Below are 62,365 nucleotides of genomic sequence, written 5' to 3'. Positions count from 1 at the left end.
TAATGAATGCAAACTCAATTTTAATCTCTGCTGATGGCTTACCACTAGACTGGAATGAACGTAATTCTTACTTGTGTATTATCTCTAACTTTTCAAAGTTTCTGTGAAGTTCAACTTGTGTATTTGATTTCATTATAAATGTGAAAGTCAGAAGTATCTTGTTACTAGCAATTTTAAATTCCCGTGTAAAAAGTTATTATTGCGGTATAGCGTGGCAGAATATTCCGCTGCAGATCCTTATTAGATGTAGATATGCTTCTTCTTTTGAAATCGATCACGGATGTTCAAGATGTTCTTCCTTTTATTATATCTTATATTAATTTGCTCAGTGTAATTATTAATTTTTTGATCTAGTTTACATTGTTCACTCTGGTCTAGCGACAAGCTATCATAGAGATTGCAATTGAGATTGCATTCTGTTATTCACTACGAGATAATAAAAAAAATTACGTTACAAATAGGTTTACAAAACCTTAAAAATTTCAATTATAGAGAAAAGTTTGATTTTTTGTTTTGCTGTCAACCAGATTGAAAAAAAAATTTTGAGAAAAACGCATTTGAAATTTTATTTTCAAATTATTATATATTAACTGCATATTAAATTAAAAATTTAAGTTACTTACTCTTATTCGGCAATCCCTGAATCATATAACAGTTTTTCTACATCTAAAAACGCTTCTTCGTCGACCACAAGCAATTCTAGCGCTCAAGTTACTTTCGTGCGTGTTAGAGTGAAATCAGACGGTGCGAAATACGATTGCGGAATAAAAAATGCGTCATAGAAGCAACCAATCAGCGCTATTCGGAATAACGCAGAATAACATAGAAGAACGCTAATTGATTGCTTCTATGATGCATTTTCTTTTCCGCACCGTGTGATTTTACCCTTAGAGAATAGATCTGCTGGACTCCTATTCTTACGAGAGCAAGTCAATAAGTTTTTAGAAAAATACATTTTTTTTGATCGAATCATTTTTATTTTTCAACATAGTCTCCTTTCAGCTCGATATACTTGTTCCAACGATTCTTCAACTTTTTCAAGCCGTCCGAATAATATGATGTCCTTCAAAATAAGCTTCTGTTTCGGCGATGAGCTACTCTCTGGTGGTGAATCTCTTTCCTCTGAACCATTTCTTTAGAAACAGAAAATAGTCGCAGGGGACTAAATCTGGCGAATATGCTGGATGGGGAAGCAATTCGTAGTGGAATTCGTTGAATTTGACTATCGGTGCCGGGCACGTGTGAACGTGCATTGTCTTGATGGAAGAGTACTTTCTTCTTTGCCAAATGGGGATGTTTTTTCTTTAAAATGTTGTTGAAACGGTTCAATAAGGCATAGTAATCGCCATCATTTGCTTCGACGGAAGGTGATCGATGTGAATTATTCTGCGTGCATCCCAAAAAACTGTGGCCATCACCTTTCCGGCCGACTTCACGGTCTTCGCCTTTTTCGGAGCTGGTTCACTCGGTGAAGTCTATTGTTTTGACTGTTCCTTCGTCCCGGGTGTGAAGTAATAGATCCATGTTTCGTCCACAGTAATGAATCGATGCAGAAATTCATCTGGATTACGTTAAAACATCCCCAAACATTGTTTTGAAATCGTCACACGGTCGCGCTTATGGTCCACAGTGAGCAAATGCAGCACCCATCTTGCCGATAGCTTTTTCATATCAATTGTTCGTGCAAAGTTGAAATCACTGTGCCATGTGATATGCCTGTGGCCTCAACAAGCTCGCGCTTTCATTCATCGATCAGTCAAAATATTAAATATCACAATATCGAGGACTTTATCAATGATTTCTGGCGTAGCAGCCTTAATTGGATGTCTCGAACGAAGTGCATCACATGTGGATATATGACCACGTTTAAATTCATTCACCCAATTGTATACAGTCGCAAACGTTGCAGATGTGCTATGAATATTATCCAACTCGGCTTTGATTTCTTTCGGCGTTTTATCTTTCATATGTAAATGTTTGATTACTGCACGAAACTGGTTTTTTTCCATTTTGCAAAAAATACAAAGATTGTTCGCTTTAATCATTTACAAAAATGAAACAACGCGATGAATTCCGCTCAAAATTTGACAGTAATTATCTGAAAGATGCTACTTGTCAAAAAATAATATGACACGACACTCCGAGTGCCCTCTGACAGATTTTCTAAGAACTTATTGACTTGCCCTCGTATATATAAATTTATACCTTTTTTCTATTAGGAGTACAAATTAGTTCGGTTCATTTTTTGTATTCAAAAATGCATTTATTTCAAAATAAAATGAATGAACAGATTAATTAAAGTATTGTCCATCGCTGGCTACTACTTTTCCCCATCTCTCAGGCAATTTTCGAATTCCATCTCGAAAAAATGATTCGTCTTTGGAGGCGATCCAATTTTGTAGCCAATTTTCGATTTCTGCGAAAGAAGTGAACCGATGACTTGCCAAATCGTGCTGCATCCTTCGGAACAACCAGTAATCAGAAGGAGCAATGTCCGGAGAATACGGCGGATGCAGTAAAACATCCCATTTGAGCGTTTCCAAATATTTTTTTACGACTTTAGCGACATGAGGCCGAGCGTTGTCACGAAGAAAAATAACTTTATCATGTCTTTGCTCATATTCCGGCCGTTTTTCTCGCAATGCACGGCTCAAACGAATCAATTGTAGCCGATACCGATCGCCCGTAATGGAATCGCCAGGTTTCAGCAGCTCATAGTAAACAACACCCTTTTGGTCCCACCAGATACAGAGCATGATCTTCGAATCATGAATGTTCAGCTTTGGTGTTGATGTGAGGTCGATGATCGGGCTTAGCGTAGTATTTTTTCTTCTTGGGGTTGTCGTAGAATATCCACTTCTCATCTCCAGTCAATCCGATGCAAAAAACCTTTTCTTTGAATCAGCTGTTCGCAAGTGAAAAATCATCTTTCAACGTCTCTCGGTTTCAGTTCATAAGGCACCCAATTTCCTTGTTTTTGAATTATTCCCATGACTCTCAATCGTGCAGAAACGGCTTGTTGAGTTACTCCCAATGATTCTGCAAGCTCCTCTTGCGTTTGACTCTGATCTTCTTCGAGTAATGCCTCTAATTCTTTGTCTTCGAATTTTTTTGGCTGTCTAGAGCGAGGCTTGTCTTCAACACTGAAATCTCCATCCTTGAAACGTCGAAACCATTCCCTACATGATTTATCAGTTGGAGCAGTGTCACCATAAACTTCGACAAGCATTCGATGGGCTTCAGCTACACTTTTCTTCCAATTAAAGCAAAAAATTAGAACCTCCTGCAAATGTTGCTTGGTTAACACAAAATTCGACATTTCAAACAAGTAATAATCAAGGTTTTTGTATGAAACTCAAAGCGATATAAACTAAATATTATTAGTAGATGTCTAACCTCTCTGAAAATGTCAAAATCAGTTGTCACTATGATTCACAACAGCCGGAACCAGCTTTTGGAAAATTAACTGAACTAATTTGTACTCCCAATATATATAATACATTTCTATAATCTTTAGAGATCTAAGTTAATAAATAATTACTAAGTAGTAATAAAGTAATCAAATATATTCATTGAATCTTTTTTTCTTGGCGAGCCAACGTAGACGACATAAAGGAGTGTCGCGCGCTCTTATCTCTAAGGAGAGGTAATTACCTCGAAGGAATTCGTAACATAAACTACGCACTGGCTTATAGAAGCCCCTTTCGAAAACCGAAATTTTAAATTTCTCAAACTTTATGGAAATGAATTTCATTTTTATTATTGCGACAACAATTGGACATTTACTACAATTATAATTATTCTTAGTATATACGTATATAATATATATCACTCGTTTAACAAATACTTTATATACATAGTTTAACTCTAATGTTCTAGCTTACCACTACTACAACTTGTGTAACATCTAAGTATATTATTACTATAATAAACAACGAAGCTATTGCCTAGCGATGAATTGAGCGTTCATAGAGAAGCATACGTATTCGAATTTAAATATAACGGAATTAATCTACTGCTTTATAAGATAAAAGAAGGAAATTAGAAAGACAAAAAAATCAAAATCTAAAGAAATAGAATAACTATTTTATTGTTCAAATAAAAGAATAGACGTTCGATTGACGCAGTACTTTCTTTGTTTTATCCGAGATTCGAAGACGATAACTTTCGCGGAGTACAGTTGTCTCCAAGCACTCGTTACGTTGAGACGTCCTATTGCACTGTCTCAGACGCAAATCCAACTCTGAATCTAATTTTATCTCGTACGCTGTTTCATGCGCTGATCAACTTCTACTCCAATTCTACTTTATCATAGATCTGAAAGGTAATTAATTATTGTTATGTTATTATAAGACTTTTATATATACATATATATGTATATATATATATATATATATATATATATATATATATATTCTTCTGTATAAACCTTAAGTTTTATCTACATTTTATCATACATATTATATTATAATACATCAAGTAATAATTATTATTTGACATACCTTTCTAATATCTTAATATTTATTACTTATTGTATTTATTACTTCTCCACATTCATTATCTTCGTTCATAATAGATCTCACATTTCAATTCCCTTTTGACATTATTCGCATATTTTCCAATATATATATATATCCAATATATCCAATATATATACATTTTATTATTTTTAGTAATCTACAACTCCTTCTTTTATCCGATATTTGAATATTAAACGACAATAGATTTAATTTTTGAAACATTCAGATATTTCAGAATTTTCTTGAATTATATTACTACGTCTACATATTATTGCGTTATTATTCCAATTATATCAGATTGTAGATGGAGATGAATTATTTTATTATATTCATTTAATGTATCAGTTGAATCTTTCTATAATGTTCAATTATCATAACCCATGTTAACTATTAAATAAATATATGCAATTTAAACATACTTTCATACATTTCATTTCCGTCATTATTATTGAACTTATTTATATAATAATTATTTCACCTTACAGCTATTTTAATTTACTTTAATAAATTGTATGAAGAGAGCGATATCTCCTTTCCCATTAATCGTTTCTTGAACAATTTCATCTATCATGTCAACAAATTGAAAGTATGTTGCTACTTTGTCAATCAACCTAACGTTACTTTAATTTTCATGTTTCATGACTATTAACATCGAGCCAACATTAACTAAATTACCTAAACTTCAATTATTATCAAGAAAAGGCTCCATAAGTTTCCGCTCGGCCTACGGATTTATTTTCGTCATCTCTAATTAAATATGACAAATATATAAAATGAAATTCGAAAGAATCTATCAGTAAAAAATGTAAAAAAGCTTATCAAAATTACTACATCAGCTTCGGAAGAAAATTATTTGTTTTCGTGTGTATGTAACAAAACGAATAAAATATATGTTTCGATCCTTTAATTCGGGTCCTTATCAATAAAATATAAATTACATAAATAACGTAAATTTGGTGATTCCCGACAATTTAGTTCATTCTTCTTTCCAAATGTCAAATAGTTATGTAATGATTATCAAAAATACTAACTTATACAATAATAATATAAAAACTTACATAAAGTAAAACCGAAGTTGTATACTTTGCATCACTAACAAGGGAACCTCTCGAGGTGTCAAATTCTGATTTAATGAAACTTTGTGAACTTGTAGCTTACATAAAGAGATGAATTTAAAAAATACCAATTGCGACTAAAAAAACGGTTTGAAAGGGTGAAATCACCCTTTACGTGTACAGCGGTTATCAGCTTTTTCGGTTATATCTCGAAAACTATTTGAGATATAAAAACATATTTTATACAAAAGTTTTACAACAAAATTAGCTATATTCATTTTTAGAACATATATTTATCAATTTTTTGTCAAAATTTTCGAAAAAACATGTTAAATAATTATTCTAAAAAAATATCATTGATGTGAATAAATAGAGGTGAATAAAACATTTTTTTATATCTCGAATAGTTTTCGAAATAAAATTTTCGAGATATAGCGAAAAAAACTGAAAAATTGCTTCACACATGAGGCCTGATTTCACCCTTTAAATTCTATGTTGACAGCAATTTTCAGAACTTTTTAAAAAAATTATTATTTTTAAAAATATTTATGATAGAGGTAATTTTATTATGAAGCTTGTAAATAAATGTCTATCCCAAGAAAATAATAAAATGCTATCATTTCCATACCACTTGTAATGAGGTAGATAGCATGATGATCTTTTTATAATGGCTTTCCCCAGTAGGCCTATTTCACTCTAATTGTTTTATGCACGAATTATTCCAAATGCCGTCATTCTTCCCTTGACTATTTTCGAACATTTAAAAAATTATATTTAAAAAGATTTATTATTATTAAAAAGATATATTATTATTATTACATAAAAATATATTTGCGTGAATAATATTTAAAAAATGCTTATCAAAATATTGTAAAATTACAACATACTTCTCCTCATTTTTCTCAATATGTCATTAATTTAATAATACAGTTAAATCATTTAACTCAAGAAGATGTTTTAATTTGACTCCAGTTTATTTACTTACATACGTTAATATGAACTTCTTATGTTGAAATTAAGTTAGATTAGAAATTATTAGTTAATTAGAAATGGATTGATTAACATTTTGATATATATGGAAGTAAAAAAGATGTAAATAAAATGTTATTTAACTCAAGAAACAGGATTGCTTCTTTGATATCTAACAGTGATGAGTTACGATACCATATATTTCCAGTAATGTACAATATAAGCATATTTTTTGTTAAAAAACAATGACTGTATTTAAATACATAAATTTTAAAAATATTTGTTACTCTCGTTATTAATACTAACATAATTATGACAAAATGTTGGCAATTATGATATTCTTCAAAAAAATACTGCTGCATACAAAAATATTGCTTGCACAGGAACATTACAGCAGGTGCACCACATAGCAGCGAGATTTCTTGAATACTCTTTCCGTTGAAACAAAAATCTTTTAGAGTTTCGAATTGTAGCGGTCGTTCTTCGATGTTTCACTCTTATATCAGGTATATTTAAAAAGATTATGAAATCGCGGAAAAGATAATTGTATATGCGTTAAAGATTGTAATTTGATGTTATTTCTCAAATATAAATTAATATCATAATTTAATAACATAATGCGATCACTGAATGTCTCACAAAGTTTTTTCATAGTTTAAATCCACAAACATAAAGAGGTTCCCTTCATTCCCGTAGTTTTCTTTGATATAATTAAAATTCGCATATCTTTAACTTTTTTTAGTATAAATTCTTGCAGACTTGCAGGACAATATCCGCTCCAAGAATCAACGACTGAAAGTATTGTGTAGTTAATTTGCTCGATTTTGATGCTGCACAACACTTTCAGTCTTAGTTTACAAAAGTATTTGTACCCGCAACTGGAAGTTTTAGTGTGCTGTTATTAGACTCTTGGAGCGGACATTGTCCTGCAAGAATTTATGTAAGTAATACATGTACAGTAATACGATATTCCTAGTGCAAGCAATATTTTTGTATGCAGCATTTTTTTGAAGAATATCATAATGCGAATATTTTATCATATAATAATCATGTTAGTATTAACAACGAGATTAACAAATAGTTTTAAAATTTATGATAAATACATTCATTGCTCTTTATAACAAAAAATGTGCTTATACATTACAGAAAATATATACCATAACTCATCACTGTTAGATGTCAAAAGAGCAATGGCAACCCTGTTTCTTGAGTAAAATAACATTTTATTATCTTTTTACTTCTATGTATATCAAAATGTTAATCAATCCATTTCTGTACTTAATTTCAACATAAACAACGTTCACATTAATGTATGTAAGTAAATAAATTAGAGTCAAATTAAAACATCTTCTTGAGTTAAGGGGATGCTGGAGCGAAGGCCGAAGTTGATCAAGGTCGATATTACAGGTTTTCATTTCCAATGTATAAGCTGCTTACGCTCTCTGAAGTTAATATGATCTTGCAGGAAATTCGATCGATTAATTATCGATATTTTTATTCCGTTTCCTACATTACCATCTTAACAGGGACGTGTATTAGGATCGGTTCCACAATGTAAGATTTATTTTGGAAAATTTTCAATTTTAGAATTGAAAAAAAAATAAACATAATTGAAGTTAATCTTATATTTGTAGAATCGGACCTTAGAAATTTAGTTGCATTATATACATATTTAGTTGTATTATATACACATGCAATGTAGGCCGTGTTCTAATATATATCACCAGTACTAAAAGTCTGTAATATACATAAAATACAGATTTTTAATTAATAGATATATCGATACGAACCCGTAATAGCACTTTTTTCTTACATCCAATGCCATTTTAGGTTACGATAATATATTATCATAAATGAATATCATTATATATATATGGATATTCATGCAGATATTCTCTATGTCCATTTTTATGCAATATTAAAATTTTATATTATAATGTGTATAATGATATATAAAATGTAATTATAACGTTGTATATAAAAAGACATTCATAAATACGAATTACAATTACATTTTATGTGTATTATAATATATGTGTATATACACAATAACACAAAAAATATTATACTATTATTGACATATTAGTGAAGACATGTTAATGAATTAATGATATATGCAATATTAAAATTATATTTTGGGTACAGTATTGTGTATATGTACATTATAATACATATAAAATATAATTATAATTTATATTCACTAATAATGTTTTGTTATATATTACAATAATGTTAGAATTATCATAATATAATGTACATACAATTTTCTATATTAGATATATAGTCGACATATTAGTAATGTATAAGTATTATAAGTATCTATCTCTTTTTAATAGACAGAGTAAAAAGAGTTACATTATGTATGTGCAATGTCGTATTCATTTATATATATATATATATATTAGGTGTTGGAATTAATTCGTAGCGTTTTACAAGTGATGGGAAGTACTTTCATTAATGTATTTTTTAATGCTCATGTGAAATAAATAACATTCTTTCATTAAACACCTAATATATATATATATATATATATATATATATATATGAAACACGTTTCATATATTGATAATAATATATGTTACATCTTGACTAAACCCTAAATGATATTGATCATAGGAAAAAGTGATACTACAACTGTATTTCGATATTCACTGCGAGTACTGAAAATACGTAACTATAGATTTTCAGTATTGACAGTGTACATTGACACATAGGCCTATATAATAGCATTTTTCCTGTCGTGCAATGTCATTTTAGGTCAGGATGTGATATGTATTAGCTATATATAAGTATGTTACAAATATAATATACATAGCTATACCATTTTTTGCTATGTTTAATAAAAATATGTAGAAGTTAATCATGTTAAAATATTATTGATGTACTTAAATATAATACACACATAGGCAATATTGTACAATATTGCATATATGTACTATAATGTGTGAATGTACATACATTGCAGATAGGAGTTATCAATGCTAAGCTGTTTATGCATTCTCTGTGTTTAAATGTGCAATATTAAAATTGTATACATATATAAAAAATATATATATATAATCCGTGTATATATATATATATATATATATATATATATATATATATATACACATAAAATGAAGATTTATCAGAGGATTCGTAATTTGATTATATTTTTTAAGATGTTACGTCTGGTCATCTGCGTTTGACTATCGTTAGCTTTGATTTATGTTCGTTGTATATTCTGATATTGAAAATATAAAAGTATATATCATTAATATTTGATCATAAAAAAACATATCTCTTTTTATTAAACGTAGAAAAAAGAGGACACCTTTTTGTTACACGCAATAAAAAGAGATGAAGTAGTACTACACACTTATGTGAATATGAATTAGAAATATATTTTATAATGTACACATCATAATGCACATAAAATAATTCTAATATTCACTAATGTGTCTATATTATATCTGCATGAAAAGCTAAGTATGAGTAACTTCTATCTCTTTTTATTATGGGCCTTCTACAATAACATATTAGTTACAAATCAGAAGTCAGAAGCTAAAAATTGATCAATTACAGCCAATTTTTAGCGTTTGATTTCTTATTTATGGCTGATTTATGGCTTATAATTGTAAAAGCCCCATTAAACATAATAAAAAGAAATGGAATAGTTACATATGTATGTGCAATGTATTTACGTACTGACAATACATGTTACATCCTAAGTTAAAATGACATTGGGAATAAAGGAAAAAGTCCTATTACATTACAAGTGCATACATGTTTTTCAAATACATGGTTGCATCCGAAAATATATCTAAGTCACAGTCAGAGTGTTCATTTAGTAAAAATATACTTATTATAACTTGCTGTTAGTCAACGTACATTGACCTGTAAGTGTATATATTTGCTAAAACACTTTGAATATGATATACTTACATACATTTCATAAACGTACAGTATCGTACAAAAATTATGCATGTGACTATTGACTGTGTAATGTATGTTGTATATATATTTATACATATATATATATATATATATATATATATATATATATATATACATATATGTATACATATATATTATATAGGATGTCCAAAAAGACTCCGGATTTAGGAGCTGAATATAAAGGTGACTATAACTAATCGTAAGGAATGTCAACTTGTATCGGCATGCATAGTGCGCCAAAATATAATGCGTTGCCCTATGATTCACGTTCTACGATTCAATTACGACCATCCTTGTGCTAAGGCTATTACATAATGTTTTTAGAAAAAACGCTTCAGACAAAAGTTGTAAGGTTTCAAAGAAACAATTTACCGATATTTAGTTTTTTTTCTTCATTAGTTTCTTTGTTTCGGTTATGTCAAGCAATTAGCTTTTGATTCCATCATGACAATGCATCTATTTGCATTTCTTTAATTGCAGACGCAAAATTCTATGAATTGGTTCCGTAATTGTATTTCACCAAATTTAATAGTCGAAATTCTTCTGCCAATAAATTAAAAATAGTCAGCTCACGATGAACGCCTCTGACATTTGTCTATAACTAGCCAAAATATGATTTATGGCTGTGACATTTTGTTATAGCTAGCCAGCTCACGATTCCTCTGGCACTAAATTAAAAATAGTCAGCCCACGATGAACGCCTCTGACATTGGATTATAATTAGGCAAAGCGCAATTTATTGTTATAACAATAAATTTAATCATATCACTTGTATGATAAATAGAAGTGATATTTTCACGAATAACATAAAGATGCTAACCTTTCTCATTCTGGCTTTATAAGGTGCCAACAAGAAACACACATCACAATAACCAATTTTGGCCTTCTAGAGTGCCTTCCAACAAGAGACACATTGCGACACGGTGCATCATTACAATTCTGTTCGATAATACAAGGATGAGATATTGTATTGTATTGTACTGAGTCGCTTGTTATAAAGTACCCATAACCTTCTCTTATCAAAGGCAGATAATATTCTGCTACTACATTTTTTCTATTTTGTGGACAAAAAACACTATATAAATATATATATATATAAATATATATATTAGGTGTTGGAATTAATTCGTAGCGTTTTACAAGTGATGGGAAGTACTTTCATTAATGTATTTTTTAATGCTCATGTGAAATAAATAACATTCTTTCATTAAAAAACGCTACGAATTAATTCCAACACCTAATATATATATATACATATACATATATATACATACACATACGCACACACACACATATATATATATATATGGTTGTGTGTAGAACACTATTACACTACACTACATTGACAGTACTGTTGTCCGACAATGATACTGTGAACGCGGGTCATATTGGTTACAGCTGATTGACTCGTATAACGTCGTTGTTTTCTACACATACAGCGTCACGCAAAATGATATATGTATGCATATATATATATATATACATATATATATATATACACATATATACAAAAAATTTTTATTTATCACTCTAAGAAAAAAGATACATAATCGATATCATGATCACATTATCTTTTCCAAGCGACTAATTAAGAAAAGGCGTTCACCGTATCTAAATCCACGTTATTGTAAAAAAACTATAACTACTCTATTATCTTTGAAGTTCTATTATTGATACGTCATTTAAGTGTATTCTCCAGGTTTATTCCACTAAAAAAAAATACAAATAGATGACCAGATGTATGATGCGATAAAGTAAAATTTTATATTACATTCTGTGGCACAAAAACGTGATCAGTAACTCTTTGAAACTGAATGTACCATAAAAATAATAAAGTAATATTTTAAAGGTACATTACATTTAGTAAAATGCATTAAGTTATTAATATGATGTTCAATCACCATTATTAAGACAATACAATATTATGTAGGAAGGAAAATATTTTCATGATAATTTGCTGGAAGGTATGGTCGCAGCATGTTTCTTATACTATGACATTCTTGAGATACACGTCCATGCGTGAGCGGTTCGGCCAAGCGTTGAGCGGTTGTGAAGGAAAAGTAGGCAGCATTTTAGAAATCGGCTCGAAATGCGCAACTAATTTCGAGCACATTGAAGTACACGTATATAATTTCTGAAATTTTATAAAAAATATATTTGGAGTAATATGTTTATTAATAACGTTATTTATTAAATAAAAATTAAAAAAGGAAAAAGCAGAATCGAACATAAGATCTCCAATATTCTGATCTTGTACCCAACGCCCGAGACCACGCTGAGTTCTTGCAGATCACCTCGACGAACGCGATACATATAGTGCACGGAAAGTGGTAAACTATTGTATATCTCATCAATATTTACGTTTTGAAATTATTTTTGCATTTGCATTTTTGCTACGTTAATGAGAAAGATATATGATTAATATAATTTAATAAAAAGAAAATGAAAGAATTTTAATTCACAAACACGGTTGCCAGCTCTCCGTTTTTTTTTTGCCAGACTTCGGTTGCTTGGACTAATATTTAATACTCCAGCAGACGACAAAAATTGGAGATTTTCACATCTGCTGGAATATTGAATATTAGTCCAAGAAATCGAAGTCTGTCAAAAAAAAAACGGAGAACTGGCAACCGTGTTCGTGATTTAAAATTCTTTCAATTTCTGTTATTTCGATAGAGCGAGACAGAGAAAAAACAAACGGATAGAAGCTCCGATTGTAATCGATGAGTCTCCGCGCGGACACGTCGAACTGGGCCCGCTAACAAAACAATGACTCTGTCTCTGTCCTTCTCTCTGTCTTCTCTCGCTTGTTTCTAGCGACCGAAAATATTTTCTCGACGATCTCGGCTTGGCGTGTATCATAAGGAGGAAAGAGACATTCTAGACAATACATAATTTTTATTAAATTATATTAATCTTTTGCCTACGATTTAAATTACGATGCCATAATTAACAGCCTGGAACATATTGTTTATATTTGGCCCGATTTCTTTACCATGAGTCTCATACGATATTAGTGAAAGAGATAATCATATACTTTTCTCATTAATATATAATAGCAAAAATGATTTCAAAACGTGATAGTTAACGAGATATAGTTTACGATTTTCCGTGTATTTTATGTACACGTTCATAGAGGCGGTTTGCAAAAACTCAGCGTGGTCTCGGGTTAGGTGTGAGATCAGAATGTTAAGGATCCTATGTTCAATCCTGCTTTTTCCTTTTTTTCTTAATTTTTTTTTAAACAAATAACGTTATTAATGACAACATATTACTCCAAATATATTTTTATAAAATTATAGAAATTATATATGTACTTTAGTGTGCTCAGAACTAGTTACACATTTCGAGCCAATTTCTGAGGTGCTGCCTATTTTTCCTTTACAATCGCTCAACAGTCGACGGCTGAACCGCTGGATCGCGCGCGGACATGCATCTCAGGAGCGTCACAGTATAAGAAATGCTGCTATCCTTCCAACATGAAAATTATCATGACAACATTTTAGCATGAAAATTATCATAAAAATATTTTCCTTCTTACATAATTGTTATTTTCTTAATAATAGTGATTGAACATCATATTAATAAGTATATACATTTTACTAATTATTATGTACTTTTAAAATATTTACTTTATCATTTTTATACATTACATTGATACATTCGGTTTTCTTTCAAAGAGTTACTGACCACGCTTATGTGCCACAAAATGTAATATCTTTTAATATAGAATACTGATATCAATTTGAATATCAATTTAAGACTAATAAGAGTCGATACAAAACGAGATGCGTAATTTTAAACTGGAATGATTCAACTTCAATAACTCCGTGATGTCTTCTTTATTCAACATGTGAATAAAGAAGGCATGTTGAGTAAAGAAGACATCACAGAAGACTAAGAAAAGTAAAGGATTGATAATTTGCTAGAAGATACGGAGCATATTTCTTAGTGCAACGCTCCTGAGATACACATCCGCGCGCGATCCGGTGCAGCTCAGCCGTCGAGCATTGAGCGGCGGCGGCGGGGGGAAAGAAGGCGATGCTTCAAAAGTCGACCCAAAATTTAACATGTATTCCAATAACTATAGGAAGAATACCGAATCACTTTAATAGATAAATAAAAAATTATTTGTATGTTGCATATAAAGGCACATATAAAGGCTTTTTGATTTGTTAATTATAAAATTATATATATTGACATCATCCTTATAATTATATTAATCATCCTTATAATTATATTAATCGCACTTTTGCGATTTGATTGATTATCAGAATTTTCTTTCGGATGGTAATTATAAAAAAAACATTTCACAGAAAGTACTGATCGACATAACATTATTACAGAAACATGATTTTTTTTGGATTTTTTCTAAAGGTAAATTAAAACGTTTAGAAATACACATATAATTTCAATAATTAAATAAAAATATATTTACCCTGTAATATATGTTTGTTAACAATGTCACTTATTTAAAAAAAAAATTATGAAAATGAAAAAAGGAATTGATAATGAGATCTCTAACATTCAGATCTCGCATCTTACGCGTGAGACCACGCCGAGGTCTTGCAAATCTTTTCTATGAATGTGGTATATAAGGCTCATGGAAAATCATAGAAATATCCCGTAAATTATCGTGTTTTGAAATTATTTTTGCTATTATACATAAATTGGAGAGATATAGGATTAGCATAATTTATTAAAACTTATATGTTATCTATAATGTTCCTTCTCCTCTTAATTGTACACATTGAGCGGCCGAAATTTTCCAGGAAGCATTTTCGGTCGCTAGAAACAAGCGACCGTAGAGAGATGAGGGAGAGGGGAGGAGAGGAGAGGAGAGGAGAGGAGAGGAGAGGAGAGGAGAGGAGAGGAGAGGAGAGGAGAGGAGAGGAGAGGAGAGGAGAGGAGAGGAGAGGAGAGGAGAGGAGAGGAGAGGAGAGGAGAGGAGAGGAGAGGAGAGAGAGAGAGAGAGAGAGAGAGAGAGAGAGAGAGAGAGAGAGAGAGAGACTCTGAAGGATAGACTCGCTGTTTCGTTCGACGAGCCCAGCTCGGCATGCGGAATCTCACCGATTACAATCGGAGTTTCTATCCTTTTTTGTTTTTTCTCTGTCTGACTCTGTCGTACTTCTGTTTCGATAATTCATTCTGCAATTCAAGAATGTGATTTCTATCAATTCTGGCATCATCGTCGATGCATCAAGAACGCACGATTCCTTCTCTAAACAACGATCCTGATATATATTTCTATATTACAAAAATATATTATTATGACGTTTCCGGCTGATAATATATTGCTGGTTTATTTACAATAGTTCAATCTATTTCTATAGTTGAATAGCAATACTACTTCGTTTGCGCGCGACCGATAGGAGGAATGGCGCTTCTTACTAAGACTCGACATCCGAGTCGAGTCAAAAATGTACTGTATACAATAATTTCAGACCTTGCATAAGTAGCTGGCGATTTACAGAAAACCTCAAAGAACAATACAAAGAACAATATGCTTGCAGAAACGAGTTACGAGCTTTAGTATAAGAGCAAAGTGTATTCGAAAATTTCATTTATATGCTACGTCTGTTACGAGATTGCCACTTGTCGTTCCGACATCCGAGTAGAAAGAAAGCTCAACCGAAACCCATCACCGAACCTTGATATATGCATGTGTAAATAATTTAGTAAATAAAGTTTAAACATGTGTTGTATATATGTACACGCACACATACGCGCGCGCGCGCGCGCACGCATACATACGCACACGTATGTATGTATGCTATTATATATGCATATATATATATATATACGTTATTTTATATGCATCAATAATTTACTAAATAAAATGTATGTAAAAGACAGAACAGTGTAATTAAAATAATTATCTTCATTTGTATTCATATGTAAATAATATGGTATGTTTCTTGTTTAGAAAGAAATTATTTCAACAAAATTGAAATAACTAATATCATATTTATTTTATTATTTTTCCTCTCAAAAGAAAAAACTTTAACCAGGGCACGTTTATTGATATGGGCCTGAGTAGGTCGATAATTCAGATCATTTCTATGGTTCAGCGACGCACTTTTCATGACAGCGCCACTGTTGGAATATCGCGGAACTAAAATACTGCTCAGTTTCATGGCTACACGTCAATTTCACTCGTATAATATACAAACGAAATTTTCGGATACCTTTCTTTTATACTAAAACTCCTACCGCATTTCTAAAAGCATAGGATTGTTCGTTTAGGTTTTCCGCAATTCGCCAACTACTTTTTATGAACGTGCAAGATCTGAAACTCTTATATGCAACACATATTGTGATGTGTTGACTACAGAAGCCGATAACAAAACTGTAAGTCTTTAATTTTCTTTCGTTTTTCGTATTCAAATGTAACTGGCGACTTGCGTTGTTGTCAATATTTTAATTGTGGAGAAGGATTTTTCAATCCATAAACACAGTTACGAGAAAGGCGTTTTTAAAATTTAATGATAAAACAGGACACTCCAGCATCCCCTTAATACTTTTACAAACAGAATAATAAGATGAATCAATTGATGGAAAAAAATACATAGTTACTTAAAGAAAAATATGTATGTAAAATGTATAATTTTTTAAATAAGCGATTCTATGTTTTCTTTTCACCAAGTTTGATTCATCTCATTATTCTGTTCATATAAAAGTATCAAGAAAAATTGTAAAAACCGTTAATTGTAATAAGAAGAAATCAAAATTGAATAATTAGATTATCTACATTAAAAAACAAAAATATAATGTACGAACAATGAGAGCTTTACACAACGTGGCGAAGGCAATATTTTTCGCAATAAGTTTGTTACAGTTTTTTGAGATTAAATTTGGGAAATTTGGAAGGGATTATTAATATTTCAGATTGAAAGTCCGACAACCATATCGGCACGCAATTATCATTTCTGAAATTAATTTTGTTTTTGACGCTGGTATCACCTTGTATGAAAGGCTCGCTCGCCAAGCCGGTGTGTAATAACGATGACTTTCTTTGTTGAAACAATTCCGTGTTCGATAATTAATGCGTTGGTTAGATGCATGCATAGGTAATTCACACTTGGTACGACGTCGAGTAATTTCTCACAACCGTTCAAAAGAAAATGTATTACGAGACGAGCAAATCTCGCCAAAGATAATTCTCGCGCACTGAATGCTCTCGCGGTATGCGTATACTCAGAACGTTACGTAATAAAAGGTAGCGTTAATACGCGACGGAGCTTCGATGTGGTTCGCATTTAATAATTCGAGAAGAAATGTTACGAATGAATAGCAATAAATGATCCGTATTGTTCGGGATCGGGGAGCGAACTGAACGTTCACACGCGGAACGTGTGCGCGATCGTCAATTTTTCGAGTGTTGCGAAAGGGGGGTCGCGTGCCATCTGAGACAGATAGCGTGATTAAAGCAGGAGCGAGATATCCGTATGTTTTGAACGGTGACTCGATATCTATGAGCTGTTTGCTTACCATTTCCAAGAAGATATTCAAAATAATGATCATTCCGGAACACATTTATATGAATATGCATAATAGTTCAACATCTTAACTTTCAGTAGTGGTAATTCGTATTTGAAATAATGTATTTAAAATAAACGGTCTTGTTTCCAATCTTATTAATAACTAAATTAAGGCGTTTAGGAATCCGCGCTGTAATCAGTGATTATGATTTATTCAAGAAATAATAAGAAAATTTATCTAGAAAAATTACTTACTTTTTACTTTTTGTCAAATAAAATATGTAAATTAACACTCTTCTTAAAAATTCACGTGCAATTAATGAAATAATTATTAAAGTTAAATAAGTATTCACGATGATTAAAAAATAGCAAATACAGAAGATTACGATTTCATGTCGACTACAATAAGAAAGCTTGAAACACTGAAAAGCAGTGATTTCAGATTTTCCAACGCGTGTGCAATACATAATACACTGAAAAAAAAGATACATAAATGTAAATATATTTATCATCAATTTGTATGATGTGTGCTATTGGATCTCTCTCGATTAAACAACACTCGCGGACATATTTAATCTCATTAACATTACGTTGATTTTTTTACATGAAATCTAATGCTATTTGGTATTATAAAAGTCATAAGGCTATTTTTATGATACACTTTAAATGAATTTTTAAAGATACATACGTTAGTTAACCTTGCACATTTAATTAGTTAACGACATCAATAAAATGTGTTGCTAATAATTTAAATTCAATTGGTACTTAAAAGAGATAAAACAAATACTAAAGTCTTGTGATATGTACTATTTAATGGAAACTATTATAATTATTTAAATATAAAAAGTGATGCAGATCTAGTGCCTAATCTAATGTTTTTGATCCACATCTAATGTTTTTACCCTAATTCAAACTCGAATATCGATGAATAATATCTGTGTACATGGAACGTAAACAATTTGTACACTGATCTTTCAGCTATTTATTCACAAATATTTGGTAATAAGAAAGATCTTAACTTTACTATGAACTTATCACTTTATTATGAACTTAACTTTTACTTTATTACCTTAATATTTAAAAAGGCAAATATGTATTTACCTTTCTAAATATTTTAAGAATAAAGTTAAAATGTATATATACAGTCATGGGCAGAAATGTAGCAACACTTTTTTTTCGACGATTTTTAAAATATCCAAAAATTTTCAGAGTGCAATTCACTATCTATCGATGCGTGTGACGAACGGTTATGACAGTTGTCAACGTCATCCCGAATAGAAGTGTAGATAATGTAGGTGAAATCAAAAAACATATCTTGTGCGCCGCAAAAAAATACTAATTCGACATCACAAGATTAAGATTTAGGGTAAGCTTAAAAGAGTAAACCAGTAAGATAAAATTATTTTAAGGATGTAAATTTATTTAAAAGCGAGTTTAAAATAATTAATATAAAATAACAAATAATGAAATTATAATACGTAATAAGATTATAAATTATATTAATATTTATTATTAATTTTTTATATATTAATTTTTTATGCAAAATATAACTGTCGGGATTCTGAACACAGAATAGCATTTTCATTTTTAGGACATTTTTGTTGATAATATGTAGAGACGACTAATTCGGCTGAGCTTCATTTTGATTTGCCTTGTTATAAGTCTTCTTATTTCAAAATGCTCATGTATAAATTCTTCTCAAGCATATTTATACTTAAATTGTATATTAATATAATAGTTACAATTTTTAGTTTTATATATATATATATATATATATATATATTATATATATATATATATATTCTATATTAATTAATAATATTTTAGTAATATATTTTAATATTGTTACGTCCGGGCGTCCGACTCGCGGAGATGTCTTGGAAACGCGTTCACGCATTCCCGGCCCATAGAAATGAACAACACGGATAAAAAGAACAATTTATTAAATAAAAAGAAGAATTTATTATGAAATGAATACAGGACACACGCACGCACACACACACACACACACACGCACACGCACACGCACACGCACACGCACACGCACACGCACACACACGCACGCACACACGCCACACACACGCACATGCACGCACACACGCCACACACACGCACACACACGCACACACACGCACACACACGCACACGTAAAGCTCAGAGCACACGATCGATAAAAGAATAAGCGGATCAAGAGACACGTCCGAGCAAGCGACGATTCACGTCCAAATCTGCCGATCTTGTTAAATAACAGATCCACGTGTCGCTGGTTTCAGGACTTCAGGAGTGGCGATCTACGGTGTCGACATGACACGGGCATAACACTGCCCCCCCTTCTCTTAAATTGTCGTCCCAACAATTATAGTTCTTCTAAGAACGTTGGCCTCTCAAAGGAATTCGGAGTTCCCCCCTAACCAATTTCCTGCTCCCTGTACTGCTGCAACAGTTTTCCTGAGCTTTGGGCTCTCCTTAAGGTGAAGACTGGATTTAATATAACGAATGTGAAGAAAAGTGCTAAGAGGGTTTTAATAGAAAAGATAAAAAAGAAACATTTACTTGAAATTTGTGTAGTATTCTTAGTCCGAAAAAAACAAAATTCTTGGAAATTTTGGAAAAGAACCCGTTTTTCCGATTTTTTTCCTTACCATATTTGTGGGAGTGAACGCAACGGGAACAATCGTATGAGTCACGTCCAAACTCCGGACCATAAGGGAACTAGGGGAAGGAGCGACACAAAGGGGAGTCGTGGTCCTCTTAGCAGGACGAAGCAAAGTGCCTCTTGAGGAGCCGGGGTCGAAAGGAGGATGAAGTGGAAGCTTCTCTCAAGGTCGACGCTCCGCTGAGCAGACCACGAGTCGAACGCACTCGTTAAAGGGCCAAATATGGGTCATGTGCCGTGAGGCGTACTTTTACGCCAAATGTGTCAGTGCGTTTCTTTTCATTCATGTGTCCTTCTTTTCGGTCTTGGAAGTGAATCCAAGTGACTGGAGAGGAGCAAATGCAATCGCGGATTAACGCTTATAGATACAAGGAGATGTTACTTGAATTAATATAGTCGGTCTTTTGATTACATAATATAATTAAAGATCAGATTGTTGTTACATAATATAAAATTATCATTACATAACTAAATTATCATTACATAATTACGTTTGGTTATCCGTTTTCCTTTGTTAAAATAATATGTGTATGTGTGGAGGATTGAAAATTGAATTTATATATTTATAATTAATAATTAGAGAGCGGATGAATAATGGGGGGGGAAGGAAATTAAGGTTTTTACAGGTATGATGAATGGAAATGGCAGTCTTGGAGAAAGACGATAACAAAATGATAACGAGAATAAAATGATAAAAACGAGAAAAAATGATTTGGAGAGGGAGATGTCCAGTGAGAGAATGTTCTAATTTTTCTATCCAAAATTTATCTTGTTAAAGAAAATTATCATGCTCAAGAAGAATCTTTTACAATTAGCCATAATATGAATAAATACGTATATTTACAGAAATAGAAGATCTGCGCGAGTTGAGTACATGATTTTAAAAATTTAATCGGTTCTTTCAAAAATTATGTGTGTTTAGAACAGTGCATAAAAATTTCTCTTGTTGAGTAAATTGTATTTAAAACTGACATTTAAACAATTGTGCATATTCAGCATATGTGTATCACTTCTAATTCATACGTAACTTATAAAATTGTTATTTAGTAATTTTAAATTACTCCACTAATTACTATTTGAATCCTCAATCTTTAATACACAGTGTAACACGGGTTGAGAGCTCGTGACAGCGGTATGTCTGTACGATTGCGAAATTTCGATCAGCGTAGGCTTTCGTACAACAAGTTAATAGTACATCAGTAGTATTCTATCAAATCGTAGAATCTTTCAAAGAAATTTTCTCATTATAGATTCGAGATAAGTAATACGTCGCGATCTTCTTAGTCAAAACTAATAATTAAGATATATCAACAAGTAAATCGCAAATATATCAAATCAAGTATGTGATTTTGCTATTAAATAACTCTGATACGTCTCACATTTTTATTTTTATAGAGACATATGTTTCTTTGTTAAGTATCTCTCTTATCTACTTCGAAATGTTATTGTGATTATTATGTACGGGTCGCGAATATATTTTAAATATACTGTAGACGATGTCCAGCATATTTTCTTCTATTGAAACGTTTTTCTCCTTTTGCGCGCTTTTGCGAGGGTATTACAATGTGTCATTGACTAAGACTGAAATATTATTGTATTAGTTTGAAAAATTTAAAGTAAATGAAAGGCACGAAGCCATATAATCTTGATTTATATATTAACGTTTTTTGTTAAAATTGACATTTCCTTGGAAAAGAGCCGGGCACAGAAAGCTGCAAGAGAAGATCATTAGGATTGTGGCGTGTCCATCAAAGACGTTACGAGTCGATGGAATATGGAGAGGAGGAGATACATTCTTGCGTAGCGCATATGGTGGTGGGGCAATCTGAATTCCTATTGACTGTCTCGACGGAGGGGAGCAGTTTCTAGAATGGTTGCGCAAGAGTTTGAATGACACGGCAGTGCAACGCTAGTAAGCATCCAGTAAGCTTCGTGAATTTACAGTAGTGATCAACTCGTAAGAGAACGAAAAACTGGACGCTACGCTAAACGAACGCCGCATTTCACAATAATAGAATTATTCGCGAACTCTCAGAGAAGGGAATAATGCTGATAGCGATACTACTAACGAAGAACGTCCATCATGGTTCGTTCTACCTTATGTTTCATCGATGTCCGAAAAATTTTTTACTTTTATGAAGAATTAACGTGAATTATTCTTCTTCAATTTGAATAAGCTTAATCAAAGGACACTCTCCCAAAATTGTTCAATAAAAATGTTGTGTACAAAATCCCTTGCAAAGATTGTGTCGTATGTTGGTTAAACAAGTCGAAAATTATCCATGAGAATATCTCAATCATATCAACAGCAGTGATCACAGACTATTGACTTGGTTTTAATCATGAATTTGATCGGAAGAATGTTCAAATTCTTGATAAGGAAAGATTTCTCAATAAATGTTTAAATTTAGAAATGCTTCATATGCAGAAGAATGGACTTAATTTACGAGGGGTATCCAGAAAATAAGTTCCGTTTGTATTATACGTTTAGTAAGGTCGATGTATGAGCGAGCTGGCAACACAGCATTGAAGAGGGGAAGCTACCGAATAGAATGAGCGGTGTTCGGCGTCAGTAGCTCGTGAAACACGGTCAGGAGAGGTTATCAAAATGGAGTCCTCCACTTCGCGTCCCGCCACCTCCATTCCGATTCCTTCTCGAGTTGTTTTGCGCGGCATCATTCAGTTTCTTTTTGCTCAAGATTTTAAATCGGTTGATATTCACAAACAGCTTGTTTCTGTATATGGAGAGAGTGTGATGAGTGAATCTATGGTGCGGAGATGGGTCCGAGAATTTAAGGCAGGAAGACATTCGCTTGAAGACGAAAGTGGGAGAGGCAGACCCTCCCTTATCACGGATGAGTTGACGACAAAAATTGAAAATGCGATTCGCAATGATTGTCGTTTAACTTTAGATGAACTCCACAACCTTTTTCCAGAGATATCCCGAAGTCTTATCCATGAGATCGTATTCAGAAAAACTCGAATTTCGCAAGGTTTGCGCCCGTTGGGTTCCCAGAGAACTAACTCCTCTACACAAGGCCACACGAGTGACTGCAGGTAAAGAATTTTTGGACCGTTACAGGGATGAGGGAAATGACTTCCTTAAATCTATAGTCACTGGAGACGAGACCTGGGTCGCCCATTACACACCAGAAAACAAAAGACAGTCAATGCAATGGAAGCACACCTATTCTCCAACTGCAAAGAAGTTCAAAGTGGTCAAGTCCGTCAAAAAAATCATGGTTTCTTTCTTCTGGGACCAAAAAGGAATTCTGCTGATTGATTTTTTGCCTCAAGGAGCAACAATAAATGCGGAGCGCTATTGTGAAACTTTGAAAAAGCTGCGTCGGGCCATTCAGGACAAAAGAAGGGGGATGTTGACGGCAGGTGTGTCCCTTCTTCACGACAATGCTCGGCCGCACGTCGCTGCTTCAACAACTGCACTTTTGAATCAGTTTAGTTGGGATGTTTTGACCCACCCACCGTATAGCCCGGATCTAGCACCATCGGACTACCATCTTTTTACGAAACTGAAGGAGTCCTTGGCCGGAAAACGCTTCCAAAGCGACGAGGAAGTTCAGACAGCTGTAACTAACTGGACTAAAGAACTGGCGGGAAGTTTCTATGCAGAAGGGATTTCGAAGCTTGTTTCCAGATATACAAAATGTATTGAGATTGACGGGAATTATGTAGAAAAAGACTAGAAGTTGTCAAGTATTATCCATGTAAATTTTAGATTTTTTCAATAAAAACTTTATTTGTAAAAAAAAAACGGAACTTATTTTCTGGATACCCCTCGTAAAAACAGTCATAAAATGCTTGCATTATTCTTATGCTTCTTTATTAGATATACGTTAAAACAATATTGAGATTTAAAATATTTATAGGTTGTAGTAGATTTTTATTAGCCTTGATCTAAAGTTCTAATTATTGTTTTTAAGACCCTTATTTATATTTTTATATATTTATGTAATTCGAAAATCTTACGTTCAACAAAATTATTTTCTCTTCTTTTTTCAAAACCACTATGGAAATCTAATAAATCGTGTAATATTGGTTATAGAAAAAAGGTGTATTAAATATATTTGTTAAAGGTTAATCTTATAAAAGTAGCGTATTTTATATTTATGTTCGTAAAATTTTATAAAAGAATTTAATTTTTTACACTTGCAATTTGCGAATGTAAAAGATTATTACAAACATACGTAGTGAAACGTAAAATCAGCTGATTAGTCTATTGCAGTTAAAATATGTGAAATCATGTAACGTTAAAAAAAAATTGTTCAAAATGTCATTAAGGTTCCTTCAGATTAATTCAGTAATTCATATCGACATTTATAGTAAAACTTTATATTTATTTTTCTTATAATCTGTGAGAACAAGAAGCGATTAAGAAATTTATATATATACTTGTATCAAATACATAATATACAGGGTGGGCCATCTATTGGTACGTTTTTGAATTTCGTCGTATGGCAACACCGAACGAGCTACAGACCCGAAATTTTGACAGTTTATTAGTCATACCGTCCGCGGCACGAAACAACATGTTTTCTCTTGAAGAGCGTTTTGAAATTTTAAAAACTTATTTTCAAAGTCAGTGCTGTGTCGCCGAAACTGTACGAATTTTGAAAAGAAATATGGGTCGTGATAGAGCACCCACCGAAGGAGCTATACGCAAATTGGTGAGGAAAGTTCGTGAGAAAGGGATGTTAGTGGATGACAGAAGTGGTCCCAGAGCTCGGACAGTGCGCACACCCGAGAATATTGAGGCTGTGGCCCAAAGTGTGAGACAGAATCCGACGACTTCAACTCGACGCCGATCGCAGCAACTGAGCATTAGTCGCACCAGCCTGAGGAGAATACTGCACAAAGACCTCGGATTATTCGCCTACAAGATCCAGATGACTCAGGAGTTGAAAGCAAATGACCATCCGCTTCGATATCAGTTTGCTGTGTGGGCTATAGACCAGCTCAATAATGACGTCGATTTTGGTCGAAAAATCATCTTTTCGGACGAAGCTCATTTCCATCTCGGCGGATATGTGAACAAGCAAAATTGCCGGATTTGGGGCTCGGAACAGCCACACACAATCGTAGAGAGACCAATGCATCCTCCAAGAGTCACAGTTTGGTATGGATTTTGGAGTGGTGGCATAATTGGCCCATTTTTCTTCGAAAATGATGCTGGAAACGCCGTTACCGTCAATGGCGAACGCTACAGAGCCATGTTGACCAACTTTTTATGGCCTCAAATCGACACTATGAATGTGGACGACCTTTGGTTTCAACAAGATGACGCCACATGCCATACAAGCCGACTTACCATCGACCTTCTGCGCACCAAGTTCAACAACCGCATAATCAGCCGTTCAGGAGATGTCAATTGGCCTGCGCGTAGCTGCGATTTGACACCGCTGGACTTTTTCCTGTGGGGTGCCGTTAAAGACCGATGTTATGCGGATAATCCAGAGACAATTCCAGCTTTGAAAAACAATATTACGACTGTTTTGAGTGAAATTGGCGCCGAGGTAGTCCAAAATGTCATTAATAATTGGGGTGACCGAATGGCATACTGTAAGGCCAGTAGAGGGAGCCACATGAACGAAATCGTTTTTCATTCTTGACGCGGATACTTTTAGCTTCACAACAAAAAAAAAATTAATAAAAAATATCAATGTATGCTCATTTGATCGCATTTTTAAAAACGTACCAATAGATGGCCCACCCTGTACATTAAGGATCAGGATATATACATAAATTATTACAGACAATATTATAGAGATTGAGAGCAATGGAATTCTTTATCATCATAATATTTAACTTAAGATTTCGCACGATAATTTGATTAAAAATATTCTTAAAAATATAATAAGAATTCAAGATATTTTCAAGATATATAATAAGAATTATTTTTCTAAGGATTTAAAAATACAGACAAACTTTATGGATTTTTAAATTTATTTTTATTTTTTTTACTTTTTCTTACATTTGGGTTTTATACAAAGATAAAATTTGTAAATATTTATATATATATATATATATATATATATATATATATATATATATATATTAGATACATAATTGCTACAGCTAGCTCGTTCCGTTAGTTTTTTGAAAAGAGTTTCTGTTTTAACTTCTAGTTCATCAAATCTTGCAGATGTGCCGAAATACATCGTATGTGACTTCTGTCATTGTACATATAGGCGTATCGTAATGGAATCACTCTAACAACAACTTTGTTGCTATACTCCACCATTTCGTTGCATCCCAGTGGCAAAATATATAAGGATAATTTTTTGTTGTAGTCTCGTTATCTATATCGTCGTTATTATTATTCAGCATCAAATGTCAATTCTTTTATTATTTGGAGGTAGTATATGTGAATGGTGAAGGCTATTATCTTTTACTATACTAGTAAGTATACCATTTCATTTTTACCATTTCTGGATGTTTTTGATTGAGGAACGGTTGATGTGAGTCCTGGTGTTCGAACCGATATTGAGATATTATTGGCTGTCGTGCTGCCGGCAGAACTATTCTCGAGTTTTATTCTTTTATGGGACGGACCGGCTTCAAACTCCTCAGGTCTCCTGGTAACTCCAGAAGTGGATGGTAATCTCAACATTGTTGCTTCGATCGTTGGTGTCGATCTTGATGAAGACTCATCTGCTCCATTATTGTTACTATTATCAGACCTCGATCAGAATATGCTGTTTGTATTTTGCTAAATTTATTCCTTACAATAGTATTGTCGAAGCTTTTATGTTGTTGACTTGCGACATTATTTTGTCTTCCGTCTTACACCTCTGAGGATGAATTCTGGTACACCGATGTCGTGTGCTACAGAAGTTACTTTGGATTCACCATTATGAACCCTATTGATCGCGTCTATTTTTTCTTGGGGCGTGAGAGCCCTCAACGGTCGCTTGCCCGCCTGTCGGATTCATTCCGCGGCATCGTACCTCTCGCTGAACTCGGCCCAGGATCGCTGAAGTTGAAATTATTATCGTATCTGCTGGGTACCATGTAACGTTAATGACTGGTACTACGTTGAAGACGTGTTGGTCTACGATCTCTTCGCTCTGCAGATTCTCACGAATCTGGGGAGAGATCCACGGCGGATTCCTGTTGTTAATCCAGCTTGTTCTTCGTAGTATCAACACTTAACACTATGTTCTGATTTCAAAAAAGTTCGCTGAGTTTAAAAAGTCAAATTATATACACGGTCGTTCGGTATGGACACACGCACAAAGTTTCTTTTCGAACAACGAACGCGATGATGACTAGTACGAATGCGGAGATTGGAACGGAACGATCCGTATGCCGTGCTGCCGGTACGGCGTGGTGCCGATTCGTATCTCGCACAGTAGTAAATAATATTATGTGTAAACGACGGTTACGCCGTCGCAGTTAGGGGAGTAATAATACTCGTTCCTCCTCCATGGTGGAAAGCGCAAATGCACTTACAGAGAGTAATAAAGAATTTTTTTAATGAATGAAACAATTCGAGGAATAGCGTAGCTGAGATGGTAGTCAGAACATGAGCGAGGTAGACGAATCGGGAGACGGCGATAAGCACACATGTTCCAGCACGGAAGATTGCGCATCGACTCCGCAAGAATCCAAGATCAGTTTTCGCAGCGTGTTTCTCATCCTTGTCCAAAGATATGGCTTTTATGTCGAAATTCGCGAACGCAGACCGCGCGATTGCAGTTCTACCTTGACCAATGATTTTTTGTCTCGTCTTATGTGGATCGCTACGGGTAATATGTAAATCGACATTTCTGATTTCGCCAATAAAAGATTCCGAAAATCAGAATAAGTATTTTTCATTTCACTTCGTTTGTGTTTAATTACTTGGCCGTACAAATCATCATTTTTATCAGTGGATTAGGCCTATTAGGGATACCACTTAAAAAAAAACGCGTCAAAAATAGTACCTCAAGGGTGAAAAACTATTGAAAATTCATTGCATGTATTTGTTTTGAGCGCTTAACCGTTGCTTCATTCTGTGGTAATTAAATAATGAGCGAAAAAAAGATAGAATGAAGTTTACAGCGTGAGTGCCCAAAGCGAACGTACTGGGCACCTCATGTCTTTGAACGTTAGCTCCCAAACATCGAACGGCATTTGGACTGCATATGGAGCGGGCAGTGAGAGGATAGTGGGAGGCGAGAGCCTCTCGAAAATCGGCCGAGAAGTGCAAATTTTGCCCTGTAGTACAATATCGGTAGCTAAATAAATATATATCTTATCTTAGGATAAGGAAGAAATTGCATTAAAAAAGATTATACTTTAAAAGTAAAATAATAAAAAATGTGTTAAATTATAAAACATTCTTTTGTAAATTACTCCACATCTGTTTTCATATGATTAATCAAAATTCTAAAAATTGCCATTTATAAAATTTTAAGTTTAGAAATTTCAACGTGAAAAATATATTCGTTGATTGATCATCTTGATTCATCTTATTATTCTTTTTGTAAAAGTATTAAGGTACGATTATGAAAAATTTAATAATTTAGTTATTCAACATTTTATGTTAATGTGCCAGAATAAAGTGTAAAATATTTCATAAACTATTAGTTTTTTTTTATAGTACTATCTTAATATTTGATATACAGAATAATTAGAGGAATCACATGTGTAAAAAAAAATCAATTCCATTTAAAAAAACAAAGTTGATCTTGAAATCTCTAAAACTTCTCCACCTGGACAAAAATTATTATTACCACATGAAAGCCTCTTTATGCCGTGTAATTTTGGTTATTAAATTTTTTTCTACATCTTATAGATTAGAAGATATTTCAGGTGATAATAGTTATTGAGACACTTAGTATACGCAATAGCGATACCTTTGCAATTCACCTTTTTCATCTCTCTTTTACAACTATATTTTTCTTCCAATCTTGGGGATCGCATCTTCCTTCTATCTTTCATAACAGAGGACCTTCTTTTCTTACCTTCTTTTCATTTTTCTCAATAAGGTCATCGATATCGACGATAATCTTTTTCCTGCATACATTCAGACCTTCATCGGGATTATTTCCCGTTACTTTCATTCGCTTCATTTTTCAATATCTGCCTTTTCTCTCGCTTTAATTCTTCATCGTCTATCTCTGACCGTGACTTTTGCTCTTCACTTTTCATCTCGAATAGAGATCAGAACAAAAATGATATTTTTGCCTTCGGATAAAAGTATCAAATAAAAAAACTAGTTTTAAATAATAGTATTTTTGATCAAATTAAATAAAATTTATGAAAAAATATATAATTACTTGAACGACAGATATTTTATATTTATATTTAAAAGCTAAATGAGTGATATTATTAATACAGATAATATTTTATTAGCATAATAGATACTGTTTTGTTGCATATTGATTATAATTATTCTATATTTTAATTATTTTGTATTCCATATTTTAATTATTTTGAGGCAACATCCCAATATAATATTGATTCAAGAGTAATTAGAGATTTGATGAACGTTGTCTCACTAATTTAAATTTAGAATATGTGTAATTTTAATCACTGTATACAACAAAAACAGAACACAAACAGAACACAAACACAAAACTAATAAGGTAAGACTAATTTTTACAAAAATTAAAAGATCAGAACTAAAATATGTACACTAATCATAATCAATTATCATTAAAATACAAGAAATTATTTTTGTTACTTTGTCATAATTTCAATTATTAACATTATAAGGATAAAATAATATAAAAGATAAATAATATAAAAGAGTAATATTAAAAATTAATAATATAAAAGAGGATCGTAAAAAATATTCACCGCGCGACGAGAAAAGCTGTTACAATAAATCTTTTTCTACTTTCCGTAAAAATTTTGTGGGGAATTCTTAATGCCTCACTAGCGCAGCGAGCGTAGTAAGCTTAAGGATTGTGTTGGTAACGAGTTGCCTAGCAGCGTAAAAAAATAATAAAAAAAGTAATATTATATTAATAGATCAATAGAGGTGTTCGTCCTGTACGTTCGTATATAATTGTACTCGTGAAATAAATATTATATTTACAGTTACAAATTAAGTCTCAATTGTAAATTTCTTTATCACATCACACGACAAGCGTGGGCTTGTCAAAAGAACTCTGACTTATCCATTGAGTCAGATTTCCCACATTGGTGACCCCGACGTGATCGTGATACGAAAGGCCGTTGTGATACGAAAGGCCATCGTGATACAAAAGGCCGACGAGATTTAAAGGCCGATGTGATCGAGAGGAAGAAGCGATTAACTGGTAACTGTCATTCGAGTAACATCGAGACGAACTTGGTTTCGAACCGAGCAGAAGTGCACATCGCCGACGTCGTAGCCGATAAGGAAGCTCGTCGCCGATGTAGTAGCCGACAAGGAGGCCCATCGTCGACGTCGTAAGCAGCAGCAAGCTCATCGTCGATATTGTAACCTGTCGCAAGGACCCATCGTTAAGGCCGGGGCCAGTGGAAAATTCTCGCCGTTGGAAACACCGCAGAGACATATCCAACGACAGGCGCTCAGCGTTCCGCCGACGTGGGAACTGCACGAATCAGCCCAGGAGCCGGCGTTCAGGACGTCATCGCCGTCGCCGCCATTGTGATCTGTCAAGGACGACCTCGCCGCCATTGTGACCTGTGAAGGACGACTTCGCCGCATAGCAGTCGGGCAAGTTGTGTATGCAGCGCGTTAGTTTTAAAGCGTGCGTAATCCGGTAAACAGGAAAGTAGATCCTCCGCGCTTTTCTTCACGAGGTCAATTATACGAACGTCAATTAACAATTTCTCCATTATTGACAAATTAACTTTGAGCGATCGAAATTTTTATAGCGCGCACGTAAGCGATTAATATTTAAGGTCGTTAGGAAGTACTGATTGTTCGCGAACTTCGTCACGTATAGTCATGGCTCCTCCCACCAACGAGGAATTGCAGGAGCAAGTGATGCAACTGCAAGCGATGCTTCAGCAGATGCAGGGCAAGGTGGCAGGCAATGTCGCGCGCGTGGATTCATATAGAGTTCCGAAAATTCCGCCGTTCTTAATTAAAGATCCGGTGATATGGTTCATTCAAGTCGAGGCCACTTTCGAGGCCGCTCGAATCACAGAGCAAAAGACTAAGGCGCATCACGTGATTATGTCTCTGGACGCAGAAGCTATCGCGTGCTGCAGAGATCTCATCGCGGAACCCGATATTAATGAACCATATACCAAATTAAAACAGCGTATCATTGAAAATTTTTCAGCGTCAGCAGAAAGTCAACTGCGACAATTAATAAAAGGCCAAGTGCTTACATCAGGGAAACCGTCGCAGATTCTCAGTCGACTTCGTAACTTAAACTCTGACAAACGATGTGACGACGCCGTAATAAAAACTGTGTTCTTAGAACATTTATCACCGCACATTAGAAGCATTCTTGCGACTACCGAAAGTACGGATCTGGATAAATTAGCCAAAATGGCGGATAAAATAGTTGAAACCGTGGGTGATTCTGCGCAGTGTGCCGCCGTATCGTCGTCAGAGTCTAAACCGTCCGACTTAGAAGCTAGGATCGATGGTCTGGCCGCTGATATTGCTACCCTCGCTGCTGAGGTCAAGCGATACAGCAGATCTCAGACGAGAGACAAGATAAATAAAAATCGTAAGCGTTCCAAAAGCAGAAACTCTCGTGTCTGCTGGCCGCATCGTACTTTTGGGAAACAAGCGCGAGTCTGTAAGGGAACTGAAAAATTCCCGTGCCCTTGGCCAAAGCCCAAGATTTTAACGGACGAAAAGGCGGGGGAATAGAATCGTCTGCCACCGAGGAGACAGGTATGGCGGGCGTCGATTCTTCTGTCCGTCTCCACATCCGAGATCGAGTCACCGGAGAGTTATTCCTTGTAGATACGGGGGCGGAAATTTCGCTGCTTCCCAGCACTTACGCGAAGAACAAAACTCCGACCAATTTCAAACTTTACGCGGCAAACAATACGTGTATAGATACATATGGGGAGTCGTTCCGAACGCTACATTTAGGGATACGCCCGATCACATGGAATTTCTGCGTAGCATCAGTTCCGTACCCGATTATTGGGGCCGACCTGATTGCACATTATGGTCTCCTTCCGGACCTTAAAGGTCGTAGACTCATCGATTCACAAAATAATGTGTACGTGTCGGGCATTGTTAAATCGGTACCACAGCTTGCCATTAGCACAGTCAAACCCAGTACGAAATTCGCGAGTATCTTATCTGAATTTCCGGAGGTCACCGGTTTAGAACAGGTAACTCCGAATTGCAGTAGCGATGTTCGTCATCATATCATTACCACGGGCCCGCCGGTTGCTGAGCGTCCCAGGCGGTTAAGTCCGGAAAAATTAAAAGCGGCAAAGGCTGAATTTCAACGGCTAGTCAAAGCCGGTATTTGCCGTCCGTCCAGTAGTCCATGGGCAAGTCCCATTCACATGGTACCGAAAAAAGACGGATCATGGAGGATCTGCGGCGATTACCGTCGTCTTAACGCAATTACCGTGCCGGATAAATTTCCCGTACCGCATTTGCACGATTGCTCCTCCAATTTGCGTGGGAAAGTCATTTTTTCTAAGCTAGATCTGTATCAGGCATACAATCAAATTCCAGTGGCGCCGGAAGATATTCCGAAAACGGCTGTCATTACGCCTTTCGGGTTGTTCGAATATAAATCATGACATTCGGTCTTAGAAACGCGAGTCAAACATTTCAGCGTCAAATCTTCCGCGCTCTAGGCGATCTGGAATTTGTGTTTGCATTCATCGACGACATACTCATAGCGTCGATGTCTCTTGAAGAGCACGAAGCTCATTTACGCATAGTGTTACAGCGATTAAAAAAATTTTATTTACGACTCAATGTAAATAAATGTGAGTTCGGCAAGCAGGAATTAGAATTCCTCGGATTTACGATTAACAGCGAAGGGTGTAAACCAACACTCGATAAAATTCAGGCTATTCGCGAATTTCCAAGGCCTAACACTATAGTCGAAATGCGTCGTTTTCTTGGGCTTGTCAATTTCTATCGTAAATTACTACATAATGCAGCTATCGTTCAGGCACCATTGAATGAGTACCTTCGCGATTCACGCAAAAATGACAAACGGCCAATCATATGGACGCCGGTGGCTGAAGAAGCGTTCAATGAGTGCAAGGAGAGTCTGGCCAACGCGACTATACTCTCTCACCCCTCCGACGCAGCAGAGACGCGCCTCGTTTGTGACGCGTCAGATTTCGCCATCGGGGCCGCCCTCGAACAACGTTTAGACGATTTTTGGAAACCGCTCGCATTCTTTTCGCGCAAATTAAATTCGGCACAACAGAACTACAGCGCGTACGATCGGGAGCTTACGGCGATCGCCGAGGCAATCAAATATTTTCGATATTTCCTCGAGGGGCGAAATTTCAAAATTGTGACCGATCACAAGCCTCTCATCTACGCGTTTTTGCAACGTTCCGAAAAAGCGTCACCTCGGCAACAGAGGCAACTTTCGTTCATCTCACAGTTCACTACGCGTATCGAATACCTATCGGGTAAAGATAATATTGTGGCGGATTCCCTTTCCCGCATCGAAGCCATTCGTTTACCTGTTGAGATCGAACTTAATGAACTTGCACAGAAACAAGAACAAGACGAGGAACTACGATCTATTCGCGAATCTCCTGATTTTCCGCTTTCTATGAAGCGAATTCAATGGGGGCCGACGCATACTACACTGTACTGCGAAATGACTGGCGAGGCAATCCGTCCCTATATACCGGCATCTTTACGAGATCGCGTTTTTCATTTATTCCATGATGCGGCTCATCCGGGCCCTAAAGTCACGGATCGGGTAATTCGTCAACGATATGTGTGGCCCAACATGCATCGCGATATTACAAAATGGTGTAAGAATTGTCTTGACTGTCAACAGTCAAAAATATCCAGACACGTTCGATTACATCCTGAAAAATTTGTCGCACCCGACGGGCGTTTCGAGCACGTTCATATGGATTTAATAGGTCCCTTGCCTGAGTCGGACGGGTACAGATATTGTGTGACGATGATTGATAGATTTTCGCGTTGGCCAGTAGCAATACCTGTGAAAGATATTGAAGCCATTACAGTGGCACGCGCGTTTTATGACAACTGGGTAGCAAATTTTGGAGCACCCCAAAACAATAACTACTGATCAAGGTACTCAGTTTGAAGCGCAACTGTTTACGGCACTTCTTCAGCTGATCGGCTGTCAACGAATTCGTACCACGGCGTATCATCCCGCTTCGAACGGTATGATTGAGCGGTGGCATAGAAGCTTAAAAGCTGCTATTATGTGTCATGCCAATGAAGGTTGGTCACGAGTACTTTCGACCGTATTATTAGGTCTGCGTACTCATGTCCGCCTTGACACCGGCGCATCGCCTGCGGAATTTGTCTATGGAACGACACTGCGCGTCCCCGGAGAATTTATACTGCCGGACGACTTCACTCCTAGTCCGCAAATTTTCATGGAGGAATTCCGCGAGCATATGCGCAAAGTTAAGCCAATTTCAATAGAGCATAAGCACAAGAAACGCGCATTCGTATTTAAAAATTTATATTCTTGTTCCCATGTTTTTCTACGGGTGGGCGGTACCAAGAGAGCATTAGAGCGTCCTTACACCGGCCCTCACAAGATTATAAATCGTGTTTCGGATCGAGTTTTCGATATTGAAGTTAATGGTGCACAGCGCAGTGTATCAGTCGAGAATTTGAAGCCAGCGTATGGCATACGCGATGATTTGTGTAGTGCGATTCTAGAAACAGGGCAAACAGCTAATTCGTCTAGCAACGAGCGACCAACTTTGAGAACGTATGCGCGCCCGAAGAGGAAGGTGACTTTCGCCTTATAATTGTAACAGATCTTCCAAAAATGTAATTAATTTTTGTCAGATACTTTTAAGATATTCTATATGACACGTTGTATATATTTTATAAGGTAGACCTAAGTGCCGGATTCGTTGTCACTCGGGGGGGAGTATGTGGGGAATTCTTAATGCCTCACTAGCGCAGCGAGCGTAGTAAGCTTAAGGATTGTGTTGGTAACGAGTTGCCTAGCAGCGTAAAAAAATAATAAAAAAAGTAATATTATATTAATAGATCAATAGAGGTGTTCGTCCTGTACGTTCGTATATAATTGTACTCGTGAAATAAATATTATATTTACAGTTACAAATTAAGTCTCAATTGTAAATTTCTTTATCACATCACACGACAAGCGTGGGCTTGTCAAAAGAACTCTGACTTATCCATTGAGTCAGATTTCCCACAATTTGTATCTACAAGTATCAAACGAAGTACGCTGCCGTATCCGGAATTATATACATGGCATGGATATGTACAATTCATCAGTGATAACATCGAATATCACTGATACCACTAGCCAAAACTTTCATTATGGTAAGTAAACAAATCTAGACAGGAATGATTTGAGATTTTCTTTTTTGTATAATTCCATTTTCAATGACATCGTCGTGCGCAATTCAAGGAATTTTTTTATATAAACAATTAATAAATTGAAATATTTGAAATAGTTGATAATTCTTATTCAGGAATAATAAATTCCTAAACTTAAATATAATGTAATACTATCTTACGAGGTAGAAAAAAATAGGAAAAAAGGACTTTCATGAGCATCACTATGAGCGTTCGCTATGCAATTTGTCAAACATATTTTCAAAAACACAAAAAAAATGAAAGTAAATATTTAAACATAGTCTCGGTCCACAACCTTGCTTAAGGCATAAGTCGGAAGAGATTAAGTAACAATAATTTCTTTAAATTATATTTGTGCAGTCTTTAGGCTTTAATCGTTAGACTTAAGCGAAATGAATAAAATTCTTACGGCCTAAGAGCATAAATTTTGTAGGCATAAGGCTAATATATCGTTACAGCCTTTTAAAGCAAGATTGTGGACAATGCAATACTGAAAAACTTAAAATTAATTATAATGTAATCTAACCTAGAAGATAATTACTAAACACTTTGGTGAAACGGTTTCACTTATATGTTCAATTTATATATATATATATATATATATATATATATATATATATAAACAAAAATTTGATAGCTATTACTAAATAGTTTAACCAAGATTTGGAAATTGATCATAAAGCTAGTTGATTATTACTAAATCGTATGATAAATATAATCAAATTGATAAATAAAGTACAGATAAATTACACAGTAATAAATACTGTGAATAATATGGCAAATATTACTATATTAATCTATTATTAGGTGTATGACTTTGCTTATTCGGTTTTCATATAGATGGATTTAGCGATAAGTGGTGATCGAAATAAATAGATCATAGACGTCACACAATAAACTTGGGAATCTGTCAACATAATCCAAAAAGAAACATTAATCGATTTGTGTCTGCATCATAAAGTTATTCTCGATTGAAAATGTCAGTTTATGAGCCAAATTCTTGTCATTTGCGGGAGATTTTAATTTTCTGCTTCAATATGAAGAAATCTGCGGCTGAGGCTCATCGAATGCTTTCAAATATTTATGGTGAAGCCGCTATTAGTGAAAGAACATGTCATAAGTGGTTTCAACACTTCAAGAACGGTGATTTTCACGTCGAAGACCAGCATAGCGGTGGAAGAGAGAAGGTTTTCGAAGATGCAGAATTGAAGGGCATTACTTGATCAAGACTCTTGTCAAAATCAAAAAGAATTGGCACGATCATTAGGAGTGACTCAATCAGCCATTTCAAAACGTCTCAAAGCCATGGGAATGATTCAGAAGCAAGGAAATTGGGTGCCGTACGAGTTGAAGCCGAGAGATGTTGAACGACGTTTGTTTGCTTGTGAACAGCTGCTTGAAAGGCAAAGACGGATGGGCTTTCTGCATCGCATTGTGACTGGGGACGAAAAATGGCTTCATTACGATAATCCCAAGCGCAGAAAATCATGGGGAATTCCCGGCCATGCTTCCACGTCGACGGCCAAACCGAATATTCACGCTCTAAGATCATGCTCTGTATTTGGTGGGACCAGCTCGGCGTAGTATATTATGAGCTGTTAAAACCGACTGAAACAATCACAGGCGATCAGTATCGAACGCAATTGATGCGTTTGAGCCGAGCATTGAAAGACAAACGGCCGCAATACAACAAGAGACACGATAAAGTGATTTTGCAGCATGACAATGCTCGATGTTGCGAAAGTGGTCAAGACATACTTGGAAACGTTGAAATGGGAAGTCCTACCCCGCCGTATTCTCCAGACGTTGCTCCCTCTGACTATCACTTGTTTCGATCAATGGCACACGACCTGGCTGACCAGCACTTCCGGTCTTATGAAGAAGTAAAAAATTGGATTGATTCGTGGATCGCCTCAAAAAATGACCAGTTTTTTGACGCGGGATTCGTATGCTGCCCGAAAGATGGGAAAAAGTAGTGGCCAGCGATGGACAATACTTTGAATCATAAATGTATAACCAGTTTTTTACAATAAAGCCTCGAATTTCGGAAAAAAACCGTATGAGCAAAGTCATACGCCTTATATAAAAAATTCGAATATTTATTTGATTTAATGAATATTATCAAGTCGTTTGGTCATAATTACTATATGATTTAACAACAATTATTAAAGTTATTGTTAATAATTTGGTAACTACACTCCGAAAGACTATTGGCAATTATATAGATGACATTTATCTCATTTGTCTTCTATATAATTATATCTGAGCTTCGGTCATATAGACTTGATTATACAGAAAGCTCGATTAAATTTTATACGCTAGAAACGACCGGCAGTCCTGACTATGTTTAGGTACTTAGTGGCACCAAATAATCTAACAACTATTATAAAATTAATCAGTAAATCTTTTTTCATTTTGACAATAATTACATATTAACAAATAATTACAGATAACTAAATATTCATTAATATTAATGAATAATTTGATTTTAAATATCAAATTGGAACAACTAAACGATAATTTTACTTTTCTAAATACATGATAATTATTATTATCAATCAGTTTATTATTATTATGTTTGATAATACTAAATATTGCGCCAATCAACAAAATTTAATAACTATTGCCAGACTTCTATCTCAATGTATCTAACGCGTAATAAATCAAATATATCAATTATTATATACATTATTTATATACATTATATATATATAAATATATATATTACAAATATGTATTAGATATATAATTGTTGCAGCTCATATCGTTCGTTTTTTGGGAGTTCCTTTTTTGAATCCAATCTTGTAGCCTTGCCAAAATACGTTGTATATAACCCACTTGTTTCATTGTACTTACAGGCGAACCATAATGGCAACCACTCCAATAACTTGGCGCAATATTCCACCATTTCATTGCATTCTGGTGGCACCATGGTGTTGGGATTTTTTCTCGCCGTTTCGTTATCCATATCGTCATCATTGTTGTTGTTATTTACAGTGTCAAATGTTACTCCTTTAATGCTATTTGAGGAAGGTGGTATATATGGATTTTTCTAGATTCGGTAATTGATCGTTCTGCATTCTCATTGATGGTTTCGGGATATCCATGGTTGATGCGAGTCCTGAGGCACTGTTTCCTTTTATTCCTGTTAAGCGTGTTATTAGTTTGTTATTGCAGCTGTTGCTGGTGATGTTTCATATTCATCGTAAACGACGTATTAACCACCGTATTAGCTACCATGTTAGCCACCGTTGGTCCTAGCCACTTCATTAAGAAAATTTATAGCATTCGTATATCGAAGATGAGAAAAATATATATCCGACTTCACAAGTGAGTTTAATAAGATTGCTAACGCGGTTGTTTTCGCATCACTCGATGTCATATTGTTATACATGGTGTCACTGATTATTAGTGCTTGAATCGATGTTGACATATTATTAGCCATCGTGATGCCGGCAGAATTATTCTCATGTTTTATCCTCTTGTGACCCGCACCGGCTTTGAATTCCTCAGCTCTTTCAGTCAATCCAGAAGTTGATGGTAATCCCAACATCGTGGCTTGGGTTAGTGTTGATCTCGATGAAGAACCACCAACTGCACGATTATTACTGTTATCAGAACTTGATGTCAGAACGTGCTCGAAACCTTCTAAGGATGTTCCCGGCAGTGTCGCTGCCGAAGTTTTTATATTATTAGCTTGCGGGAATATCTTATCTTTCGCTTTACACCATCCTCTAAGCGTGGGTTCCGGTACGCCGATGCCGCGTGCCATCGCAGCTTTCGATTCACCGTTGTGAACCCTATTGATCGCGTCTATTTTTTCTTTGTGAGAGTGACTCTCCACGATCGCTTGCGCGCCAGTCGGGATTCATTCCGCGGCATCATATCTCTCGAACTTGTACTCGGATCGCTGACGTTTAAATTGTTGCCGTATCTGGCGGGTACCATATAACATGTCGGTCTACGCTCTCTTCCCGAATGTAGGGAGAGATCCATGGCGGATTCCTCTTGATCCAGTTTGATTTTCGTAATATCAACACTTAAACACTTAAACACTATGTTCATTAGGCGATAGGCACACGGAAGATCCGGCACAGAAAATCTCGCACCGGCTCCAATAGTTTAAAATCAGTTTTCAGTTTTCACTAGAATGTTTCTCGTCCTTGTCCAACGATACGACTTTTTTTATTCAAGTTCACGAACATAGACCGCGCGATCGCGAATCGCGAATCGCGATTATTACTACCGTGAGATGTGGCGTTTGTTTCGCGTTGCGTCTGTCTTTTCGTTCTCACGTGGATATCACGTTTTAGTCGAAAGCGATCAATGCTCGCGAGCGCGAATAACACCCCGAAAGATGCGCGTTCGTTTCGCGTAGCATCTGGTTTTTCGTTCTACGATACGAAATAATCACAAAACTCTAAACTCTCTAAAAAGGCTCTCTAAAGGCTATCTAAAGGCTCACCGGATACTTACCGTGCCACCCGAATACTCGTATCGAGCGCGACGAATACAATAGAACTGTGTTGCCGTCGCGGAGGTCGACTTCGAATGGTCAGTCGGACTGCCCCACCACCTGCGCGATACCCGTCAGGATGTATTATTTTGTGCGCATCTTCTCCCTCTATATCTTCTTTCGTAACGCCAGCGACGATGGTTCATCCCTCCACGCCTACTCTATCATCCTCAGCGAATAGTCCGCGATACTCTCTTCCAACTTCCTGTGCCCTTCCTCGCGCGTCTCTTTTCTACTTCTCCGTCATTTGACCAATCGATAACGATGTCACGAGTATCGAGAAGTAGGACATTCGGTTTTCGACGAATGAAAGTATCCCTGAGTGAATTTATTCTACCCTATAGACCTAGAAAGTGTGGGGTCTAGGTTATCATACATGGTAGTAGAAAAATTCCAACAGTGGAATTGTTGAAAAGAAATGATTTTTGGAGAAGAATTTTTGAAAAGATTTTTTCCGACTCGTCTCTACATTGTATCCCTTTTTGTCATTAACAATATTTATTAATTGTTTAAGCAGAAAATAATTCAAGCCTCTGACACCGGATATATCCTCGATCACATTTACATAATATTTAGATAGGTGGATCAATCGTCAAATATAAATATTTTTTCAAGTCTGTCGAAGCGGTTTCGCGAATCACATGTTGTATAAAGAAAGAACAAAAAATGCGTATCCATCCAGTACAAAACGAATCTCTTGTACTTTTATATAATAACAAAATTCGTAATATTTATAACATTTACCGAGATTTTCCGCCATTCGCTTTTGTGCGAAATATGAAAGCTCGAGAAAGGGAAAGAGAGAGAAAGAGAAGATCAGAGGATGTCGGATGCAGCAAAACCTTAAATCCTTCCCGCCACCCCCAAGCAATCCCCAAGGAAGAACCGGATTTACGAGCGCGCGATCTAAAATCCGGATACCTACGGTATTAAGCATTCGACGCGGAGATCGGATTGCGACAAGAGAAGAAGCTACGCGAAGTGAGGCGAGACGAAGCGGGGTGAAGCGAGGCGAAGCGAGGCGAGGCAAGGCATGGCGTGACGAGGCGTGGAGAGGAGAGACGCGGTAAGGAGACTCGCTCTCACGATAATTCGCGGGTAAATTTACCGCGAGTAACCGTCGCGCTCGCACGAACGCGAATAAGCGACAAGTCTGTACGCGCCCGATATCCCGCGACCTCGTCGGCAATACACGCGTGAGGACCGACCGTATTTCGTCACGTATACCGGCTCGTTTTTCACCGCGCGATCGTAACGCAGAGAAAGACAGCGAGAGCGAAAGAAAGAGAAAGAGAGAGGCGTCCTACTCTCGATAATTATCACTGTCCCCGCACACGTTTAGGATTTCAGAGCTGCAACTTTGCTAAAATCTCGGATGAAAGCGTATCGCGATGATGACAAGCATGAGCACGGCTGCGCACATCTTTTTTAGCACAAGACTGTTCCTACGAACAGTATCTTAAAATTAAACCCATTTCTTGACGATTCCGGCATCCTATGTGTCGGCGGTCGTTGGAGAGAATGCCTCCCTGCCTTATGCCTCCAAGCATCCCATGTTGTTGCCTGGAAATCATCCATTTTCCCGCTAAATTGTGATACATGAGCATGAAAGGCACTTTCATGCCGGATCACAAGCTACTCTGGCCGCGGTGCGTGAGCGTTACTGGCTCACTTCGGCGCGTAACGTCATTCGATAGATCCTCTGTATCGTCTGTTTCAAGAGTTCACCAAAACTCGCTTTCGAGATCATGGGAAACTTGTCGGAACCGCGGTTAAAATGTCTTCGAAGATATTTGATCAATGTGGAGTGAATTATGCCGGCCCTTTCTATTACAAGGAAGGTGCTAGGAGATCCACTAAGCTAATAAAATGTTATATTGCAATTTTTATTTGTTTGGCCACCAAGGCGATCCATATTGAGTTGGCGTCTGAAGCATTTCTAAACGTCTTCAGGCGGTTCGTGGCAAGAAGAGATCTCCCTTCAGACATCTTTTCTGACAATGGGCTAAACTTCGTCGGCGCCGAACGCGAATTGAGTGAGTTAAGGGATCTGCTGTACAATGAGTCAACTCAACAACATCCAGGATCAAACCCGAACTCCAGGAGTGAAATGACACTTTATCCCACCACGGTCTCCCCACCATGGGGATTTATGGGAAGCCGCCGTGAAGGCGACCAAACGATATTTGGTTCGCATTACAAAGAATTCCAATTTAAAACGCGAGGAGCTGGAAACATTGCTCATCCAGATTGAAGCGATATTGAATTCGCGTTCTCTCACCCCTCTTTCCGAGGACCCTAATGACTTCACCTGTCTAACTCCCAGGCACTTTTTAGTGGATACACCTCTTACAACGTATCCAGAACCATCCCTGGACGAGGAGACCTGTAAACCGTCTCTCTCGATGGCAGTATATACAGCTATTGCGACAACATTTTTGGAAACGATGGACTTGCGAGTATCTTCATCAATGCCAGGAACGTAACAAGTGGCAGATAAACGAACCATCCGTACATGTCGGCCAAATGGTTACCATCAAGGAAGACAAACACTCCTCCACTATCATGGCCTCTAGTAAGAATTCAAGACATACATCCAGGCAAGGATACCATAGCACGCGTTGTAACGTACTGCTAACGACAGTTACAAGCGACCGATTACTCGTCTCTGTCTACTTCCAATTGAAAGCTAAAGTCCAGTTATGAAATTGGAAATTTGACGTTTTGTATCTCTTGGTTCATGTATTAGCATTATTATTATATCTTCATCGTTAACAACATGATGTTATTTTATTGATCAAATATATTCATTTTGTATTTAAAGGCGATTCTTTCAAGGGTATGTTGGCGCTTGTCAGTGTTAATATAGCTCAACAGGCTGATACCATTGGCTTTCCGACGTGATTGCGGCGTGATAGCGACGTGTCGTATCGCTGATGGGGCCCACCGAAGGGGAGGGCATGCGCGCGACTATGCTGCCTGCGTGTAAACCGCCGCGCTTCTCACAGTTGGTTTTCTAGAAGATTCCGTGTGCGACCTCCTCGCGAATAACACGTGCACGACACAAGTTTTATTACTTAACTTTATATTTAATCATAAACGAGGCGAGTGTAATTTAAGTATAATAAAAAGAGGTCTTATATCAAGGCAGGATGTATTTCATTTTTATCACACTCTGCCAATACCGACACGGACAAGCCACAAGGCAGGAGACACAGATCTCAGACAAGGAGAAAATAGCGCTCCACATAGCGCAACGGGGACACCAAGATCCTCTCCCTACAATAATTATTTAAATTATAATTATAAAAAGTGATGCAGAACTAGTGCCTGATCCACATCTAATGTTTTTATCCTAATTCAGACTCGAATATCGATGAATAATATCTGCGTACATAGAACGTAAACAATTTATACACATGTACTGATCTTTCAGCTATTTACTCACAAATATTTGATAATAAGAAAGATCTTAACTTTACTATGAACTTATCACTTTATTATGAACTTTTATTTTATTACGTTAATATTTAAAAAGGCAAATATGTATTGTATTTGCCTTTCTAAATATTTTAAGAATAAAGATTAAATGTGTATGTATAGTCATGGGCAGAAAAGTAGCGACACTTTTTTTTCGACGATTTTTAGAATATCCAAAAATTTTCAGAGTGCGATTCACTATCTATCGTTGCGTGTGACGAACGGTTATGACAATAGTCATCCCGAATAGAAGTGTAGGTATAATGTAGGTGAAATCAAGAAACATATCTCGTGCACGAATAAATACCAAATTCGACAAGATTAAGATTTAGGGTAAGATTTAGAATAAGCTTAAAAGAGTAACCCAGTTAGATCGCTCAGCGTCCTCACCCGGGGCATAACAATATTGTGTTTACGGCCGGTATTCATCGAGTTTTATTTTAAAATCGTCTTAAGTAATGTCTTAAGATACTAATGCAGCCTTCTGATTGGTTCGTGATTTCTTAAGACCGTATTTAAGACGATCTTGTATATAAGATCTGACTATGAATACCGGCCATAGTCAGATTTTATTCAAGAGTCTTGAGTACGGTCTTAAGAAGTCACGAACCAATAAGAAGGCTGCATTAGCGACTTAAAACATTACTTTAGACGGTGTTTAGTCTTGAAATAAAACTCGACTATGAATACTGACCGACTTCATGCCGGCCTGCGCTTCATGCGAAATTCGGAACGTAAGATACTATGTAATACGGCTCTCTGATTGATCCATGACATCTCAAGCACTAGTTTAAAATCATCTTGAATCTTGAACAACATCTATGGATTCCGCCCATAAAATCGGAGTTTCTTCCTCTGTAGTCTCTATTCTTCATAGTTGAAGAGAAACAGTAAGAGGCCTATTTTTTTTAGCTGAACTTCCTGCACGATTCATATTTTCTCTTTTTCTCCCTCCTATGTTTAAAGAAAAGGAAGAAAGATAACCGTGCAAAAAATTTATTAAAAAGAACAGACCTAAGGTTCACGTGGATTCACGATACGTTCGCAATGGTTAAAAACACGACGATTTTCTTGTAGATTCTTCATTTTCACAAGAAAACGCATCGATTGATATATTTTTATCAAAATTTGAGTGGACCGGAGTCTTCTTAACATTTATCGAATATTCAAGTTTATTCTCCTCACATTCGACTATAAATGGTCAATTTGTTATAGCTCTTTTCTGTGCAAAATAATTACAGCGGCTATTTTCTTGATTCAACCAGAAATCTAGTTATTTACAGAATAATCAAAGTTGATTGAAGTTCGCATATAAGAATCTTTTGTTCTACTAATTCTTTTTCGATTTTGATTTGTTCAGTTGTTGACAGTTGTATTGCTTATCATTGATTACAGATTAGCACTATTTTACTGACAACTGCAGACACTCATATATGATACAGATCAGCTTGAAACGGGGTAAAGAGATACCAAAAAACTAAACAAAATATTCGCAAAGTAAGTGATCCCGTGAAGCAATATGTGCTTGAATCTACGTAGCTGACCAGTCTTCAGTTCACTGGAGCCAACATTTATTTCCGACATTCGCATGGTTATGGTATTTGGTAATTTATTTTGTTCTCTTCTCTTGTGTATTAATCTCTTGGCAGTATTATTACTTACCGAATGTCTCAAAACAGGTAAATTGAGTAAAAGGACCTTAATTGTAACAAAGGACAAGAAAGTATTATATATGACTTGATGAATGACAATCTCCATGCATTGGAGAGCAGAGACAAAAGTTCTGCTATGCTATATCTGAAGGAGATTAAGAATTTGTGTAGAAAAAATATAAAGACGTTTGCGTATGGCAGGGGATCTCACATGTTGGCACTCACGAATGGAGGAGAGGTAAGAAATTGTTAGGAAATTATACATTGGAATGCACTTTTAATTGATGTCTGTGTAACATGCTTCACTGGAATATATGTATGTAATTCTATTTATTCCCTTTGAACTAATATCTATATAATTTTCATGAAATGTATGAATTTGTTAAATGTTAAATTTCATTCTGGTAATCTTGTGAAAAATAAGTGATAAAATAGTTAATGTCTTCTATAGCAAAAAATATAAAAGCAAGTAGATATACTAGGCGGGTTCTAAGCCATGGGGCTAGAGGGGAATGCGGGGTGCGGGGAAGTACTTTTGGCGCGGGGAATACCTAACGCGGGGGAAAGAGGGGGAAAGGTCTAATCTCCTACACAATAAGGCTCCTACACAATAGGACTCCTTTTTTTGTTATCAAAATTAGACCATGTTTTTCTTTAAAAATGCATTGATAATAAAGGTTTGAATTTGACCATGACATATTTTTCTTTTCTTTAAAAATGTATCGATAATAAAGGCTTGCATGTTAGAGAAAGATAGAGCGCGCTCGAGTGAAGAAAGGATGGAAGAATTAATAGAGTATGAGTTTCTTTTGTATGATACAGTTTTTTCAATTTTTATGGTTTTTCCTGGCGCGTCGAGGCAAAGGATGGGAAGTAAAAGACAATACACATGAAATAAGGCGAACAAAAATGTTTTATTTACATCTTATTACATCGGTTTTCGTACTTATTAAAAACTAAAGCTAATAGTTCGCAATCGATGAGCTGATGTCCATTGAAGATGTCGCTATCACATATAATGTTCTCAGATGCGATGTTGGAGAATCGCTTATAATAAAGGCCTGCATGTTAGAGAAAGATAGAGCGCGCGTGCTACGAGTGAAGAAAGGATGGAAGAATTAATAGAGTACGAGTTTCTTTTGTATGATACAGTTTTTTCAATTTTTATGGTTTTACCTGGCGCGTCGAGGCAAAGGATGGGAAGTAAAAGACAATACACATGAAATAAGGCGAACAAAAAAATGTTTTATTTACATCTTATTACATCGGTTTTCGTACTTATTAAAAATTAAAGCTAATAGTTCGCAATCGATGAGCTGATGTCCATTGAAGATGTCGCTATCACATATAATGTTCTCAGATGCGATGTTGGAAAATCGCGTATACTTGGTATCTACCGTATCGACGAGTCGAGCTAATCGTTCGAACGTTACATCGATACACCCGTTAAAGTCAAACATACGGCGTAGCGTCGTTTCGGTCATCATAATGCGTACGGATGAAGAATCGAGACGTACGACCGTAGTATAGTTCAGCATGAAAACACTGACGGTTAGCGGTCCAACGCTTATAAAATTATTCTCGTATTCGTTTCGAAACAGCTTGTAAATATTTCCTCACTGCTCGTAGAGGCTCTTCCACGTTTCGAGAGACAGCGATAGTTCGTGTCCGCGATGATCTCCAAGGGCGATCTCCACGTAACTCGGTGGGCCAACGTTGATTCCAATTTCCAAAAATTTGTAGCCCGTATTCGTCTGATCGTAACGTCTGCTCAGTAAACGCACCGCACGATGTTCCGTACTGTGTACATACATAATGTTAAAAAACGTTTCTTTTGTGCATAGAATGTTGAAACTTACATGTTATATTCCTTCTTCACATCGTACGATGCACTGCTCTCTTTAGCATACATTTTTTCAGCCGTTCGTACAAGCGGGTATCGTAAACTGATTGCATCCGTGTAAATAGTAATACTTCTGGAATCGATAAGAGAAGACAGGTCCTCCCCCCTCTATCCAAGAATTTCGAATATGTTGCGACACGTTTTATCAAGTCTTTCTACGTATTTTCTTTGTCACGAATTTATACATACGTTTATACATACATTTATACACACGTACATACGTACATACGTTCATACATACGTTTATACACACATACGTACGTTTATATAGGGTGGGCCATCTATTGGTACGTTTTTGAATTTCGTCGTATGGCAACACCGAACGAGCTACAGACCCGAAATTTTGACAGTTTATTAGTCATACCGTCCGCGGCACGAAACAACATGTTTTCTCTTGAAGAGCGTTTTGAAATTTTAAAAACTTATTTTCAAAGTCAGTGCTGTGTCGCCGAAACTGTACGAATTTTGAAAAGAAATATGGAGCACCGAAGGAGCTATACGCAAATTGGTGAGGAAAGTTCGTGAGAAAGGGATGTTAGTGGATGACAGAAGTGGTCCCAGAGCTCGGACAGTGCGCACACCCGAGAATATTGAGGCTGTGGCCCAAAGTGTGAGACAATTCCAGCTTTGAAAAACAATAGTCCAAAATGTCATTAATAATTGGGGTGACCGAATGGCATACTGTAAGGCCAGTAGAGGGAGCCACATGAACGAAATCGTTTTTCATTCTTGACGCGGATACTTTTAGCTTCACAACAAAAAAAAAATTAATAAAAAATATCAATGTATGCTCATTTGATCGCATTTTTAAAAACGTACCAATAGATGGCCCACCCTGTACATACGTTTATACACACGTACATACGTACATACGTACATACATTTGTACATACGTTTATATAATATATACGTTTATACATACGTTTATACATACGTTTATACATACGTTTATACATACGTACATATGTTTATACATACGTTTATACATACGTTTATACATACGTTTATACATACGTTTATACACACGTTTATACATACGTACATACGTTTATACATACGTTTATACACACATACATACGTTTATACATACGTTTATACACGTACATACGTACATACATACGTTTATACACGTACATACGTACATACATACGTACATACATACGTACATACGTACATACGTTTATACATACGTACATACGTTTATACATACGTACATACGTACATATGTTTATACATACATACGTTTATACATACGTACATACGTTTATACATACGTTTATACATACATACATACGTTTATACATACGTTTATACATTACAAAGGAAGAGAAAAGAAATACATAATAAATACGTTAACGTATTTTTATTTAAAAAATTCTTTTGCAACCACCAGTTATATATTTTCAATACATTTTGTAACGCGCAATTCTTAACATGTTGTCCACATCGTATAATATTAGTAACATCTAGATTAAATAAAGATTCCATGTCTTCGTAAACTGCATCCAGGGTCTCAATGTACATGCGTTCTCGCTCATCATCCAGAAGCAAGTTCCGCAGCCACGTTCGTTTCTCGCGTCCCTTGACATACACGACAGCATCAATAAATTTTTATTTCATTAATTAAGTAAAAAAATCCTATATTCGATCAAAGCTGATCTTATTTCCTAAATATTTCGGTTTGAATTTATATACATACGTACATAGACAATTCTATAAGCCACGCAATAAAGTCCTTTTCAATCTTGAAACGCAATCATGGATGGAACTACAGTGGTATTATAAAATTATGTATTACAATTTTGTGTTCATACATGTTCCCTTAAAAACGATATTCATTAGTTGTTGATCACGATTCATTAGTTGTTGATCAAACGGATGTTCACTTATTTATAATCATTGGCGACAAGTATTGCTGAAGTCGGCACGCTTGATTTATGCGAAACTGCAAAATTGTGTTTCTACGTATCCAACAGAGTAATCTTACCGCAAAACATGTTGAGATTCATCGATTTTTCGTAGAAAAAATTTTTATATTACACTTATGCAAAATCGTATCTAACGTGGTCACAACTGCCGTACATCGACGTTTCACCGAGAAGAATTTATGCACTTTCATCTGTTAAACTTAAATTATCAACCGAAAAATGCTTTACTATTGTATCGTGTACCCACTAACACATGTTGATAGTATTAGTGAACTACAATCAAAACATTTATGACAATTATCAAACAGATATTAAACCATCGTCGAATGTCTATCGAATCACTGTCAAAAACATCTTTCAAATTAATGTCAAACATCTATCGAACCGTTATTGAATGTCTATCGCACCACTTTTAATCCTAACTATACACACTGAGTTCCCAGAAACCTCAACTTCAATTTCTAAATCGAGACCTTTTCGTATTTCTTTTCTTTTTCTTTGAACCAACAGTCGTCGAACGGTACCGCCATGTATCGTGTTCAACGAATAGAACCATATCAACGTCGACAAGATGTCCGAAATTGACTCGAGTATGATTAAACATCGCGTCACTCGTATGTAAAACGTACGTACGTACATACTACACATAGCGTACATTCTTCATTTTAAGGACTTACAAAATTAGCAGAAATATGACAGTGGTCTGTCAGACTGACGTAATCTTTGGTATATTTTTAACATTACAGTTCAAAGTTAAATAACTGACACACTAATATCAATGGAGTAATATATTACAAACGTCAGGATTTTAATCGAGTCACTTTCAATGCAAATTTCCTTTCACAAAGATTTGTGAATTAATTTTCACGCTGCGGGCCTTGTACAGATTTTCTTTATTATTAGGTATTTATATTTTCTCAGCTATATATTTTAGTATTTTTATTATTATTATTAAATCCTCACTTCTAACAAGCTATGCTTTAATAACGTTTATTATTTCCAAATCTGTGCAGTTCTGAATATTTTTGTTAAATCATACAGTGTCATCTTAAAATATATTAGATATCATATTAGATTTATTATTGTACATAAATGCTGCTTTATTATGTATATTTTATATTATTAATATTTTAACTGTTTTATACGATTTTAGACATTTTGCTCATTGAGTAACTAAAAAAGATATTGAAAAAATTGCAAAATGGTAGAGGACTCAGTTTTTTATAGAAATAACACTATATGATTAATAGGGTGTTATTTCAGTTTTATAACCTGTATATGTACATATACATACATATACACATATATAGGGTGTTCTGAAATTCGAATCAAAGTATTATATAGCAAGAAAGATCTCGAAAAATTAAGTTAAAAAGTTATTTGTAAATTTTTATTTTAAGCAGAAATTTTTGAAATATCAGGATTCAAATATAACGAGTTACAGCTTATATTTAGATGATCACTTGAATTAGTGAGTGCGCTGAAATATACGTTTACTTACTCTATAATACATATTACCGCATTTGCAACTCATCGGTAGGTAGCTCTCTAAGCATAGTCTGTAATTAACCATATTTAAACCTTTATTATTACAAAAATTACTTGAAAAATAAATAATTACAAGTAACTTTTTCACTTAATCTTTCGAGAACTTTCTTGCTGTAGTACGTAGGCTGCTGGCAAAGTTTCTGCAAACAATATGAAAAAAAAACATGTAAAATTCGGTAAATGGCTTTATTGTTTTTAGTAGTATTGTTTTTAGAAGTATTCGCCTTTAAGATCGACATTTTTGCATACGCTCGAACCAATTTTCAAAGCATTTTTTTTCACTCTGAGACTGTAACCTCAGAAATCAGTGTACAAAATGTTTCAACAGCTGCTTCAGGCACTGGCGACTCAAATCGCTCACCACGCATCTTCTTTTTAATGTTTGGGAACAAAAAGAAATCATAAGTGATAAATAAGGTGAATACGAACAATAAGTCATCAATGCGACATTTTTACTGGATAAAAAATCAACAGTTTGACGTGCTGTGTGACAGCTGGCATTGTCATGATGAAGGATGATGTGATGATTTCGGTTTGTTCTACGCAATTCATTTATGATTTCTGACAAACAAATTGTTGTATACTAATCTGTATTTACAGTCCTTCGATCCTCTAAAGTCACGATTGCCACATGCCGGTATAACTGAAGAAACAAGCAACCATTTGCTTGACAGCACTGCGTGAACAAACAACTTTGGTTGGTTTCGATTCATTTTGAAATACCCCCAACAGTGGATTGTTGTTTACTTTCGGGCTCATACGAATCCATAGATCCATGTTTCGTTCCCAGTAACGATATTGTAGACCAAATTTGATCGACCTCGGTTGAATTTCTTGAGCATTTCTTTGCTCCATTTAACACGAGCCTGTTTTTGAGCTTCGGTCAAATTGTGTGGGATCCAACGATTGCAAAGTTTCCGTACGCTCATGCAAGTGATCATGCAAAATCGTATGTATTGCTCATGTCAATGCCTAAGGATGCCTGAATCTCGCAGTATGTTATATGCCGGTCTCGCTCAATCATTTCACGCACAGCATCAACATTAATGGCAACAACAGACGTGGATAGACGACCTTCACGGAATTCGTTACAAAGAAAGGTTCACGCTGGAATTCGGCAAACCAATTTTAAACAGTCCTTGGATGGTGTTTCATCCCCAAAAGCCAAATGAAGTCGATCAATGCATTGTTTCGGAGTTAGATTATATTTGTAAAAAATCATTGCCCGAAAATTTTTACGCGAAATTTCCATTTTCTCACAAAAGTAACTTCTTTTAAAATACTATGCAAACAAAACTAGTTGGCTTGGGTACAAACTGTCAACTGAATTATAAGTTAAAAATGTCTAATTTTACGGATGTGATAGTAGCAAAACATTGGCGCCACTGGAAGTATTAGATTGCAGAAACTTTTCCAGCAGTCTACATATTCTGATTCGCGACACCCTGTATAACTGTATGTACATTAAATTAATTTTTATACGATTACATGCACATACAATATTATTTATCTATTATATTAAAATAATAAATAAATAATATCATAATATTAGGTGTAGTAAAAAAAAATCCATTATTTTCCCAATAGATGGCTTTAGTAATCTGTATCACGCGGTGATACAGAAATCATAAATGAATTGCGTAGAACAAACCGAAATCATCACATCATCCTTCATCATGACAATGCCAGCTGTCACACAGCACGTCAAACTGTTGATTTTTTATCCAGTAAAAATGTCGCATTGATGACTTATTGTTCGTATTCACCTTATTTATCACTTATGATTTCTTTTTGTTCCCAAACATTAAAAAGAAGATGCGTGGTGAGCGATTTGAGTCGCCAGTGCCTGAAGCAGCTGTTGAAACATTTTGTACACTGATTTCTGAGGTTACAGTCTCAGAGTGAAAAAAAATGCTTTGAAAATTGGTTCGAGCGTATGCAAAAATGTCGATCTTAAAGGCGAATACTTCTAAAAACAATACTACTAAAAACAATAAAGCCATTTACCGAATTTTACATGTTTTTTTTTCATATTGTTTGCAGAAACTTTGCCAGCAGCCTACGTACTACAGCAAGAAAGTTCTCGAAAGATTAAGTGAAAAAGTTACTTGTAATTATTTATTTTTCAAGTAATTTTTGTAATAATAAAGGTTTAAATATGGTTAATTACAGACTATGCTTAGAGAGCTACCTACCGATGAGTTGCAAATGCGGTAATATGTATTATAGAGTAAGTAAACGTATATTTCAGCGCACTCACTAATTCAAGTGATCATCTAAATATAAGCTGTAACTCGTTATATTTGAATCCTGATATTTCAAAAATTTCTGCTTAAAATAAAAATTTACAAATAACTTTTTAACTTAATTTTTCGAGATCTTTCTTGCTATATAATACTTTGATTCGAATTTCAGAACACCCTATATATGTGTATATGTATGTATAATATATGTACATATACAGGTTATAAAACTGAAATAACACCCTATTAATCATATAGTGTTATTTCTATAAAAAACTGAGTCCTCTACCATTTTGCAATTTTTTCAATATCTTTTTTAGTTACTCAATGAGCAAAATGTCTAAAATCGTATAAAACAGTTAAAATATTAATAATATAAAATATACATAATAAAGCAGCATTTATGTACAATAATAAATCTAATATGATATCTAATATATTTTAAGATGACACTGTATGATTTAACAAAAATATTCAGAACTGCACAGATTTGGAAATAATAAACGTTATTAAAGCATAGCTTGTTAGAAGTGAGGATTTAATAATAATAATAAAAATACTAAAATATATAGCTGAGAAAATATAAATACCTAATAATAAAGAAAATCTGTACAAGGCTCGCAGCGTGAAAATTAATTCACAAATCTTTGTGAAAGGAAATTTGCATTGAAAGTGACTCGATTAAAATCCAGACGTTTGTAATATATTACTCCATTGATATTAGTGTGTCAGTTATTTAACTTTGAACTGTAATGTTAAAAAATATACCAAAGATTACGTCAGTCTGACAGACCACTGTCATATTTCTGCTAATTTTGTAAGTCCTTAAAATGAAGAATGTACGCTATGTGTAGTATGTACGTACGTACGTTTTACATACGAGTGACGCGATGTTTAATCATACTCGAGTCAATTTCGGACATCTTGTCGACGTTGATATGGTTCTATTCGTTGAACACGATACATGGCGGTACCGTTCGACGACTGTTGGTTCAAAGAAAAAGAAAAGAAATACGAAAAGGTCTCGATTTAGAAATTGAAGTTGAGGTTTCTGGGAACTCAGTGTGTATAGTTAGGATTAAAAGTGGTGCGATAGACATTCAATAACGGTTCGATAGATGTTTGACATTAATTTGAAAGATGTTTTTGACAGTGATTCGATAGACATTCGACGATGGTTTAATATCTGTTTGATAATTGTCATAAATGTTTTGATTGTAGTTCACTAATACTATCAACATGTGTTAGTGGGTACACGATACAATAGTAAAGCATTTTTCGGTTGATAATTTAAGTTTAACAGATGAAAGTGCATAAATTCTTCTCGGTGAAACGTCGATGTACGGCAGTTGTGACCACGTTAGATACGATTTTGCATAAGTGTAATATAAAAATTTTTTTCTACGAAAAATCGATGAATCTCAACATGTTTTGCGGTAAGATTACTCTGTTGGATACGTAGAAACACAATTTTGCAGTTTCGCATAAATCAAGCGTGCCGACTTCAGCAATACTTGTCGCCAATGATTATAAATAAGTGAACATCCGTTTGATCAACAACTAATGAATCGTGATCAACAACTAATGAATATCGTTTTTAAGGGAACATGTATGAACACAAAATTGTAATACATAATTTTATAATACCACTGTAGTTCCATCCATGATTGCGTTTCAAGATTGAAAAGGACTTTATTGCGTGGCTTATAGAATTGTCTATGTACGTATGTATATAAATTCAAACCGAAATATTTAGGAAATAAGATCAGCTTTGATCGAATATAGGATTTTTTTACTTAATTAATGAAATAAAAATTTATTGATGCTGTCGTGTATGTCAAGGGACGCGAGAAACGAACGTGGCTGCGGAACTTGCTTCTGGATGATGAGCGAGAACGCATGTACATTGAGACCCTGGATGCAGTTTACGACAGAACACATGGAATCTTTATTTAATCTAGATGTTACTAATATTATACGATGTGGACAACATGTTAAGAATTGCGCGTTACAAAATGTATTGAAAATATATAACTGGTGGTTGCAAAAGAATTTTTTAAATAAAAATACGTTAACGTATTTATTATGTATTTCTTTTCTCTTCCTTTGTAATGTATAAACGTATGTATAAACGTATGTATGTATGTATAAACGTATGTATAAACGTATGTACGTATGTATAAACGTATGTATGTATAAACATATGTACGTATGTACGTATGTATAAACGTATGTACGTATGTATAAACGTATGTACGTATGTACGTATGTATGTACGTATGTATGTACGTATGTACGTGTATAAACGTATGTATGTACGTATGTACGTGTATAAACGTATGTATAAACGTATGTATGTGTGTATAAACGTATGTATAAACGTATGTACGTATGTATAAACGTGTGTATAAACGTATGTATAAACGTATGTATAAACGTATGTATAAACGTATGTATAAACATATGTACGTATGTATAAACGTATGTATAAACGTATGTATAAACGTATGTATAAACGTATATATTATATAAACGTATGTACAAATGTATGTACGTATGTACGTATGTACGTGTGTATAAACGTATGTATAAACGTACGTATGTGTGTATAAACGTATGTATGAACGTATGTACGTATGTACGTGTGTATAAATGTATGTATAAACGTATGTATAAATTCGTGACAAAGAAAATACGTAGAAAGACTTGATAAAACGTGTCGCAACATATTCGAAATTCTTGGATAGAGGGGGGAGGACCTGTCTTCTCTTATCGATTCCAGAAGTATTACTATTTACACGGATGCAATCAGTTTACGATACCCGCTTGTACGAACGGCTGAAAAAATGTATGCTAAAGAGAGCAGTGCATCGTACGATGTGAAGAAGGAATATAACATGTAAGTTTCAACATTCTATGCACAAAAGAAACGTTTTTTAACATTATGTATGTACACAGTACGGAACATCGTGCGGTGCGTTTACTGAGCAGACGTTACGATCAGACGAATACGGGCTACAAATTTTTGGAAATTGGAATCAACGTTGGCCCACCGAGTTACGTGGAGATCGCCCTTGGAGATCATCGCGGACACGAACTATCGCTGTCTCTCGAAACGTGGAAGAGCCTCTACGAGCAGTGAGGAAATATTTACAAGCTGTTTCGAAACGAATACGAGAATAATTTTATAAGCGTTGGACCGCTAACCGTCAGTGTTTTCATGCTGAACTATACTACGGTCGTACGTCTCGATTCTTCATCCGTACGCATTATGATGACCGAAACGACGCTACGCCGTATGTTTGACTTTAACGGGTGTATCGATGTAACGTTCGAACGATTAGCTCGACTCGTCGATACGGTAGATACCAAGTATACGCGATTTTCCAACATCGCATCTGAGAACATTATATGTGATAACGACATCTTCAATGGACATCAGCTCATCGATTGCGAACTATTAGCTTTAATTTTTAATAAGTACGAAAACCGATGTAATAAGATGTAAATAAAACATTTTTTTGTTCGCCTTATTTCATGTGTATTGTCTTTTACTTCCCATCCTTTGCCTCGACGCGCCAGGTAAAACCATAAAAATTGAAAAAACTGTATCATACAAAAGAAACTCGTATTCTATTAATTCTTCCATCCTTTCTTCACTCGTAGCACGCGCGCTCTATCTTTCTCTAACATGCAGGCCTTTATTATAAGCGATTCTCCAACATCGCATCTGAGAACATTATATGTGATAGCGACATCTTCAATGGACATCAGCTCATTGATTGCGAACTATTAGCTTTAGTTTTTAATAAGTACGAAAACCGATGTAATAAGATGTAAATAAAACATTTTTGTTCGCCTTATTTCATGTGTATTGTCTTTTACTTCCCATCCTTTGCCTCGACGCGCCAGGAAAAACCATAAAAATTGAAAAAACTGTATCATACAAAAGAAACTCATACTCTATTAATTCTTCCATCCTTTCTTCACTCGTAGCACGCGCGCTCTATCTTTCTCTAACATGCAAGCCTTTATTATCGATACATTTTTAAAGAAAAGAAAAATATGTCATGGTCAAATTCAAACCTTTATTATCAATGCATTTTTAAAGAAAAATATGGTCTAATTTTGATAACAAAAAAAGGAACCCTATTGTGTAGGAGCCCTATTGTGTAGGAGATTAAACCTTTCCCCCTCTTTCCCCCGCGTTAGGTATTCCCCGCGCCAAAAGTACTTCCCCGCACCCCGCATTCCCCTCTAGCCCCGTGGCTTAGAACCCGCCTAGTATATCTACTAAAGCATGACTCTATAAATGTATGCTTTATCACAGATAATATCCCTATGATGATTATGAAGCTTTGATAAAAATTATACCTTATTGACACTGCTATGACACACACACACACATACACACACACACACACACACACACACGCACACACATACACGCACGCACGCACACACACACGCACACGCACACACGCACGCACACACGCACGCACACACGCACGCACGCACGCACGCACATATACGTAGATTAAAGTAACAATGGCTGCAGAAAAAACAGCTTTGCAACTGTAAAATTCTTTAATATGATTGGTCCTTAATTCTTCAATTGATCTAATTGTATAATATATACCAATAATATTCAAGAATTTTTCAACACAGTTACAAAACTGCTTTTCATGATGAACACAGCCACTGTGATCTTTGACATCACTGTGATCTTTTGATAATTTCGTATAATCCATTCACAAAGAGAACAATTACGATGTCCAATGAATTTTAGTCCAGTTTGCGCAAACTGATCATCCATTTTACCTCTTCCACATTACTAATATAAACAAACACGAATTCACGAAGGATGCATTGAGCTCGAGTTCCTCCTATCACAGCGTATATGTGATTACAAGCTTCACAAAGCATATTCATTTCATGAAGCACCGTGGATAGACTATGGTGGCATCACAACTTGCTTATGAACTTATTGTGAGTCTATTATGACATTACTGGCCTAGTTTCCACCGACAGTTTAAACCAGTTCAGAGCATTTTTCCCTATCGTTCGACTGTAACAGGGGAATATTCGACTGTAGTTGATTGGTTCTTACATTTTAATCCGGTTTAAACCCTTGGTGGAAAGTAGACCATTGTGAAGTTTTTTTGCTATGGAAGAGGGGATGCTTATGTACAAAAAAATTGACATTTGAATTTCTCTAGTTTATCATTTTTCATTCATGCATCCAGCAATTCTAAAATAATCATCAAAAGTTTTATGGAATCGCTAAATTAATAAATGCATTTATGAGATATTAGAGTCAATGATAGTAATGTTTGCAAAACGTATATTCGTGTAACAACATTTATGGTCAATTGAAGAATGGAACATTTAATATGGATCTCACATTTACTTTAATAAACATCCCTATTATTCAAGACAGTCGGAACATGAAGCACGTTGTGGACATCGCATGCGGCAATAAACATTCCATCATTCTAATCAAGAATGATGAAGTAAATAAACATCGTTGTATGACACGTCATATCTCTCTGTTATCATATAAGTTAAATAATTGATTTGATTAAGATGTATGCCTGGAAATCAAATAACAGTGAACAGGCGGGTAACAGTACTTATAGACTTCCTATAACACCTAAGCTTATTTTGTCTAATGTTGGTTGTATCTCCTGCGGCGATAACTTCACCATGGCTGTCACCAGAAATGGCAAGGTATATGGTTGGGGCAGTAACGACGTGGCCAACTAGGGATAGGCAACTATAAGAGTAAAAATATGCTACAACAGACTAGTAATATGCAGAGAAACAATACATTTTTCAGTAGTCAGATGGCGACAGTTAGCCAAGCTGGGGGAGCCAGCAATTTTGAGAATAAAAATATGACATCGCAGTTGGTTGGTATACCGGAAAGCCTTATTGTGGGTAATTCTCTTGTCGAGTAAAGCAATAAATGAAGAAGCAGGTAACAAAGCAAAAAGGATCATTGAGCAGTATTGTTACAGACAAGATAACTTACGGATTAAATCACACGCTGGTACTCACAGACAAAGGGACCATCTACGCCTGAAAACAAATTCAGCCAGTTGGTGATCGACAACCAGACGGAGTTCTATATACCAACCATAGTAGACTTATGTTTATCGTTATCTTGAAGGAAATAGAACAAAAAAAGGAAAGATAAAGGTATGATCAATAATTATACCAACCACATCAGTCAAATGGAAAAAATGAGATGGGTCGACAATTGCGGCTCTGAACAATACTTCTATGTTTGGGATGATTGCCGCGGTGAGTGCATCTCGACCTTAATCGCCACTTCATCCTTCAATGTACATGACATCTTTGAGCACTACGAGAATTATGCACAAACCGTTGATTCTAAACAAAAAGCCGGACATATTAGGATGCTTGAGAATTCGATGATTCTGTACATCTTTGTTTCGTATCTTTGTTTCACAGTTTGGAAATATACAATGAAACAAATACGATATTGAGAAGGAAAATATGTAATTGAAATAAATAGCTCTGGGGTCCGTTTTAAAGAGAGATCTTGTTTTTAAATTTTTTGCACGGTTCAACTTTGCTTTTTTTTTCATGTTGAAGAAAAAGAAGAAAAGAAATGAACATTGCAAGAAGTTTAACTAAAAAGAATAAGTTACTAATAATACATTTGTACTTGTGCATACATAGTTATTATCAATATATACATGTATCCATATAGCAAAATGCTAGTAGTTTATTTATTGATAGATTGTTATTGGCAGCAAATTTGATCAGATTCCTATAGTAGATTCATATTTGTCCATGTCCATATTAAGATTCTATCTATCTATATCTATCAATAGAATTTACTGATGTACTACGCCAGTAAATTAACAGAAATCGAATAAGATCTGCATGCACCGGCACCTGATGACAACAGAAATCAAACAGAAGCTGCAAAAGTTCTTATTCGGTTACTGCCACCAGTATACTGGCAAGGCATTTCAATAAATTTTGTCCTATTTCTGGCGGCAGTTTACCGATATTATCAAATGTTATAATGTGAATTTTGTTTAATTTCTCTGATATCAAAAATTGATAACATATTCTTCTTGAAATCTATGTCTTCATGTTTGGCTGTTTGGATAATAATGTTTCCCTTATTATAAAGGGGTTAAGATTTTATTATTTTTTATTAATATCTTATTTTAACTATGTTATTAGCTTAAGTATTTTAGAAAGTTCTAGAAATTTCTTTCTAAATAAAAAGATATCGAAACTTTAATTGGTAGTGTAATAGAGTTTGTTTCAGATTTTAATTTCTAGATTTTAGATAAATATGACAATTATTTTATGTACCATACTAATACGGTATACATTTGTTTCTAATGACTTGTTCTCTCGTTTGTAATATAGTTAACAAGCGGTCTCAAAATACAAGTGGGGGACAAATGTATCTATGTGCACAAGGTCTTGATAATTTGCTCTTCACGCCTCAGAGCGATGTTTGCGCGTGATTGGGCAGAAAACAATCCAAGATAATAGCTTAATAAATATCAGTGTTATTTAAGTAAAATTTTCTCAAGTTTTTGCTCATGTTAACATTGTCTCTCAATAATGTCATCAAGATTGATAAAAAGTTTCCCATGACGTCTACAAAGCATACCTGAAGTATTTATACACCAATAGAGTCGATTTTATCTTATAAATGCCTTTGAGAAGGTAAGTGAAGTTTATTATGAGCGATTATTGGGCTAAATACTCATTGGACGCATTCATCGGACTAAATATTTGAGTAAGCGCACGTTGATATTGGTATTTTTCTAGATCATTCAATCAAATTCACTTTCAGATCTGAAAGAATACACCAATAGCAGCGAACACTCACTCAACTGTCGAATCTGCTGATTGCGTTAAATAATTGAAGCAACGTTTTTTTTAATAGAACTTTTTGATTTGGCCAATGCTTATTGTGAGGACAATCTCAAGAAGCAGTGCATTTATAGAATAAAGCAAGAAATTACTATATCAAATGTTTACTTTTATAACTTTGCAGTGAAGTATGAAACAAAAGTAATCAAACGTTGTCACTATTAACATTTCATTGTGTATCTTATGTATCCATGTACGTACAATAATTGAATGCTGTTGATAATTTTTTAGGAGTTGAGAGAATTCTGCGGTTCGCCGTTATTCATATGAGAGCTGTAGTGAAAACAGAAAATTTCGCCAAACTTGGGGATGAAAAATGGGTTCATTACGATAACCCCAAGCGCAGAAAATCATGGGGAGTTCCCGTCCATGCTTCCACGTCGACGGCCAAGCCGAATACGGCTCCAAGATCATGCTCTGTATTTGGTGGGACCAGCTCGGCGTAGTGTATTATGAGCTGTTAAAACCGACTGAAACAATCACAGGCGATCAGTATCAATTGATGCGTTTGAGCCGAGCATTGAAAGACAAACGGTCGCAATACAACAGAGACATGATAAAGTGATTTTGCAGCATGATGCATCGATCCCATGTTGCGAAAGTGGTCAAGACATACTTGGAAACGTGAAATGGGAAGCCCTACTCCACCCGCCATATTCTCCAGACGTTGCTCTCTCTGACTATCACTTGTTTCGATCAATGGCACACGGCTTGGCTGATCAGCACTTCCGGTCTTATGAAGAAGTAAAAAATTGGATCGATTCATGGATCGCCTCAAAAGATGATCAGTTTTTCGACGCAAAATTCATACGCTGCCCGAAAGATAGGAGAAAGTAGTGGCCAGCGATGGACAATTCTTTGCATCATAAATGTATAATCAGTTTTTTACAATAACGCCTCGTATTTTGGAAAAAAACGGCGGAAGCAAAGTTATACATCTAATATTAAAAAAAATTCATATTAAAGTTTACTGTCACTAGCCCGTGCCGTTTACTGCACTATATGTAATAGAAGGGAAAAGAAGTAAGCGGCACGATTTGCGCGTTTTCTATAATTACCTAATTAGTTTCTGTACCTCATGTT

General features: G+C 35.2%; 2 protein-coding genes and 3 pseudogenes across 2 annotated transcripts; 2 read left to right on the top strand and 3 right to left on the bottom strand.

The window, feature by feature from the left end:
• Window positions 1–4,290: 4,290 nt before the first annotated feature.
• Window positions 4,291–20,666, bottom strand: LOC147906500 (uncharacterized; annotated as a pseudogene).
• Window positions 20,667–26,764: 6,098 nt separating this feature from the next.
• Window positions 26,765–30,332, bottom strand: LOC147906499 (uncharacterized; annotated as a pseudogene).
• A 1,191-nt stretch (window positions 30,333–31,523) lies between these two features.
• Window positions 31,524–32,405, top strand: LOC105154785 (uncharacterized). The gene has a single exon (XM_087416487.1). It carries the CDS (start codon window positions 31,524–31,526, stop codon window positions 32,403–32,405), a length of 882 nt encoding a protein of 293 aa, XP_087272613.1.
• A 2,492-nt stretch (window positions 32,406–34,897) lies between these two features.
• Window positions 34,898–35,497, top strand: LOC147906498 (uncharacterized). The gene has a single exon (XM_087416486.1). It carries the CDS (start codon window positions 34,898–34,900, stop codon window positions 35,495–35,497), a length of 600 nt encoding a protein of 199 aa, XP_087272612.1.
• A 2,532-nt stretch (window positions 35,498–38,029) lies between these two features.
• Window positions 38,030–40,644, bottom strand: LOC147906497 (uncharacterized; annotated as a pseudogene).
• Window positions 40,645–62,365: the final 21,721 nt, after the last annotated feature.

Source organism: Acromyrmex echinatior, unplaced genomic scaffold, assembly GCF_024713525.1.
Source record: "Acromyrmex echinatior isolate Ae372 unplaced genomic scaffold, ASM2471352v2 Scaffold24, whole genome shotgun sequence".
In the NCBI taxonomy this organism is placed as follows: Eukaryota; Metazoa; Arthropoda; class Insecta; order Hymenoptera; family Formicidae; genus Acromyrmex; species Acromyrmex echinatior.
This window is presented reverse-complemented; position numbering and strand designations above follow the sequence as displayed.

What these genes read in the sequence shown, in the direction of transcription:
- LOC105154785 (XM_087416487.1), top strand. Translation starts at nt 31,524, where the DNA reads ATGGCTCCTCCCACCAACGAGGAATTGCAGGAGCAAGTGATGCAACTG.
- LOC147906498 (XM_087416486.1), top strand. Translation starts at nt 34,898, where the DNA reads ATGATTGAGCGGTGGCATAGAAGCTTAAAAGCTGCTATTATGTGTCAT.